Raw genomic sequence first — 72,089 nt, 5'->3', positions numbered from 1 at the left:
GAGGAGTCTGTTGCCTCGCTACTCCTGCGGGCTGGCCGGCGAGTGCAACGGCTCAGTCGTGCCGCGCCCATAGGTGGTCATGGGGGTGCTCGGGGTGGCCTCCAGGAACATCGTTGTCGGCGTCAAAACCGGAAGATCTCAGGTAGGGATCCCAAACTATGGACCTTGGATCGATGGGCTACATGATAGAGGGGAGACAATGTTTACCCAGGTTCGGGCCCTCTTGGGGAGGTAACACCCTATGCCCTGCTTGATTATATTGATGTGGATGATAATTACAGAGTATACCTCGAGATCGTGTGTACTAAACCCTAGATGGAAAATCCCCCTTTCATGGACTAGGACCCGTGGTTTATATAGTTACAGGGAGGGCCTAGGGTTACATACAACCGACCTACTCTACTTTTACTTGGTTGCCACGCCAGTCTATGGGTTTCTCCTTCGTGAACACGAGACAGTCACGCAGCCCGGCCCATCAAAGAGTCAACCCATCAGGGCGACCGCTTTGTGGTAAGCTGACTCCCTGAGGACACCTTAATTCCGGACTCCCTCAGTAGCCCCCGAACTAGCCTTCAACACCGATATGTAGGTGTCTCCGGATGATTACGCCCAAAGTGTTCGACTTGCAAGGCGAGTTACTTCGTGTCTTTCGAACAAGAAATGATGGTCTTGGTCTTCAACAGGCTCACAATTACCGAAGCATCACAGGGCCCATGGCTTTTAATCTTGCACAAAGATTAACAGTATTTCTCGATTCCCGCGTGCTTTTTGTGGAAGAGAACACCCCTAGAAATTCTTGACGGAACCGCTTCTTTATAGCAAGAGGGGGTAGCTCCATTTATAAACAGATCAAAAATCAGCGCCAAGGCTCCATGGCATCTCAGCCTCGCCAGGAAACCCTAGAGCTCTCCAACACTCTTGGAATCATGGCTGGTTCTTCTTCGCACCCCCTCGGCCCCCTTCCAGGAGACTGGGCCAGTTGTTCTCTCTCCCTTCTCCGCCTGCGCGAGCTTGAAATGCAAGGATATCTCCCTCCGTCAGATCTCGCACCCACCGCGCTGGTCTGACCTCCATCGATGGGAAGGCCATCCCGAATACCGTATAGAGCATCCATGGCCGGACGGAGGGCGTCGACGACTCCGCTGGCTCTAGGGGAACGTCACACAATGAAGAGAAGGAGCAGGAGGGTTACGGGGTCAGGTTTGACCGAGGGGCTCGACGATGAGTGCTTCAGCCATGGGGGCAATGGGGAGCTCGAGAGGCTTTGGGGAGGGCTTTGGTTTGCAGGAGAGCTCGGGCATGCTATAAATAACATCGGAGAGAGCTCGGGAGGGCTCTAGGCGATGTGGGCAACAATCCATGGCAAAGGAAGACGATGGAGGTCATGGGCACACTCTATTCCTCGGCAGAGACGGTGCGCAAAGGAAGAATACAAAGGGGGAAAGGGGTCCAGGTCGAAGGCGAGGCCAAGATGGACCTGTTAGATATGGATGTCGAGGGCGCGAGGGAACGGACGAAATAGAGGGGTCCAACTGCCAAAGCATGGGCATTCACATGTCATCCACGTGGTCATCGCATGAATGCATTAGTGACACGCGCTCTAGTCGGCAGACCGTGTCTGCTCGAAGGGTCATTCACCAGAGAGGGCCAAGGGGAAAAGGAACAAGCATAGGGACTCAAGATGTGACCACATAGAGCTTGAAGACAGCAGAACAACAAGGTGTTTGTTGCTTACTAAGGAAGATTGGTCTAGAGAAAGATGCTGATATTTTGGAGAGGGTGATCCATCACTAAGATGATCATCTATGCAAATTTTCAGCCCAATAGGATGAAACTAGGTAGCACTTGTTTGTCACATCCCTGGATTCCCTGTTAGGGTTTAACAACTTGTGCTCATGTCTTCTTTCTTTGCATTCAAGAAATTGAAATAAACTCAAAAGAAGTGGTGAAATCCAAAGCAAAACCCTAGCCACTCCTTATTCAAAATAAATCCAACCATTGTCAAAATCAATGAATCCAAAATGGCCATTAGAAAAGTTCATCTTTTCTGATAAATGTTGAAAACAAAATATCAGAGATGAAACTTATTTTCAAACTACTTTTGGCATTTTAAATTTAAGTAAAAAGCTACTAAAATCAATTATATTTTTGGTTTCAAATATTTTAAAGTTTTCAAAAATGTTGAAAACTTTATGAGTGGTTGGAAATATTCCAACTAATACTCTGGTATTTTTCAAACTATTTTTAGGAATAGTTTGGAGCCAAAAACAAATGAAACAAATATCAGAAAAAATAAAACAGAAAAAAAAAAGAAATGCAAAAAACCTTACCTGTCGCTCACCAGGCCCAGGCCCAGCTGCTCCCGTCGTCTTCCTTGCCAGCGAGCAACAGGAGGTGGCCGCCGCTCGTTCCGACACGGCCATGCACGTGTGCGTCTGCCTGGCCGCCGCGTCGTGCTAGCGTGAAGGGGGATAAGCTCCCCGAAGTCATCCCCGTGCTCATCCCCTCTCCATTCGCCCTTGCTCTCTTCTCCTCTCGGCCGCCATGACCGCAAGCTTGAGCTCGAGCTCGCCGTCGCTCCAGCCCCTCTCCCTCTCACCTGAGTTGCGCGTTAGCTTCGTCGTGATCCTCTGAAGCTCTCCAGCCAGTCGCTCGACGCCGAGAAGCTCTGAAACGCCGTGACGCCATCGTCTTCCTCCTCGGGTCACTGGAGCTCGCCACCGTCGTGCTCCCTCCTCAGGCCATCCCCTAGCCCTCTCTCGACGCCTCTGCACTCCCCGTGAGCTCAGGGTTCTTTCCCCCAAGTTTTCCCCCTCGATCTCTTCCTATAGGCCCGATTCCACCGGAGCCCAACGAGATCCGCCGCGGAATCTCGTCACCGGTAACTCTCCGATGATCGGCTGGTCCATCTGAGGCCACCAATGGCTTCAGTGCAACGTGTAGATGTCGTAGGAGCCCAGCCCTGCGTGTGATGCCCTCTATTTCGATGACCCTGATGATGCCCGAGCTTCGGCCGCCGCCAAGCTCGTCGCCGGCGTCATCTCCGGCCATCTTAGCCTTGGTTCTTTGCAGAAATGGAACTGCGGCTGTGTGCTGGTTCGTTTGGTGCCCTCCACCGTGCATTTGCTCATCGGAGATGCATTTCCGAGCCCCTCTATCGTCTCTGTGGTCACCGGAGGCTCACCGTCGGCGAGATCGACCTCGCCGCCGGTGGATGTGACTCCCGTGAGTCACTGGCATGTGGGGCCAGCCCCCTGGCTAATTAAGTTTAGGCTAATAAAAATAATTAATTAAACAAAAACCTAAACAGACACTGACATATGGGTCCAACCCTGTTAATTAGCTAATTAAGTTAAATTTAAACTAAAAACTGGCCAGAGTCACTTACCAGTGGGTCCCACTGGTCAGGTTTGACTTTCAACGGCGAGCTGGACCTGCTAATGTCATGCTGATGCAATAAAGACTTTTCTGTTTAAAAATAATTCCAGAATAAGTTCAAAACTTTGGAAATTCATATAAAATTGAATATAACTCCAAATTTGATAAATAAGATATGTCAAAGGATCAGAAAAATTCGAGGAATCCAATGGTGCTATTTTCATGCATGAAAAACAAAGTTATGAAATAGCATCAGGTCAAATCAATTAAAATAATTTGATAAATTATAATTCAAATGATATTTGAATTATGATTTCAAATCAAGATCACCCCAAAGGGTTCTGCTAGTCATTTCAAACCATGCTACATTGCATTTCATGCATCATTTTGTTGCATATGTTTGATATTCATCGATTGTTGTTACTCCGGTAGGCTCCGCCCCTCCGGATACGTCTGATTATCCGACTGACCGATATCACCCCTTTGCTGAGCAACAAGGCAAGCAACCATTTTGATCATCCCAATAAATCCCGTGTTCTTGCTCCTGCTCTTATTTATTGCATTAGGTCAAAATGCTTTCAATCCTTTTACCACGTTAGTTGAACCCACTTCCTTTGCATGACCTGTCCTTGTCACAGTAAATAGTTGAACCTTGCAGCCTAGCATACCTAATAGATGCTTGAGCCATGATGTGCCTTATCCTGCTATGCATGCTATGCTTAGAGTTGTGTATGGTCTGTCATCTGGGCGATGAACAGGATAGTGAGAATGTGTTCAGTTAGTAAAGGTTGTGTGTTGAACCTGTTTTGGTAAAGGTACCGGTGAAAGGCTATATAGGAGTACATGGCGGGTTGTTTCATTGGAACCGTCCTTAGGAACTGAGTTCCGTGTATGTAATCCAAGACTAGATACTACCACACGTTGGGATACATAATTGACCCTCTCGACTTATTAATCGCCTAATACTCGGTCCAGGAGTTGCAAGTAGTTTCTGGTGTTTATAGTCATGCTGGAGGCCGTGCGTAGCGCTGACCTTAGAGGTGGGCTATGATGCGGTAGGCAGTGGCACGGTGTACCAAGTGGCACCTGGATGGTGGGCTTGGGAACCCTGTGCACATCGTTTGGGGCCATGGCGGAAACCTCGGCCGGACATCCGTGTGGGTTACCCTCAGATAGGCGATAGACCTGGACTAAGTATTAGCGTGGTTAACGGTCGTGGCTGACTCCCTCGCTGGGCTTCCGTTTGAAGGTTGCCGAGGTGCATGACGTGCACATGGCGATAAGTGGCGAGAGCGTGTGTGAAGAAGTACACCCCTACAGGGTTATGATCTATTCGAATAGTCGCGTCCGCGGATATGGACTACTTGGAAACATATGTTGTTCATAGATAACTATAATGGCTACTCATAAAATTGTCAAGATAAGTGTGAGTGTTGTGGACGGCATTTCCTTAGGGAGACAGAATGATTCCACAATGGAGTATGGTTGTGGTGTTAGTGGACTCGTGTGCGAGAAATCAAAGTTGTCAAAACTATTTAAAAATGCAAGTTGTCTAGCCAAGAGTCAAATGTTGGCTTTCCGCATGAAACACCACAACTCTTTGTTGATACATTGCATGAGTAGATAGATTATCCTAAACTCTTGCTGAGTACTTTTGTACTCACGTTTCCTTAATAAATTATTGCAGAGGTTGTTAATGACCCTAATGGAGGGTTCTACCTAGACGTCGACGATGACGAGTAGCTGGTATCCTAGCTATGATCTGGCCCTAGGTTGGGTCTGTAGATAGTCACGCCATGTGCCTTTATCTTTCCATCTATCTGTACTCAGACAGTTTGAATCTTCCGCTGGCTTGTAAGACTTGTGTGTATGTCTTGAGATGATGGGTCGTGAGACCCCTATCTGTGTAATATTATGTGTCAGGCCCTTCCGAGCCTTCTAAATAAAGTTTGTATGTTTATGGTTATGTTGTGATGCCATCGATGTATCTATGCATATCGGTATGCCATGCGTACGTGTGTTGTACTTGATATGTATGGGGTTCGAATACCTAGTCGTATGCCTTAGTAGCACTCCTTACAGGGAAATGCCCCTTTATGATTCCATCGAGCCATGGTAGTTCGATACTCCTCCGGACACATTGGTTGACCGGCATGTGTCCTTCCTAGCTGTTGTGGCTGTCCCTTTGGGAAATGTCACGCGTTGTAATGGAGTCCTTGTATCTTGCTACGACTCGTCTACATTCGCTGATGACCGACACCTGCTTTGTTGGGTCATGTATGCCTGTCCCTGTATGGAACTGCCACTTTAGTTTATGACTAGACATGTCGATCCGGGTTCTTTGACATTGGATTGCTAGCAACACAATTGCATACGCGAGTCAAAAGGCGCAAACGGTCCCGGCTAAGGTAAGGCTGCAGCCGTGGGGATAACCGTGCTTGAGACCGCAAAGAGATGCGATGTGTGACACGCTGGATTCCTATGGCTTAGGATCGGGGTCCCGACATTGTTGTACAATGTACCCCACTGGACAGAAATGCAATATGAAGTAGCACTCACATTCTTGATTGGGTTGAGCTGAATTTTGGAGGAGATGAGCTATTTGGGCATATGGATGCACTCTGAAAAATTCATACCATTTGAGTACACCAAAGTGGTACTTCCTTCACAATGCACTTCTCTAGATAAAAACTAAGAAACATTCTACAGAAAGATTGGCTCAATTAAAGGATCACAAATTTGGTGTAGAGAGGTTATATAGGTAGGAGAAGGTCCTCTTAAATTTTCAACAATAATGAAGCAATATAAAATATAGTTGCTTCACAAACTAAAAATATGACTAGAAACTAAGATTTGATGCTCGGCTCACATGGATGATGGAATGATGCTCCAATCCGGAGGAGAGATATTATATGAGCATATGTAGGTCATGTACAAATTTCAAATCATTTGGATATGCCTAGCTAGTACCTCCTTCACAAAGTTCCTTTCTGGGAAGAAACTTTGGAAATTAGCTGAGGAATATTTTCTAGGCAAATGAAGTTGAATTTTGGCATGATACCATAATGTGGTTAGTAAAGAGTCAAAAAAATTTTTGAGGGCAAACAAGAATATGGAAATGACACTTCCTTCACAAAGTGCCATTCAAGACAGAATTGGAAAAGGAATATCCTTGAATTATTTTTGAACTGGACAATGAAGGATTTTGACATATTTGAGGAAGATATGACCCAAATTGTATGAATGAGAATTATTTAGGAATTTTGGGAGAGACAGAAATATAGGTTGCTTGACAACCTAGAGAAAATAGGGTTGTGGAAGGGAACGAAAGACTCTTGCTTCTCTTCTTAAATTATTCTATTCTGGTCATCATCGTCTTTTCTGCGGGGATTAAGGACTAGGTTACTTATCTTTCTCTTAGGCTCGTATTTTTTTGATCGGTAGATTGTAGGACAACGAGTCGAGAATTACTCCGAGTTTCTCTCTTTTCAAGGAAAAGAAAGTAAGTTTTGATGACCATGGAATTGAATTTGATAGTTGAGTGGTTATGCTATCCTATCTTTGTGGGTTGTCTCAAAATTGTTTTTGAGCATTTACAGCCGTTATGCTGCCCAATTTTGTCTTCAGAGCTCTAATGCTTTTTGCATTACTCTCTATTTTCAGATGCCTGGCCGTCCTTCTCGTCGGGCGGTCCGTCTGACTAGGTGCATTGATGTGATGGGTCATACAGCCATGCTAGTCAGGATGATGTCAGTAGCCGGTTACCGCTGGTACCCAGAGTACACAGTGGAGGAGCAGTACCGGGATTTTAATCAGAGTCAGTATCTCTGCACTGTTAGGGTATTCCCAGATTACCCTGGAGCTGAGGAGCCAATCCATTGGTCTTATGGATTTGGGGTCACTGTTGACATGGGAGTAAAAGATGTTGCCTATTCAATGTTGACCATCATGAGGGCCAGACATGCACTGCTGCAGAATTCAGAGTTCTGCTATGTTCCTGCCTCTGAGCCAGGAGAAGAAGGATACCTCAGTGGGGTCTACTTTGATTCCTCTATGGAGGATCCGCGGCTGCAGTCCACTGCTGAGATGCTAGAGTATAGAGACAGGGATGCTCGTGCCCTTCGTATGGAGCTCTGTGCTACACGTGCCCGTCTGTGGACGGCTTTGACACAGCTGGCACTTGTAGTCTAGACAGGGATGGAGATATGGAGATGCTGAACCCTGTTAGGACCCATCTTCCGGCTCATGTTGACTGGCCTGCCATAGGAGAAGTCACCCCTCTTCGGGGACCTCTACTACCACCAGTCAGGGGACCAAGGCCACACTCGTGTCCTTACGGATCCCAGGGGTCTCAGGCTCGAGTATTTCCTGATCCATAGATTGAGCTTCCAGGCCATGGAGGCAACCTTTATGAGATGTTCTATGCGGATGCCTGAACCCGTGAGTGGAAGGATAGTATGGTAGTAGTTGTACTTCCACAGTCCTGCGTGTCTTGTGGAGTATGCTTATGTCGAAAGATGAATTCTGGAGGCATAGATAAATAATGTATAGGAAGCTTGGAAAGCCTCTGATGAGTTGTGTCATCTTTTCAGTAGTTTGCTCTTCGGTTAAGGTTGTACTGAACTATGTACTGGTGTGTATGAACCATGGTGTATATATAGCAGTTTCTTGTTACCATGTTGTTCGGATGTTCATTTCCGCATTCCATGTGTTCAGTGCATTCTTAATCCATAGTTAGTATTGATGTTGATATTGGTCTAAGTTGTGAGTTTGTTTGTCAGGATGGTGTTCACCAGGTTGAACCGTGCCCCTACTCATGAGCAAGGAGAGGGTAGTCAAGCATCGCAGGAGGAACTGCCTCACCCGCCCTCTTTGGCGGAAGTTATGCTAGAGGCAGAAAGAAACAAAAGGGAGACCAACCGTCTGTTAGAGCGTATTGAGCAAAATACGGCTCGTCAGCCTAGGAATGATGCACTGTCCCTCAATGACTTTGTGAAGCTGAATCCTCCAAAGTTCCATCACTCCGTCGATCCCCTCGATGCTGATGACTAGTTGTGCAGTATATCGTGCAAGATTCGCTCTGCAAATGTTTCTGAGGCCGACAAGGTGACCTTTGCGGTGTACTTTCTGGAAGGACCCGCCAATCTATCGTGGGAGAACTTTGAAGCTATGCGTCCTGCTGAACCAGCAGCCACATGGGCAGACTTTAGTGCAGCTTTTTGTCTGCACCATATTCCAGAGGGTCTGATGGATAGAAAGAGAGAGGAGTTTTGTGCATTCACCCAGGGAAAATTGACCGTGGATGCCTATAGCCGCGAGTTCGGTAACCTCGCCCGCTATGCAACTGAGGAGGTGTCAACTGACGCCAAGAAGCAAGCAAGATTCCGCAAGGGTCTGAGCCCTGAACTTCGTCGTGATTTGGGCCTCCACGAATGTACAAGCTTTCAAGATCTTGTCAACAACGCGATTAGTGCCGAGACTGGTCATACCAACTATGAAGCCACAAAGAAGCACTCCCGTGACTCTGGCTTGTAATCTGGTTTCGCGTTCCCGAAATGCAGGCCGTGGGTTCCAAATAGTTCTCTGCCGCCAATATATACCCCGAGGCCATCCTATGTGGCGCCTCAGACGAATCAGACCAACCCTCCAGCAAAAACCTATGGTGGTCCAGCTAGCAATGTAGCACCGCGTGCCAATCATGTGATCGGTTACAAGTGTGGAGAACAAGGGCACTATTCCCGAGAGTGTCCTCAGAATATGGGTGCCAAGCAACCTGAAAAGTCCGTTGGGCAAGGCAAGTCGGGCAAAGCTTACTATGTGAAGCCAACTCCTGCACGTGGTCGTGTGAACTATGTTTTAGCAGAAGAAGCTGCTGAGGATCCCGACGTCATTCTGGGTACGCTCCTTGTTAATCATCACCCAACATCTGTTCTTTTTGACACTGGGTCATTGTGACCCACAAGTATAGGGGATCAATCATAGTCCTTTCGATAAGTAAGAGTGTCGAACCCAACGAGGAGCAGAAGGCTGTGATAAACGGATTTCAGCAAGGTAATAACTGCAAGTACTGAAAGTAGCGGTAACAAGTGATTGTGTAGCGAGGTGAAACGTAGCGAGCAAAAAGTAACAAGTAACAACTAGTAGAAACGGTGCAGCAAGTGGCCCAATCCCTTTTGTAGCAAGGGACAAGCCTGAACAAAGTCTTATAGGAGGAAAAATGCTCCCGAGGACACACGGGAATTTTTGTCATGCTAGTTTCATCATGTTCATATGATTCGCGTTCGTTACTTTGATAGTTTGATATGTGGGTGGACCGGCACTTGGGTACTGCCCTTACTTGGACAAGCATCCCACTTATGATTAACCTCTCTCGCAAGCATCGGCAACTACAAAAGAAGAATTAAGACAAAGTCTAACAATAGCATTAAACTAGTGGATCCAAATCAGCCCCTCACGAAGCAACGCATAGACTGGGGTTTAAGCTTCTGTCACTCCAGCAACCCATCATCTACTTACTACTTCCCAACGCCTTCCTCTAGGCCCAAATATGGTGAAGTGTTATGTAGTAGATGTTCACATAACACCACTAGAGGAAAAACAACATACAGCATATCAAAATACCGAACGAATATCAAATTCACATGACTATTATTAACATGACTTATCCCATGTCCTCGGGAACAAAAGTAACTAATCACAAGACATAATCATAATCATGATTAGAGGTGTAATGAATAGCATCAAGGATCTGAACATAAACTCTTCCACCAAGTAATCCAACTAGCATCAACTACAAAGAGTAATCAACACTACTAGCAACCTTACAAGTACCAATCGGAGTTAAGAGACGAAGATTGGTTACAAGAGATGAACTAGGGATTGGAGAGGAGATGGTGCTGATGAAGATGCCTCCCCTCCGACGAGAGGAGTGTTGGTGATGACGATGGCGACGATTCCCCCCTCCAGGAGGGAAGTTTCCCCAGCAGGATCGTCCTGCCGGAGCTCTAGATTGGATCTACTCAAGTTCCGCCTCGTGGCAGCGGCGAAACCACGAAAAGCTCCCTCTTGATTTTTTCTGGACCAGGACGCTTCATATAGAAAAAGATGGGGGCTAGTGGGCCGTCAGGGAGCCCACAAGCCCCCACTCCGCCACCAGGGGGTGGCGGTGTTAGGGCTTGTGGAGCCCTGGCAGCCCCCCTTCGGTAGTTCTTTCGCCCAGTATTTTTTATATAATCCAGAAAAAATCCATGTAACTTTTCAGGGCATTTGAAGATGTGCAGAATAGTGGACTAGGATTTGCTCCTTTTCCAGTCTAGAATTCCAGCTGCCTGAAATCTCCCTCTTCAAATAAACCTTGCAAAATAAGAGAGAAAAAGCATAAATATGGTACCACAAGTAATATAACAGCCCAAAAAACAATAAATATCAACATGAAAGCATGATGCAAAATGGACGTATCAACTCCCCCAAGCTTAGACCTCGCTTGTCCTCAAGCGAAAACCAAGTCCCATAAACATGTCCACATGTTTGGGGACGAAGGTGTCGATAAAACATAATACGGACATGAGGGCATCATGATCACACATAGAACAGCAATACATCATAAAGATTCTTATGGGAAAGTAACAATTCCTTCACAAAGCAAAGCATGAAGCAAAAAACCTTACCGAGAAGTGACCAACAATAGTCCATAGTCATTGAAGCAATTGCAATTTATCGCAACATCAGAAAGAGTCAAATAAGAGCTTGTAAGGCAAACCCAAATACTCAGTCTGTTGGGGAACGTCGCATGGGAAACAAAAAATTTCCTACACGCATGAAGACCTATCATGGTGATGTCCATCTACGAGAGGGGATGTGTGATCTAGTTACCCTTGTAGACCGTACAGCAGAAGCGTTAGTGAACGCGGTTGATGTAGTGGAATGTCCTCACGTCCCTCGATCCGCTCCGCGAACCGTCCCGCGATCAGTCCCACGATCTAGTGCCGAACGGACGGCACCTCCACGTTCAGCACACGTACAGCTCGACGATGATCTCGGCCTTCTTGATCTAGCAAGAGAGACGGAGAGGTAGAAGAGTTCTCCAGCAGCGCGACGGCGCTCCGGAGGTTGGTGATGATCTCGTCTCAGCAGGGCTCCGCCCGAGCTCCGCAGAAACGCGATCTAGAGGTAAAACCATGGAGATATGTGGTCGGGCTGCCGTGGCAAAGTTGTCTCAAATCAGCCCTAAAACCCCACTATATATAGGAGAGGGAGGGGGAGCCTTGCCTTGGGGTCCAAGAACCCCCAAGGGGTCGGCCGAGCCAAGGGGGGAAGGATTCCCCTCCCAAACCGAGTCCTACTTGGTTTGGAAGGTGGAGTCCTTCTTCCCTTTCCCACCTCCTCTTTTTTTCCTTTCCTCTTTGATTTTCTTCCCAATGCACATAGGCCTCTCTTGGGCTGTCCCACCAGCCCACTAAGGGCAGGTGCGGCACCCCAAACACCTATGGGCTTCCCCGGGGTGGGTGGGCCCCCCGGTGAACTCCCGGAACCCATTCGTCATTCCCGGTACATTCCCGGTAACTCCGAAAACCTTCCGGTAATCAAATGAGGTCATCCTATATATCAATCTTCGTTTCCGGACCATTCCGGAAACCCTCGTGACATCCGTGATCTCATCCGGGACTCCGAACAACATTCGGTAACCAACCATATAACTCAAATACGCATAAAACAACGTCGAACCTTAAGTGTGCAGACCCTGCGGGTTCGAGAACTATGCAGACATGACCCGAGAGACTCCTCGGTCAATATCCAATAGCGGGACCTGGATGCCCATATTGGATCCTACATATTCTACGAAGATCTTATCGTTTGAACCTCAGTGCCAAGGATTCATATAATCCCGTATGTCATTCCCTTTGTCCTTCGGTATGTTACTTGCCCGAGATTCGATCGTCAGTATCCACATACCTATTTCAATCTCGTTTACCGGCAAGTCTCTTTACTCGTTCCGTAATACAAGATCCCGCAACTTACACTAAGTCACATTGCTTGCAAGGCTTGTGTGTGATGTTGTATTACCGAGTGGGCCCCGAGATACCTCTCCGTCACACGGAGTGACAAATCCCAGTCTTGATCCATACTAACTCAACGAACACCTTCGGAGATACCTGTAGAGCATCTTTATAGTCACCCAGTTACGTTGCAACGTTTGATACACACAAAGTATTCCTCTGGTGTTAGTGAGTTATATGATCTCATGGTCATAGGAACAAATACTTGACACGCAGAAAACAGTAGCAACAAAATGACACGATCAACATGCTACGTCTATTAATTTGGGTCTAGTCCATCACGTGATTCTCCTAATGACGTGATCCAGTTATCAAGCAACAACACTTTGTTCATAATCAGAAGACACTGACTATCTTTGATCAACTGGCTAGCCAACTAGAGGCTTGCTAGGGACAGTGTTTTGTCTATGTATCCACACATGTAAATGAGTCTTCATTCAATACAATTATAGCATGGATAATAAACGATTATCTTGATACAGGAATTATAATAATAACCATATTTATTATTGCCTCTAGGGCATAATTCCACATTGTCTTAAGTGAGCACCAAACTCGAAACTCAGATATTCACCCCCATGATCAGACCGTAGGAACTTGATCTTCTTGTTACGATGATTTTCAACTTCACTCTGAAATTGCTTGAACTTTTCAAATGTTTCAGACTTGTGCTTCATCAAGTAGACATAACCATATCTACTCAAATCGTCAGTGAAGGTGAGAAAATAACGATATCCGCCGCGTGCCTCCACGCTCATCGGACCACACACATCGGTATGTATGATTTCCAACAAGTCACTTGCACGCTCCATTGTTCCGGAGAATGGAGCCTTAGTCATCTTGCCCATGAGGCATGGTTCGCACGTGTCAAGTGAATCAAAGTCAAGTGACTCCAAAAGTCCATCAGCATGGAGTTTCTTCATGCGTTTTACACCAATATGACCTAAGCGGCAGTGCCACAAAAATATGGCGCTATCATTGTTAACTCTAACTCTTTTGGTCTCAATGTTATGTATGTGTGTATTGCTATCAAGATTCAATATGAACAATCCTCTCACATTGGGTGCATGACCATAAAAGATGTTACTCATAGAAATAGAACAACCATTATTCTCTGACTTAAAAGAGTAACTGTCTCGCAATAAACAAGATCCAGATATAATGTTCATGCTCAACGCAGGCACTAAATAACAATGATTTAAGTTCATAACTAATCCTGACGGTAACTGAAGTGAGACTGTGCCGACGGAGATTACATCAACCTTGGAACCATTTCCCACGCGCATCGTCACTTCATCTTTCGCCAGCCTTCGTCTATTCCGCAGTTCCTGTTTCGAGTTGCAAATATGAGCAACAGAACCGGTATCGAATACCCAGGCACTACTACGAGAGCCGGTTAAGTACACATCGATAACATGTATATCAAATATACCTGATTTTTCTTTGGCCGCCTTCTTATCAGCCAGATACTTGGGGCAATTGCGCTTCCAGTGACCCATACCCTTGCAATAGTAACACTCTGTTTCTGGCTTAGGTCCAGCTTTGGGTTTCTTCGTCGGATTGGCAACAGGCTTGCCGCTCTTCTTCGAATTACCCTTCTTGCCTTTGCCGTTTCTCTTGAAACTAGTGGTCTTATTCACCATCAACACTTGATGCTCTTTACGGAGTTCAGACTCTGCGACTTTTAGCATCGCAAACAACTCGCCGGGAGACTTGTTCATCCCTTGCATGTTGTAGTTCAACACAAAGCCTTTATAGCTTGGCAGCAGTGATTGAAGGATTCTGTCAGTGATAGCTTCTTGCGGGGTTTAATCCCCAGCTCAGCTAGACGGTTTGAGTACCCAGACATTTTGAGCACATTTTCACTGACAGACGAGTTCTCCTCCATCTTGCAAGCATAGAATTTATCGGAGGTCTCATACCTCTCGATCCGGGCGTTCTTCTGAAAGATAAACTTCAACTCCTGGAAGATCTCAAATGCTCCATGACGCTCAAAGCGACGTTGAAGTCCCGGTTCTAAGCCATACAAGACTGCACATTGAACTATTGAGTAGTCCTCCTTACGTGCTAACCAAGCGTTCTTAACATCCTGATCAGCCGTAGCGGGTGGTTCATCTCCTAGCGCAGCATTAAGGACATAGTCCTTTTTCCCAGCTTGTAAGATTAGCTTAAGATTACGAGCCCAGTCTACAAAGTTGCTTCCATCATCTTTCAACTTAGCTTTCTCTAGGAATGTATTAAAATTCAGGATGACTGTCGCGTGAGCCATGATCTACAACACAAATATATTCAAAGTGGACTTAGACTATGTTCAAGATAATTAGAGTTTAACTTAATCAAATTATTCGCTGAACTCCCACTCAAAAAGTACATCTCTCTAGTCATTTGAGTGGTTCATGATCCACTTACACTAGCTCAAGTCCGATCATCACGTGAGTTGAGTATAGTTTCAGTGGTAAGCATCCCTATGCTAATCATATCATTTATATGATTCATGACCGACCTTTCGGTCTCATGTGTTCCGAGGCCATGTCTGCACATGCTAGGCTCGTCAAGCTTAACCCGAGTGTTCCGCGTGCGCAACTGTTTTGCACCCGTTGTATGTGAACGTTGAGTCTATCACACCCGATCATCACGTGGTGTCTCGAAACGACGAACTGTAGCAACGGTGCACAGTCGGGGAGAACACAATTTCGTCTTGAAATTTTAGTGAGAGATCACCTCATAATGCTACCGTCGTTCTAAGCAAAATAAGGTGCATAAAAGGATTAACATCACATGCAATTCATAAGTGACATGATATGGCCATCATCACGTGCTTCTTGATCTCCATCACCAAAGCACCGGTACGATCTTCTTGTCACCGGCGCCACACCATGATCTCCATCAACGTGTCGCCATCGGGGTTGTCGTGCTACTCATGCTATTACTACTAAAGCTACATCCTAGCAAAATAGTAAACGCATCTGCAAGCACAAACATTAGTTATAAAGACAACCCTATGGCTCGTGCCGGTTGCCGTACCATCGACGTGCAAGTCGATATTTTCTATTACAACATGATCATCTCATACATCCAATATATCACATCACATCGTTGGCCATATCACATCACAAGCATACCCTTCAAAAACAAGTTAGACGTCCTCTAATTTTGTTGTTGCATGTTTTACGTGGTGACCATGGGTATCTAGTAGCATCGCATCTTACTTACGCAAACACCACAACGGAGATATATGAGTTTCTATTTAACCTCATCCAAGGACCTCCTCAGTCAAATCCGATTCAACTAAAGTTGGAGAAACTGACACCCGCCAGTCATCTTTGAGCAACGGAGTTACTCGTAGCGATGAAACCAGTCTCTCGTAAGCGTACGAGTAATGTCGGTCCGAGCCGCTTCGATCCAACAATACCGCGGAATCAAGAAAAGACTAAGGAGGGCAGCAAAACGCACATCACCGCCCACAAAAACTTTTGTGTTCTACTCGAGAAGACATCTACGCATGAACCTAGCTCATGATGCCACTGTTGGGGAACGTCGCATGGGAAACAAAAAATTTCCTACGCGCACGAAGACCTATCATGGTGATGTCCATCTACGAGAGGAGATGTGTGATCTACGTACCCTTGTAGACCGTACAGCAGAAGCGTTAGTGAACGCGGTTGATGTAGTGGAACGTCCTCACGTCCCTCGATCCGCCCTGCGAACCGTCCCGCGATCAGTCCCACGATCTAGTGTCGAACGGACGGCACCTCCGCGTTCAGCACACGTACAGCTCGACGATGATCTCGGCCTTCTTGATCCAGCAAGAGAGACGGAGAGGTAGAAGAGTTCTCCGGCAGCGTGATGGCACTCTGGAGGTTGGTGACGATCTCGTCTCAGCAGGGCTCCGCCCGAGCTCCGCAGAAACACGATCTAGAGGTAAAACCGTGGAGATATGTGGTCGGGCTGCCGTGGCAAAGTTGTCTCAAATCAGCCCTAAAACCCCACTGTATATAGGAGAGGGAGGGGGGAGCCTTGCCTTGGGGTCCAAGAACCCCCAAGGGGTCGGCCGAGCCAAGGGGGGAAGGATTCCCCTCCCAAACCGAGTCCTACTTGGTTTGGAAGGTGGAGTCCTTCTTCCCTTTCCCACCTCCTCTTTTTTTTCCTTTCCTCTTTGATTTTCTTCCAATGCACATAGGCCTCTCTTGGGCTGTCCCACCAGCCCACTAAGGGCTGGTGCGGCACCCCAAACACCTATGGGCTTCCCCGGGGTCGGTGCCCCCCCCTGGTGAACTCCCGGAACCCATTCATCATTCCCGGTACATTCCCGGTAACTCCGAAAACCTTCCGGTAATCAAATGAGGTCATCCTATATATCAATCTTCGTTTCCGGACCATTCCGGAAACCCTCATGATGTCCGTGATCTCATCCGGGACTCCGAACAACATTCGGTAACCAAACATATAACTCAAATATGCATAAAAGAACGTCGAACCTTAAGTGTGCAGACCCTGCGGGTTCGAGAACTATGCAGACATGACCCGAGAGACTCCTCGGTCAATATCCAATAGCGGTACCTGGATGCCCATATTGGATCCTACATATTCTACGAAGATCTTATCGTTTGAACCTCAGTGCCAAGGATTCATATAATCCCGTATGTCATTCCCTTTGTCCTTCGGTATGTTACTTGCCCGAGATTCGATCGTCAGTATCCACATACCTATTTCAATCTCGTTTACCGGCAAGTCTCTTTACTCGTTCCGTAATACAAGATCCCGCAACTTACACTAAGTCACATTGCTTGCAAGGCTTGTGTGTGATGTTGTATTACCGAGTGGGCCCCGAGATACCTCTCCGTCACACGGAGTGACAAATCCCAGTCTTGATCCATACTAACTCAACGAACACCTTCGGAGATACCTGTAGAGCATCTTTATAGTCACCCAGTTACGTTGTGACGTTTGATACACACAAAGTATTCCTCCGGTGTTAGTGAGTTATATGATCGCATGGTCATAGGAACAAATACTTGACACGCAGAAAACAGTAGCAACAAAATGACACGATCAACATGCTACGTCTATTAATTTGGGTCTAGTCCATCACGTGATTCTCCTAATGACGTGATCCAGTTATCAAGCAACAACACTTTGTTCATAATCAGAAGACACTGACTATCTTTGATCAACTGGCTAGCCAACTAGAGGCTTGCTAGGGACAGTGTTTTGTCTATGTATCCACACATGTAAATGAGTCTTCATTCAATACAATTATAGCATGGATAATAAACTATTATCTTGATACAGGAATTATAATAATAACCATATTTATTATTGCCTCTAGGGCATAATTCCAACACAATCATCTATTTTGTTTTCCACAATTGTTACAACTCACGTGGTACTCATGGTGTCAAAGTTTCAGCTGGACACACAGGAAGATAGGGGCTTATAGTTTTGCCTCCCAACCATTTACCTCAAGGGTAAAGTCAACAACAATAAAGCATAAGTACTCAACTCCAAGTTGATATATGAATATAGATCTTTCCCAAACATGTGACGGTAGCCAAGACAAAGGCAAAAATAGGGAATTGGTGATGATCACCATGACTCTTACAAGGGCAAAAAGTAAAGGTACAAGATAGGCCCTTCGCAGAGGGAAGCAGAGGTTATCATGCGCTTTTGAGGTTTGAATGCGTGTCCTGTTAGTGCGGAGGAACGTCACTTTATATTGCATCCTGTGATAAAGAACTTTATTATGCGGTCAGTCGCTTTTATGTCTTCCTCATCACAGGTTCGTACAAATCTTATTTTCCACACACTAATAGATCATACATATTAGAGAGCAATTTTTATTGCTTGCACCAATGACAACTTACTTGAAGGATCTTATTCAATCCATAGGTAGGTATGGTGGACTCTCATGGCAAAACTGGTTGGAGGTTTATGGATGCACAAGTAGTATCTCTACTTGGTGCGGGAGTTTTGGCTAATATGAGGTGGAAGCAATCATCACATGCTAAGGGATCTCTAATCATATAACATTGTTTGGAACCAAGCAAACACAATTCATTATGTTGTCTTCCTTGTCCAACATCTACTCCTAAGCATGTAATAGTTTGGTGAGTGCTCGCAATTGTAAAAAGTGTCTAAGATGATATATTTATATGTGAACCTCTCTTTCCTTATTACTTCTTATTAATTGCAACAATGACTAAGGTCTATGTTGATTTATTCTCAACAACTTTCAATCATCATACGTGTCATATGTGAAGCTATCACTTTCCATAAGATCGTCTCATGATCTTTCATGCTATCGTTCTTTTCATACTTTTGATCATGGCACAAAGCGAAGCCCTTAACTAAGAAACTCTTTATTATATAGCTCGTAAGCTCGAATACATCGGGGGAGAGACAAAAGAAAAAGACTCAAACTACAAACTAAAGACTTATTCCTCTAAAAGAAGAAATAAAAACTGAAAAGGACAGAACTAAAACAAAGGTAAAAGCAAAATATATAAAGGTGATACGATACCAGGGCAACTCCCCCAAGCTTGGCAGAAGCCAAGGGGATTGCCCATACCAATGCTTAGTTGTCTTCCTTTGGTGGTGATGGTGGTGTTGTTGTCGCCTTTGATTCCAAGAGAGCTATCAATCTTTGATTTATACCTTTGAGATATGTGACATGGTTTTCCAGCAAAACAACTTCACGAGAAAGAGAAATATTGCGAGCACGAGTTGTTTCGCAAAACCTCAAGAGTTCAATCAAGGATGGAGACAACACGTGGAGGAAGGGTTGGAGAAAATCTACTCCTTCAACGTCTTCAATGTTGAACATAGGTTGAACTTCCTCCCTAGCTTGGGTTTTCTCCTTAGCTTGGTCCCTGGCTTCCATGACTTCTACTCTTTTCATATCGGCATCTACTTCCTCATGAACTTGGTGAAGATCATTCTCCCCAACAGATTCCGAAACACATACATCTTCGTTTTCAAGGTCTGAAATAGGCTGATAAACATCCCTTATGTACTCCTCTGGAGTTATGACATTGATGATATTGGTCTCAACATTTATGGGAGTACCAGAGATGTAATGCTTGATTCTTTGCCCATTTACCACTCTAGGAAAATTTCCTTCCGTGTTATTGATTTTGATGGCACCGGAATGATATACTTCCTCGACAACATGGGGACCTTCCCATTTAGAGAGAAGCTTGCCTGCAAAGAATCTCAAACGAGAATTGTATAGCAAGACATAATCACCTACATTGAACTCTCGTTTCTGTATTCGTTTGTCGTGCCATCTCTTAACCTTTTCCTTGAACAACTTGGCATTCTCATATGCCTGGGCTCTCCATTCATCTAACGAGATGATATCAAACAACCGCTTCTCACCGGCAAGTTTGAAATCAAAGTTGAGCTCTTTGATTGGCCAATAAGCTTTGTGTTCTAGCTCAAGAGGTAAATGACAGGCCTTACCATAAACCATTTTATACGGTGACATGCCCATGGGATTCTTATAAGCAGTCCTATAAGCCCATAGTGCATCATCAAGTTTGCTAGACCAGTTCTTTCGAGATCTATTGACGGTCTTTTGTAAGATCAACTTGATCTCCCTATTACTCAACTCAACTTGACCACTAGACTGAGGATGATAAGGAGATGCAACTCTATGGTTGACATCATACTTAGCTAGCATCTTGCGGAAAACACCATGAATGAAGTGTGAACCGCCATCAGTCATCAAGTATCTAGGGACTCCAAATCTTGGGAATATGACTTCTTTAAGCATCTTAATAGAGGTGTGGTGATCAACATTTTTAGTGGGGATAGCTTCTACCCACTTAGTAACGTAATCCATAGCAACTAAGATGTGAGTGTACTCATTGGAACTCAAGAAGGGTCCCATATAATCAAAGCCCCAGACATCAAATGGTTCAATGACAAGTGAATAGTTCATAGGCATCTCTTGACGCTTAGTGATGTTCCCTATTCTTTGGCATTCGTCACAAGACAAGACAAACTTACGAGCATCCTTGAAGAGAGTGGGCCAATAGAAACCTGATTGCAATACCTTATGGGTAGTTCTATCTCCAGCATGGTGTCCTCCGTAGGCTTCGGAATGACACTTCTGCAGGATTTGTCCCTGTTCATGTTCAGGCACACAACATCTAATAACACCATCTACTCCTTCCTTATAAAGGTGAGGATCATCCCAAAAGTAGTGTCTCAAATCAAAGAAGAATTTCTTCTTTTGTTGATAGGTGAAACTGGGTGGTATGTATTTGGCTACGATATAGTTTGCATAATCGGCATACCACGGTGCACTATGTGAAGTGCAGATGACATTTAGTTGCTCATCAGGAAAGCTATCATCAATAGGTAGTGGGTCATCAAGGACATTCTCTAGCCTAGACAAGTTATCTGCTACAGGGTTATCAGCACCCTTTCGGTCAACGACGTGCAAATCAAATTCCTGTAGCAGGAGAATCCATCTGATCAGCCTAGGCTTAGCGTCTTTCTTCTCCATGAGGTACTTAATAGCAGCATGATCAGAGTGAATAGTGACTTTGGAGTCAACTATGTAAGATCTGAACTTTTCACATGCAAACACGACTGCTAAAAATTCCTTCTCCGTAGTGGCATAGTTTCTTTGGGCACTGTCTAGAGTTTTACTAGCGTAGTGAATGACATTCAACTTCTTGTTAACTCTTCGTCCTAGAACAGCACCAACAACATAATCACTAGCGTCACACATGATTTCAAAGGGCAAGTTCCAGTCAGGTGGTTGAACAATAGGTGCGGTTATCAAAGCCTTCTTAAGTATTTAGAAAGCTTCCTCACAATCCTCATCAAAAACAAAAGGAACATCCTTCTGCAAGAGGTTGGTAAGAGGCCTAGAAATCTTAGAGAAGTCTTTAATGAACCTTCTATAGAAACCAGCATGACCTAAGAAACTTCGTATACTCTGATATCTGTGGGGCAAGGCATTTTCTCAATTGCATCAACCTTAGCCTTATCAACTTCAATGCCTCTCTCGGAATCTTTGTGTCCTAAGATGATACCTTCATTGACCATAAAGTGGCACTTCTCCCAATTCAAGACGAGGTTGGTTTCTTCGCATCTCTGTAAGACTTGATCAAGGTTGCTGAGGCAATCATCAAAGGAAGACCCATAAACGGAGAAGTCATCCATGAAAACCTCGACAATCTTTTCACAAAAGTCAGAGAATATAGCCATCATACATCTTTGGAAGGTGGCAGGTGCATTACATAAGCCAAAAGGCATACGTCTATAGGCAAAGGTACCGAAAGGGCAGGTGAAAGTGGCTTTCTCTTGATCAGATTGTGCAACAGGTATCTGCGAGAAACCTGAATAACCGTCTAGAAAGCAGAAGTGAGTGTGCTTTGATAGCCTTTCTAGCATTTGGTCGATGAACGGCAAAGGATAATGATCTTTCCTAGTTGCCTTGTTCAGTTTCCGGAAGTCTATCACCATTCTATAGTCGGTAATAATCCTTTGTGGGATTAGTTCATCCTTATCATTAGGAACGACGGTGATACCTCCCTTCTTAGGTACGCAATGTACTGGACTTACCCAATCACTATGAGCAACAGGATAAATGATTCCTGCTTCCAGAAGCTTTAATATTTCTTTTCTAACAACCTCTTTCATCTTAGGATTTAATTTCCTTTGATGATCAGCAACTGGTTTAAAGTCAGGATCGGTTTTAATCTTGTGCTGATATAGAGTAGGACTAATACCCTTAAGATCATCAAGAGTATATCCAATAGCAGCACGGTGCTTCCTCGGAGTTTTTAGTAACTTCTTCTCTTCGCGCTCTGATAGGAGAACACTAATAATGACAAGATATATCTCCTTCTCATCAAGATAGGCATACTTAAGAGTATCAGGCAACTGTTTAAGCTCGAACACAGGATCACCCTTTGGTGGGAGAGGATCCCCAAGCAGTTCAACAGGCAGATTATTCTTGAGAATAGGATATTGTTCTAAGACAATTTTATCTATCTCATCTCTCTCCTCCATATGCATATCAATTTCATGCTCAAGAAGATACTGCTCTAAAGGATCCGTAGGAGGTACAGCAATAGAGGCAAGAGCAATGATTTCATCCCTACCAGACGACTCTCTTTCATGGGGTTGTCTTCCAAACTTGGAGAAGTTAAATTCATGAGACACACCCTCGAAACTTACTATGATAGTCTGCTTAATGCAATCAATGTTAGCATTGACAGTGTTGAGAAAGGGTCTACCAAATATGATGGGACAAAAGCTATCTTGTGCAGTACCAAGGACGAGGAAATCAGTAGGATACTTCGTCTTACCACACAGGACTTCTGTGTCTCTCACAATTCCCAGAGGGAAAATAGTGTATCTATTAGCTAGCGCAATAGTGACATCAATGAGTTCTAACTCAGCAGGTGCAATCTCATCTTTGATTTCATCATATAGAGAACGGGGTATTGCACTAACACTAGCTCCCATATCACATAAACCATGGTAACAGTGATCTCCTATCTTAACAGAAACAACGGGCAGGCCAACTACAGGTCCGTGTTTGTCTTTCGCGTGAGGTTTAGCAATTCTAGCGGAGTCCTCACATAATTTCATAACATGCCCGTCTATATCTTCGGCTAAGAGATCTTTGATAATAGCAACACTAGGTTCAACTCTAATCTCCTCAGGGGGTGCAAGTTGTCTAATGTAACCCCTATGTATCATAGTTGGAGCTTTAGAATAATCCTTTATCCTAGCAGGGTATGGTGGTTTCTCAGTGTAAGCACAAGGAACAACAGGATCACTAAAAGCAATGATTTTCTCCTCAACTAGATTGGTTTTGGCTATGTTGCTTTCTACAGGAGGATGATATTTAAACCACTTCTCTTTGGGAAGATCAACATGAGCAGCAAAAGATTCACATAGAGAAGCTACTATCTCAGAGTCAAGTCCATACTTAGCGCTAAAATCTCTAGAAGTGTTTGTCTCAACAAAAGATTTAACGCACTCAAACTGGAAATTCATACCTGAATCCTTACCTTCCTCCAGCTCCCAATCTTCAGAGTTGCGTTTGATTCTCTCCAATAAATTCCACTTGTGATCAATATCCTTATTCATAAAAGAACCGGCACAAGAAGTGTCAAGCATGGTACGATCTTCATGAGAAAGCCGAGCATAAAAGTTTTGAGTGATGATTTCTCTCGAGAGCTCATGATTGGGGCATGAATATAGCATTGATTTAAGCCTCCCCAAAGCTTGAGCTATGCTTTCCCTGTCACGAGGCCAAAAGTTATAAATAAAGTTCCGATCACGATGTACTAAATGCATAGGATAGAACTTTTGATGAAATTCCAATTTCAACCGATTGTAGCCCCATGATCCAGTATCATCACATAGCCTATACCATGTCAACGCCTTATCCTTCAAAGATAAAGGAAAGACTTTCTTCTTTACCTCATCCTCGGGCAAACTTGCAAGCTTAAATAAACCACAAACTTAATCTACATATATCAGATGCAAGTTTGGATGTGAAGATCCATCTCCTGTGAAAGGATTAGCCAACAGTTTCTCAAGCATACCCGAAGGAATTTCATTAAAGATATTTTCAGTAGGTACCTCAGGTTGAGAAGCAACTCCTTGTGCTTCCGTTCGTGGTGAAGATACCCCAAACAAACTCCTCAAAGGAAAAGTTTCCATAGTGACAAGTGACAATAAATTTCAGCATAGTATAACTGTTTCCTTACCAATTTCCACTTACCAAAGGCGCTTCACTCCCCGGCAACGGCGCCAGAAAAGAGTCTTGATGACCCACAAGTATAGGGGATCAATCTAGTCCTTTAGATAAGTAAGAGTGTCAAACCCAACGAGGAGTAGAAGGCTCTGATAAACGGATTTCAGCAAGGTAATAACTTCAAGTACTGAAAGTAGCGGTAACAACTGATTGTGTAGCGAGGTGAAACATAGCGAGCAAAAAGTAACAAGTAACAAGTAGTAGAAACGGTGCAGCAAGTGGACCAATCCCTTTTTTAGCAAGGGACAAGCCTGAACAAAGTCTTATAGGAGGAAAAACGCTCCCGAGGACACACGGGAATTTCTGTCATGCTAGTTTCATCATGTTCATATGATTCACGTTCGTTACTTTGATAGTTTGATATGTGGGTGGACCGGCGCTTGGGTACTGCCCTTACTTGGACAAGCATCCCACTTATGATTAACCTCTCTCGCAAGCATCCGCAACTACAAAAGAAGAATTAAGACAAAGTCTAACCATAGGATTAAACTAGTGGATCCAAATCAGCCCCTCACGAAGCAACACATAGATTGGGGTTTAAGCTTCTGTCACTCCAGCAACCCATCATCTACTTACTACTTTCCAATGCCTTCCTCTAGGCCCAAATATGGTGAAGTGTTATGTAGTCGACGTTCACATAACACCACTAGAGGAAAAACAACATACAACATATCAAAATACCAAACGAATATCAAATTCACATGACTATTATTAACATGACTTATCCCATGTCCTCAGGAACAAAAGTAACTACACACAAGACATAATCATAATCATGATCAGAGGTGTAATGGATAGCATCAAGGATCTTAACATAAACTCTTCCACCAAGTAATCCAACTAGCATCAACTACAAAGAGTAATCAACACTACTAGCAACCTTACAAGTACTAATCGGAGTTGCGAGACGAAGATTAGTTACAAGAGATGAACTAGGGATTGGAGAGGAGATGGTGTTGATGAAGATGCCTCCCCTCCGACGAGAGGAGTGTTGGTGATGACGATGGCGACGATTCCCCCCTCCGGGAGGGAAGTTTCCCCGGCAGGATCGTCCTATCGGAGCTCTAGATTGGATGTGCTCCAGTTCCGCCTTGTGGCGGCGGCGAAACCATGAAAAAGCTCCCTCTTGATTTTTTCTGGACCAGGACGCTTCATATAGCAAAAGAGGGGGCTAGTGGGCCGTCAGGGAGCCCATAAGCCCCCACTCCGCCACCAGGGGGTGGCGGTGTCAGGGCTTGTGGAGCCCTGGTAGCCCCCCTCCGGTAGTTCTTTCGCCCAATATTTTTTATATAATCCAGAAAAAATCCACGTAACTTTTCAGGGCATTTGGAGATGTGCAGAATAGTGGACTAGGATTTGCTCCTTTTCAAGTCCAGAATTCCAGCTGCCTGAATTCTCCCTCTTCAAATAAACCTTGCAAAATAAGAGAGAAAAGGCATAAATATGGTACCATAAGTAATATAACAGCCCAAAAAGCAATAAATATCAACATGAAAGCATGATGCAAAATGGATGTATCAGTAATTTCATTCCTTCATTTCAGAAAGTTATGCACAGTTGCATAACATGTCTTTCTGTGATATGCCAATCCCATTGGTTGTCCAAACCCCTGGTAGTAAGTGGCAAACCTCCAGGATAACCTATGACAATGAAATTCTAGTAGACATGCTAGTTTTTCTAGCATCCTTGATAGCCCTGAAATCTTCGGATATCAATAGCATCTTGGGTATGGACTGGATGTCAGCACATTATGCCAAGATTGATACTCATTCTAGAAATGTTCAGCTTACCCATCCCTCGGGTGAGATAGTCAATGTCTCTACTCGAGTAGCCAAATGCCAACTCTATTCCCTCAATGCCAACCCTCTTCCAGAACTTGAAGACATTCCGGTAGTCCGTGACTTCTCAGATGTTATTCCAGAGGAACTGCCAGGAATTCCACCTGACAAAGATGTAGAGTTTGTGATAGACCTTGTTCCGGGAACCGTTCCAATAGCCAGAAGACCTTATAAGATGGCACCCCTCGAGCTAGCCGAACTTAAGAAGCAACTAGATGAGGCCTTGAATAAAGGTTTCATTCGTCCTAGCTCTTCTCCTTGGGCTTGTCCCGTCCTCTTCGTCAAGAAGAAAGACGGAACGGATCAGATGGTTGTAGATTATCGACCAATTAATCTGGTCACCATAAAGAACAAGTATCCGCTCCCCGGGATTAACGATCTGTATGATCAGCTCGCTGGATCCTCAGTCTTCTCCAAAATGGATTGGAGGTTGGGATACCACCAAATCAAGATCAAGAATGGGGACATTCCAAAAACGGCTTTTGTCACTCGTTATGGCCAATACGAGTACACTGTCATGTCCTTTGGTTTAACCAATGCCCCAGCCACCTTCTCTCGCTTGATGAATTCAATCTTCATGGAGTATTTGGATAAATTCGTCGTAGTATACCTCGATGATATTCTCATCTACTCGAAGAACGAACAAGAACATGTCGAGCATCTAAGGTTGGTATTGATGAAACTTCGAGAGCATCGCCTTTATGCCAAGTTTTCAAAATGTCAATTTTGGTTAGCAGAAGTGACCCATCTAGGCCACGTAATCTCTGGTAAGGGTATTGTTGTCAATCCCGAGAGAGTTCAAGCTATCCTTGATTGGACTCAACCTGAATCGGTTAAGCAAGTTAGGAGTTTTCTTGGTCTAGCGAGCTATTGTCACCGCTTTGTCAAGAATTTCTCCAGGGTTGCAAAGCCTCTAACTGAACTCCTCAAGAAAGATAAAAAGTTCGAGTGGACACCACAGTGTGAGCATAGTTTTCAGGAACTGAAAAGACGCCTGACTTCCGCACCTGTGTTGCTACCACCAGATTTCTCTAAGGACTTTGTTATCTACTGCGACGCCTCGCGACAAGGATTAGGTTGCATTCTCATGCAGGATCGTCATGTGATTGCATACGCATCCTGATAGTTGCGTCCACATGAGGATAATTATCCTACACATGATCTTGAGCTTGTAGCTATAGTCCATGCACTTAAAACCTGGCGACATTACCTTCTTGGTTATCGTTGCGGAATATTCACTGATCACCAAAGTCTGAAATATATCTTCACCCAGCCGGATTTGAATCTCACGCAAAGACGGTGGGTTGAGTTGATCATGGATTACGACTTAGGGATAACTTACACCCCGGGGAAGGCAAATGTTATGGCCGATGCACTAAGTCGTAAGTCTTATTGTAACAACCTGATGCTACAACGAGGTCAACCACATCTCTATGAGGAATTTCGGAAGTTAAATCTTCACATTGTTCCTCAGGGATTCCTTTCTACCCTGGTGGCGAAGCCTACTCTTAGGGATCAAATCATAGCCGTGCAGGCATATGATAAGGGTATATCCCGGATCAAGGAGAATATTGCTAGCGGAAGCGCTAGGGATTTCTCTATCAATGAGCAAGGTGTTGTGTTCTTTCAGAACCGTCTAGTGGTTCCAAAGAGCAAACGTCTGTGGCAATTGATCCTTAAGGAGGCTCATGATTCTCCTCTCACCATTCATCATGGTAGTACTAAGATGTATCAGGACCTACGCCAGAGGTTTTGGTGGACTAGGATGAAGAGAGAAATTGCTGAGTTCGTTGCTAACTGCGACGTTTGTCGTCGAGTTAAGGCAGAACATCAAAGGCCTACTGGCACCCTTCAACCTTTAGCTATTCCTGAATGGAAATGGGATAAAGTCAGTATGGATTTCATCACCGGATTTCCCAAGACCAAGAAAGGAAATAATGCTATCTTTGTGGTCATTGACCGTCTTTCCAAAGTAGCTCATTTTCTTCCAGTTCGTGAGAGTATAACAGCTAGCAGAGTTATATATCTCTCAAATAGTGCCTCTTCATGGTGTTCCTCTGGAGATTAATTCAGACCATGGAAGTATCTTTACTTCTCGCTTCTGGGAGAGTTTTCAGAATGCCATGGGGACTCACTTATGTTTTAGCACTGCTTTCCATCCTCAATCAAGTGGTCAAATAGAAAGAGTGAATCAAGTCCTAGAAGATATGCTCCGAGCTTGTGTTATATCGTTCGGTATGAATTGGGAGAAGTGCCTTCCATTCGCCGAATTTGCATATAACAATAGTTATCGATCAAGCTTGGGCAAAGCTCCTTTTGAAGTTCTCTATGGACAAAGATGTCGAACACCTCTTAATTGGTCAGAAACCGGAGAGAGGCAACTCTTTGGTCTGGATATGATCTAGGATGCAGAAGAGCAAGTTCGCATTATTCGTGAAAAGTTGAAAACAGCCCAGTCTCGTCAAAAGAGCCAATATGATCATCATCATAAGGCTGTGACCTTTGAAGTTGACGAGAAGGCTTACCTTTGGGTTACACCTTTGAAGGGTACCCATCGATTCGGTATCAAGGGCAAGATGGCTCCTCATTATATCGGTCCTTTTCGCATTCTTGCCAAACGAGAAGAAGTTGCCTACCAATTGGAACTTCCTCCGCATCTCTCCAAGGTTCATGATGTATTCCACGTCTCGGAACTCAGGCGTTGCTTCTCGGATCCTATCCGCGAAGTGGACCACGAAACGCTTGATCTCCAAGATAACCTTTCATACCGAGAATACCATGTGCGTATTCTTGATCAAGCTGAGCGTACCACTCGACGTCGTAACCTCAAGTTTCTTAAAGTTTAGTGTTCAAATCATTCTGAAAAAGAAGAAACATGGGAAAGAGAGGACCGTCTCCGACTTGAGTATCCCGCGCTATTCCCGACGACTTCCAAATCTCGGGACGAGATTCTTTTGAGTGGGGGTGAGTTGTCACATCCCTGGATTCCCTGTTAGGGTTTAACACCTTGTGTTCATGTCTTCTTTCTTTGCATTCAAGAAATGGAAATAAACTCAAAAGAAGTGGTGAAATCCAAAGCAAAACCCTAGCCACTCCTTATTCAAAATAAATCCAACCATTGTCAAAATCAATGAATCCAAAATGGCCATTAGAAAAGTTCATCTTTTCTGTAAAATGTTGAAAACAAAATATCAGAGATGAAACTTATTTTCAAACTACTTTTGGCATTTTAAATTTAAGTAAAAAGCTACTGAAATCAATTATATTTTTGGTTTCAAATATTTTAAAGTTTCCAAAAATGTTGAAAACTTTATGAGTGGTTGGAAATATTCCAACTAACACACTGGTATTTTTCAAACTATTTTTAGTAATAGTTTGGAGCCAAAAACAAACGAACAAATATTAGAAAGAATAAAACACAAACAGAAAAGAAAAGAAATGCAAAAAACCTTACCTGTCGCTCACCTGGCCCAGGCCCAGCTGCTCCCCGTCGTCTTCCTTGCCAGCGAGCAGCAGGAGGTGGCCGCCGCTCGTTCCGGCGCGGCCACACACCTGTGCGTGTGCCTGGCCGCCGCGTCGCGCTGGCGCGAAGGGGGATAAGCTCCCCGAAGTCATCCCCGTGCTCATCCCCTCGCCATTCGCCCCTGCTCTCTTCTCCTCTCGGCCGCCATGACCGCAAGCTTGAGCTCGAGCTCGCCGTCGCTCTAGCCCCTCTCCCTCTCACCTGAGCTGCGCGTTAGCTTCGTCGTGATCCTCTGAAGCTCTCCAGCCAGTCGCTCGACGCCGAGAAGCTCTGAAACGCCGTGACGCCATCGTCTTCCTCCTTGGGTCACCGGAGCTTGCCTTTGTCGTTCTCCCTCCTCAAGCCATCCCCGAGCCCTCTCTCGACGCCTCTGCACTCCCCGTGAGCTCAGGGTTCTTTCCCCCAAGTTTTCCCCCTCGAGACCTTCCTCTAGGCCCCGATTCCACCGGAGCCCGACGAGATCCGCCGCGGGACCTTGTCGCCGGTAGCTCTCCGGTGATCGGTTGGTCCATCTAAGGCCACCAATGGCTTCAGTGCATCATGTAGATGCCGTAGGAGCCCAGCCCCGCGTGTGATGCCCTCTATTTAGATGACCCCGATGATACCCGAGCTTCGGCCGCCGCCAAGCTCGTCGCCGGCGTCATCTCCAGCCATCTTAGCCTCGGTTCTTTGCAGAAATGGAACTACGGTTGTGTGCTGGTTCGTTTGGTGCCCTCCGCCATGCATTTGGTCATCGGAGATGCATTTCCGAGCCCCTCTGCCGTCTCTGTGGTCGCCGGAGGCTCACCGCCGGCGAGATCGACCTCGCCGCCTGTGGATCTGACTCCCCTGAGTCACTGGCATGTGGGGCCAGCCCCTTGGCTAATTAAGTTTAGGTTAATAAAAATAATAAATTAAACAAAAACCTAAACAGACACTGACATATGGGTCCAACCCTGTTAATTAGGTAATTAAGTTAAATTTAAACTAAAAACTGGCCAGAGTCACTTACCAGTGCGTCCCACTGGTCAGGTTTGACTTTCAACGGCTAGTTGGACCTGCTGATGTCATGTTGATGCAATAAAGACTTTTCTGTTTAAAAATAATTCCAAAATAAGTTCAAAACTTTGGAAATTCATAGAAAATTGAATATAATTCCAAATTTGATAAATAATATATGTAAAAGGATCAGAAAAATTCAAGGAATCCAATGGTGCTATTTGCATGCATGAAAAACAAAGTTATGAAACAACATCAGGTCAAATCAATTAAAAGAATTTGATAAATTATAATTCAAATGATATTTGAATTATGATTTCAAATCAAGATCACCCCAAAGGGTTCTGCTAGTCATTTCAAACCATGCTACATTGCATTTCATGCATCATTTTGTTGCATATGTTTGATATTGATTGATTGTTGTTATTCCGGTAGGCTCCGCCCCTCCGGATACGTCTGATTATCCGACTGACGGATATCACCCCTCTGCTGAGCAACAAGGCAAGCAACCATTTTGATCATCCCGATAAATCCCATGTTCTTGCTCCTGCTCTTATTTATTGCATTAGGTCAAAATGCTTTCAATGCTTTCACCACGTTAGTTGAACCCACTTCCTTTGCATGACCTGTCCTTGTCACAGTAAATAGCTGAACCTTGCAACCTAGCATACCTGATAGATGCTTGAGCCATGATGTGCCTTATACTGCTATGCATGCTACGCTTAGAGTTGTGTATGGTCTGTCATCTGGGCGATGAACAGGATCATGAGAATGTGTTCAGTTAGTAAAGGTTGTGTGTTGAACCTGTTTTGGTAAAGGTACCAGTGAAAGGCTATGTAGGAGTACATGGTGGGTTGTTTCATTGGAACCGTCCTTAGAAACTGAGTTCCGTGTATGTAATACAAGACTAGATACTACCACACGTTGGGATACTTAATTGACCCTCTCGACTTATTAATCGCCTAATACTCGGTCTAGGAGTTGCAAGTAGTTTCTGGTGTTTATAGTCATGCTGGAGGCCGTGCGTAGCGCTGACCTTACAGGTGGGCTATGATGCGGTAGGCAGTGGCACGGTGTACCAAGTGGCACCCGGATGGTGGGCTTGGGAACCCTGCGCACATCGTTTGGGGCTGTGGCGGAAACCTCGGCCGGACTTCCGTGCGGGTTACCCTCAGATAGGTGATAGACCTGGACTAAGTATTAGCGTGGTTAACGGTCGTGGCCGACTCCCTCGCTGGGCTTTCGCTTGAAGGTTGCCGAGGTGCATGACGTGCACATGGCGATAAGTGGCGAGAGCGTGTGTGAAGAAGTACACCCCTGCAGGGTTATGATCTATTCGAATAGTCGCGTCCGCGGATATGGACTACTTGGAAACATATGTTGTTCATAGATAACTATAATGGCTACTCATAAAATTGTCAAGATAAGTGTGAGTGTTGTGGACGGCATTTCCAGGATATGGAGACGGAATGATTCCACGATGGAGTATTGTGGTGGTGTTAGTGGACTCGTGTGCGAGAAATCAAAGTTGTCAAAACTATTTAAAAATGCAAGTTCTCTAGCCAAGAGTCAACTGCTGGCTTTCCGCATGAAACCCCACAACTCTTTGTTGATACGTTGCATGAGTAGATAGATTATCCTAAAGTCTTGCTGAGTACTTTTGTACTCACGTTTTCTTAATAAATTGTTGCAGAGGTTGTTAATGACCCTAATGAAGGGTTCTACCTAGACGTCGACGACGACGAGTAGCTGGTATCCCACCTACGATCTGGCCCTAGGTTGGGTCTGTAGATAGCCAGGCCATGTGCCTTTATCTTTCCATCTGTTTGTACTCAGACAATTTGAATCTTCCGCTGGCTTGTAAGACTTGTGTGTATGTCTTGAGATGATGGGTCGTGAGACCCCTATCTGTGTAATATTATGTGTGAGGCCCTTCCGAGCCTTCTAAATAAAGTTTGTATGTTTATGGTTATGTTGTGATGCCATCGATGTATCTATGCATATCGATATGCCATGCATACGTGTGTTGTACTTGATATGTATGGGGTTCGAATACCTAGTTGTATGCCTTAGTAGCACTCCTTATGGGGAAATGCCCCTTTGTGATTCCATCGAGCCATGGTAGTTCGCTACTGCTCCGGACACATTGGTTGACCGGCATGTGTCCTTCCTAGCTGTTGTGTCTGTCCCTTTGGGAAATGTCACGCGTTGTAATGGAGTCCTTGTAGCTTGCTACGACTCGTCTACACTCGCTGATGACCGACACCTGCTTTGCTCGGTCATGTATGCTTGTCCCTGTACGGAACTGCCACTTTAGTTTATGACTAGACATGTCGATCCGGGTTCTTTGACATTGGATTGCTAGCGACACAATTGCATACGCGAGTCAAAAGGCGCAAACGGTCCCGACTAAGGTAAGGCTGCAGCCGTGGGGATAACCGTGCGTGAGACCGCAAAGAGATGCGATGTGTTACAGGATGGATTCCTATGGCTTAGGATCGAGGTCCCGACATTGTTGTACAATGTACCCCACTGGATAGAAATGCAATATGAAGTAGCACTCACATTCTTGATTGGTTTGAGCTGAATTTTGGAGGAGATGAGCTATTTGGGCATATGGATGCACTGTGAAAAATTTCATACGATTTGAGTACACCAAAGTGGTACTTCCTTCACAATGCACTTCTCTAGATAAAAACTAAGAAACATTCTAGAGAAAGATTGGCTCAATTAATGGATCCCAAATTTGGTGTAGAGAGGTTATATAGGTAGGAGAAGGTCCTCTTAAATTTTCAACAATAATGAAGCAATATAAAATATAGTTGCTTCACAAACTGAAAATATGACTAGAAACTAAGATTTGATGCTCGGCTCACATGGATGATGGAATGATGCTCCAATCCGGAGGAGAGATATTATATGAGCATATGTAGGTCATGTACAAATTTCAAACCATTTGGATATGCCTAGCTAGTACCTCCTTCACAAAGTTCCTTTTTGGGAAGAAACTTTGGAAATTAGCTGAGGAATATTTTCTAGGCAAATGAAGTTGAATTTTGGCATGATACCATAATGTGGTTAGTAAAGAGTCAAAAAAAGTTTTGAGGGCGAACAAGAATATAGAAATGACACTTCCTTCACAAAGTACCATTCAAGACAGAATAGGAAAAGGAATATCCTTGAATTATTTTTGAACTAGACAATGAAGGATTTTGACATATTTGAGGAAGATATGACCCAAATTGTATGAATGAGAATTATTTGGGAATTTTGGGAGAGAAAGAAATATAGGTTGCTTGACAACCTAGAGCAAATAGGGTTATTCCTTTAATAGAAAAAGGAATGTTCCCAAGAAAAAGAATATCAGGATAGGTCCAAAATGGGAAATGACATGGTCTTGGGAAGGTTTTGAGGATGACAAGCCACTTTGGAGACGAGGAAGAGATGATCCTCCCAGGTTTCCAGACCACAGAGCCACGAAAAAGCAATTTCAAATAAAATCTTAAAGAAATTCAAAAGAAAAAGAAAGGTCCAAAATCCAGGGTGTCACAGCAACCCATCATCTATTTGTTACTCCAGAATGACTTTCCTTAGTCCCATAACATGGTGAAGTGTCATGTAGTCAACATTCACATGACACCACTAAGAGAAGTAACAACATACATATCATCAAAATATCGAACGAATAGCAATTTTATATGATTACTTATAACAAGACTTCTTCCATGTCCTCGGGAACAATAGTAACTACTAACACCTCATCAACATGTTCAAGATCAGAGGTATCATAATGATGATTAAGGATCTGAACATAATATCTTCCACCAAGTAATCCAGCAAACATCAACTACAAGATGTAATGAACACAACTAGTAATCCACAGGTACCAATCTGAGGTTTTGAGACAAAGATTGAATACAAGAGATGAACTAGGTTTGGAGATGAGATGGTGTTGGTGAACATGTTGATGAAGATTGGTCCTCCCACGAAGAAGGAAGCGTTGGTGATGGCGATGGCTTCGATTTCCCCCTCCCGGAGGGGAATTACCCCGATATAATCTCTCTGCCGGAGAGCAAAAGGGCCTCTGCCCAGGTTTCCGCCTCGAGACGGTGGTGCTTCATCCCGAAAGGTTGATTATGATTTTTTTTTCTAGATCAAAACACACCATATAGGAGAAGAGGGGCGAGAGGGCCTCTAGGGGGGCCACAAACCATCAGGGCACGCCCAGGAGGGTGGGCACGTCCCGTGGCTTGTGGCCAGCAGGTGGGCTCCCTCTGGTATATTTTTGGCCCAATAACTTTTAAATATTCCAAAAATTTCTCCGTGAAGTTTCACGTCATTTGGAATCTGTTGATTTTTCTTCCTTTTTCTCGATTTTCCGGTCGAGAATTCCAGTTTTCACTTATTTTCCTCTTTGTGATGTACCTTGCATATTCAAAGAGAAAGGGCATACGAATTGTATGATAATAAAAAATAATGAAAAAGAAAAACACAAATATCAATAAATAATCATGATGCAAAATGGACGCATTAGGTCTCCATTTGCAAAAAGAGAATTTCTACAACATGAACTTTATTGTAAAAACACTGCAATATGACTCTTGTTGCAAAAGGATTATGCAATCGATCTTTGAAATTTCTACAACAAAACTTTTGTTGCAAAAAAGATTCTGCGACAAGACCTCTCTTATAAAAAATTAAAAGGTATAAGCTTATATGATCTTTAAAATTTGTGTAATAAGACATGTGTTGCATAAAAAAGTACATACTCATGTTATTGCAACAAACGAAATGTTGTAGAGGGTCTTCTTCAACACCACTTTTGTTGCAAAAGGGTGGCTGCTTAGGTGGGTAGATAGAACGAGTGTTAACGTGTTCATCTAATGATTAACGAGGCGACGAATCTCTTTTCATTATCCACCGACCGATACATAACACCATCCTTAAATAACCGCACAAAAAAGAGCTTAAAAAACCAAACGTGCTTGCATGTGTCCAACTGCTGCTAGCAATTTTTACGATGGGACGAACTAACATGTGGTTTGATGGTTAGATGGACTATGATATTTCAGCTTACCAGTGTTTAAGTCTCGATGCTCACATTTATTTTTGAACTTATTTTAGAATTTCGGCATTGCGCATTCAATGGAGGAGACATTTCCACAGATTTAAGATGATATTTATAAAAATAGGATATACGTGTGTGAATTTATAGAGGTAAGTATATATCCGTGTATATGAATGATTGCGTATGTACCGTGTTTAAAAAATAAATACCGTGATGGGCCACTGCTCGATCTGGACAGCTGATTTACTATCCAACGGTGCACGGAAGTTGCTATCCCAAGCAAATCCCATGCGCGCAGTGCGCTTTGGGCTGTTCGGTATGCAAGCCGCCGCCGCTGCTCGCCCGCCGTTCGTCTCCACGATGGAGCTTCTAGAAACCGCACCAGCCGCCGCGACCGCGCGCCTGCCTGCTCCCGGCGTCCCCCGTTCCCATCGCGCGTTACGGGCGCCAGCCTCCTACACCGCGACGCACTGCACTGGCCGTGAGAGACCGGCAGGCCTGGAACTTTGGATCGATCGCATTGTGCTGCCGGGTGGTTGCTTAGTCTAGACCTGGAGTCGCAGCGGCGAACAGATTGTGTAAGTACCGTTGTGTACGCTTCTTCCTCAAATGGAATTTGTTTGATGAGCTGAGTTTCCAGGCTTCTTAGCTTCAGTTGATGAATTTGGTGAGTTGAAGTAGCTAATTTCGATCTGTGTGACTTCCTGTACAATTGTGCATTGTCGTCAAATTTGGTCGTTGAATGATCTATCACCGCGTCTGCTGGTCATGCTAAAATTAGTTTTCTTAGTGCACTAGTTAAATGCAGTAGCAGTTTTGCAAAGTAGACAGCTAGCTAACGAACACTCATTCCTATCTATTGATAGAAAAGAAAAATCTTCGTCACGGACTTTGCCTTTGTTCTTTTTTTTTTTAGATTTGAGGAATTCCTCATATCCAAGGCAGCTCCCAACAAACACCCCACCCATATGACTATGCCTCCTTTTGAATCGACAGTAGATTGGGCTTCATAGCTACTTTCATTCTAAAGACGAATATTAGTCAATAGGCAGACTTCTTTCAGTAGCAAACATATTCATTTTGACCGGGCTCCGCACACCTTTGGTACTTCTGGAGGGCAAGCAGTTTTATGGTGGCTTCCTTCTTAGGGTAGGGCGACGAATACTTCCAATTCTGGAAAGTCATTGGGCCGCCTTTGGAAGCTAAAGCGAAAGTTGTAGAAAGCCGGGAGAAAAAGCGAAAGCTTGCTCGAAACGGCCTATACCCTAACCCTCGGAGCGAAGACCCAAAGCGTCACTTTTTTCAAAAGGAAGGAGTTTTTTCTGACTGAATCCATCCATAAAGCCGCCAAGGAAACGAAGTTCGTTCCCTTTCATCAAGTGGGTAAGGTAGGCAAACCACTTAAGCTTTGCCTTAGACCAACGGAACAAAGCTAAGACGTAGGCTGAATGGAAAAGGGAAAGGGACAAGGGCGGTCGTCGCTTGGCGTGAAGGCTGTTGGTTCGGTATGGTACTAAAGGTCCTCGGACGTCCAGGAGAATTTTCTTTTGGGATGCTGTGAACCCTTGGATCTAGCCAATACAGCCTCCCATGGTTTTCGTTACCGAGATATCTTTTCTTTTTCCTCAGGGATTTTTTGGTAATCAGCTCCCATGCTGCAAACAGTCAAATCTGAGCCTTGTCGCTCTTCTTTCCTCGTGGGCAGGAAGTACACCAGCAGTGTGTGTTGCGTGATTCCACTGTGTTTTTTGCACTTGACTAGGTGGACAGTTGACCGGAAGATAACTTCGCTTCGCCCGGCCAGCAGGCGGGCGGCGTGCTTATCTTGTGTGACAACACTACAGAGCGAGTAGCTCTTCTAGTCGGGCAGCTGTGTGACAACACTCCTGAGAAAGTGGCGCTTTTGTGTAATATGCTATTGTCTCAACACCCTTACGAGGTAGTGACGAGTTTCATGCGCTCTAAGCCCGGTCCACACGCAGTTAGGAGGATTGGCCTCTATCTGAGTGGTACCACCCACCCTACCCTACTACCTATAGGGGGCCATCCGTCCTACAACCGTCCGAAAAGGAACTGCAGAAATCTTGAATAGGGATCCTACAACGATAAAAAGAATCCCCATAAAAATACCACTAGATCGAGCACCAGTGATTTCGTATCTGGTCAAAATCTTGGCTAATTGATCGAAGTGGGTAGCTCCAGTAGACCCATAGATCATGGAACAAATAGGGTGGGTAGGCCCAACCACCACACTACACCTATAGACGTGAACCCCCCTCCTTACCGTATGTGCGACTCTCACCGCATACGGATCGCACAAAGACTCCAAAATCCATCCCGAGCTTTTTATTCCACCTCTCCCCCCTCTCCAATCCTCAATTAAACTAGCCTTCCCCAGCAAGAAAACGTATCCGCTTTAGCAACAAAGCGCTCATCCCTTGCTTCTTCTTGAGCGCGCAAGGTGCTCAAGACGGTGATTCTTGCTTAAAAAAGGGCTAAAGCACTCCAGCTTCGAAGCTGGAGTTTTCAACTTCAAAACTACAGGTTTTAGCCCTCCTGCTGGGTGGGCGCTTCCTTCATCTATCGTATGTCTCGCTTGGCTTCGTCCCGAACCAAGGAGGCATGATGGCGGGCGCGTGCGTGTGCCGACTGCAGAGACTACAAGCCGACGCCGTCTCGATTGGATGATGTGAATGTGATATCTAACGACTTCCAATTTGAACACCCAGAGTTATTGTTATCTACCGAGAAAATGAAGTACTCCCTCTGTAAATAAATATAAGGTGTATTTCTTTATCGAGGGAGTAGTTGCCAGTTGCCGCAACATAAAATTCCAGTTTTCGCTCGTACTAATTTGTTGAAGAATTCGACCATATTTGATCATTATCATCTAAATAGTTGCAGTCTCAAAGCGCACAAGTTAATAATCAAAAGGTCAGAGTACCTTAGTTAGCTAGAATAGGTCGATCGCCAATTTGTTTTTAACCATTGCCAAGAATCACCGTCTCGCTTGGTGAAAGAATCACCGTCTTACTTGGTGAAATGTTCCATATTGCTAATATTTGTTGCGTGAAAGTGATATTCTTGCCTAGAACGATCAATTCAGCGGAGGTCTGCCCTGGCCAAACATTTGATCAGCAGAACAGATTTAAAACTGTTCCGTCATATCTTCATATCTACATTCAGAACTAAATTAGTACTGTAGTTACTCTACAACTGTAGCTCCAACTAATTCCTGGGTGGCATTTTCTTCATGATTTTACCAAGTCGCTGAAGTCCTGTTTGCTGAGATTTAGGCAACTTTTTCTCAAATGCGAGTCGTACTTCAAATCCTATGCATTGCTGTTTCCACAGTTTATAGTTTTGAGCATCCTTAATCAAACTTCCATAAGAAACAACTGGTCACCATCTCGAATTACTGCTATGTCGTCAATTTCAGCAAAATCTTGATTGAACAGCTTCACAGGATAATAACCTGGAAACTTCTCACCTACAGAAAAAATACAGGATAAGGCATTCACACTAAATGAAGGGTTGCACTGCATGATTTAGACTGTATGCAATGCTGGAATCTGGCACTAGGCGAGTCGTAATGTGTCTTTCACACTATTAAGGTACTGCAATTACTGGTTGATCTCAACAGACTTGCACCAGTGAGCTAGGACAGCTATTGTTCATTTTTAAGGGGGGGCATCAAAGGAACTGAAAATTTCCTAATACAGGACACAACTGGATCTGGAATATATTCATGTAGGATGCCAACTACGAATGACAAATACCAGAAAGTTCCGGCTTTCTCTATTTGGGGTTAATACAATGTGTCATTGAATCATCGACTTAGTATATTGAAATCAGAACTAGCTAGGTCCTGGGCCTGATGCTTTGGGGATATGGGCAACACCTGACGTACTGTGTCCAGTTAAACAAAAAATCAGGTGTAGGACTAGTTAACAAGCATAAGCTTTAGTTGAACAGTTATAAGTAAAGCTTGTAAAACTTAACCTAAAATGTTTATTTAACATGCAAGCATGTTAGCTTAGGTTATCAGAAGGTAGTGGTTTGCTAACCAGTACTGTGTCATATAGTTATGTTCTGGTTGTGATCTCACATTATAAAAATCCTTTCGATTCTCATATAAAATCCAAGTCACAATACTCTAGCGATAGCTATGAGAAACCTAAGCAACCTCATCTCTACTGACAAGCTGAAGCCCCTTACCATCAAATATCCTAGAAGCTATAAGAAGCTAAAACCTCCTAAATCAGACTTTAATGCATCTGAATTATATAAGTACTTACGAGCTATGCCAAAAAGTCGATCCAGAGATCCTGGTAGATTTATGACTTTTGCATATGGCATCACTGAACTTCTGTTCTGTTGTGGATGCATATGAATTGTCACTCTTTTTATTTCTGAAATCACAGAATCAGCTTCTATGCATGCATCAGTGATCTCCTGGAGTTCTCCAGCAACTGAGCATGTAAGCATTTTATCTGTGATAATTGGCTGCCCTGATATTCTGTCTTTCCCTATGTTTTTGAACCTATCTCGAGCCCCTCTATATCCTGTCATGCAATTGTCGGTCGATGTATGTTCATGTTCATCTGCCTCCCATTTGTCCGTAATCTGACTTGTAGCAACACGATTTTCCATATCTTCACTTTTATCCGGAAAATCAATGTTTATATTGGAGATACCCTGTTCAATAGTACTGTGAATTGCTCCATGTCTATCTGATTCATTGAGTTCTTTACAACGTTCTTCACTGCAAGCCAGTGTTAATGTTTCTTCTGCTTTTGCTTCATTGTTTATGTTGACTTGATTGGCTGCAAAACATCTGTTGTATTCTCCAAAGTGTTGATCGAGCGTCCCTTGACATACCTCTACCGTGTCAGTAGAGAACCTTTGATCTGAGTTCATTTTCTGCCAAACGCATAAGAATATTAATTTTGTTCTATATAAACAACTAAATTATCTAAACACGATGCCATAATGATAAAAAAGCTGTGAACTCACCTGGTAAAGATTGTTCATTATAATTTCCTTGTCGCGTTTGTTTTCCTGAATAATGTTTTTGAGCACTGTTGTGTTAAGCCTTAATAGTTGTGAAATTCTGGACGTGCGGAAAGTAAATGGTTGAGGAATGTTGCAGAGAACTCCTATTTCACCAAATATGTCACCACCTGATAGTAGCTTCTCAATCTGGATTTTGTAATCATACATATCACATCAGATTCTGCATTAATTTTTATCCTTTAAAATATATAATCATTTGTCGTCTCTTACCTTTTCTCGCCCATCAATCATTATTCGTTCTTCCTGCCAAAATAAAAGCAAAACTTATACTAGTATGGATGGTTTTATAAGAAACTGAGGTATCTTGACAATCAAACTTATAGTTGGACTAACCACTGCTCCTGAAACTAATATGTAAACATCTGTAGGTGTTTCATTCTGGAGTATGACAGTTTCTCTTGGTGGGTAGTACTCTGCTTCCATTGTGGTAACCTACATGTAGACGATAACATATTACCTTCAAGCTGTTGATGATATTCAGTGTACACCATTTTACAGTTGATCTAGAATAAGAAACTAATTTTGTTTTCATACCAATTGTAGCCTGCAAGTAAAGGAAACACCATCGAAAAGATAGATTTTTTCTAGGACAGGAAGGAATAAATGGCATGCTATGCTTGAACGAATTGCCTTGGGGAGACTATCCAATGTTTCCTTCTGTTTCAGCCCTTCTGTCTTATACCTCAGGCAGATATGAGCTAGCATTTCATCACTAATTTGTTCAGGTAACTGATTTCTTGCAGCAAACCGAGAGGCAGCATGGACGGTATCTCTCTGCAGAGTTGAAGACAGGAAGGTTAGGAGGAATAAATTAGTACACGATACTCTTGAAATAAAGCTCTTGCTTCTATGCATGCCAACACATGTGCCATACACATTCAGGTATATCTACATGCATTTAATCAGTGGCGATTCTATGTTCAGGCTGTGGGAAAAACAGCCTAAAATTACTGTATACTATGCAGAAAATAATCTAAAAAATTAGCAATGACCCCACAGGATATTCCGGCTGCCTTCGCCGTTGCATTTAATTAGCTAGCTTTTTCATGTGTATCTGAACATGCATGCCCTTAAGCCAGTAGGTACACATGTGGTTTCTTTTTCAGCCTATCCTGGCCTACAGTCTATAAGGTGAATATATATTACAGTACAAACAAATTCACATGTTTCTTACTTCCATTTCCGTTTCTTATCCAATCCTTTTTGTAAAGCCAAGCAGGAATATTAACAATCACAGAATGACAAAACAGATCTTGAAAGGTATTGTGAAGAGTACGTACAAAGTTCCTGGTACGGCAACTTCCCTGGACAACCAGGTTTGTCATGTTACCAATGAGGTATGCTGTCAATCCCAGGTTAAATAGCATGAAACATATGCAAAATGACATTTCTCTTGGATTCTCCGCATGTAAATCGCCATAACCAGTTGTTGTGAGTGTTGTAATGGACCAATAAATTGATGTCACGTATCGAACCCATAGACTCTCTGATCTGTAGTTTGGTATTGCTGCTCCTATCCAGGTTCTTGATGGATCGGGGTATGTATCAGCTATTAAGTAAATGAAACATCCTGAACAATGTATTGCAAAAAGAGTAACCTGCGATGCTCACTCAAACATGCAGAATTATGTTTCATTCATCAGGCATTAACACATCAATTTGTTTCATACTTGCAGAGGAGAGGATGCAGACTTACAGAAATTAGTTTGGTGCACCTTATCCAGTAGTAGTTCAATCGGATATCCTTTTCAAGCCTAGAGGGGCCAATTTACCTTAGTAATTTTCAGTTCTCTTATTTTTCAAGTTTCATATAAGAGAACATACCTGGCAAATAAAGCACTGAGGCGTCGGAGACGCCATAATCGAAGCATGTTAAGTATCCTATAGGCAAGGCCATTTCCATGCTTGTTAAAGAGCAGCCCAAAGGGTTGATATGGAATTGTGGAACAGACGTCAAAAATGAACCAGGAAGAGAGATATCTGTGTACGAGTTCATGTTAGCATTGTTCAAATTGTAGCTTTGCACATGTGCTTTACCATTAAGAATGACGCACTTGAGAAGATTTGAGGTGCAAGTACCAACCTAGCTGCAATCCTTTGTGGATTATCCACTAGAAGATAAGACTTGTGATCGAGATACGCTAGAAAAAAGGTGAGAACAATATCAATTGCGAAGAAGCTATTGACAATGTTCTCAACTATGAAAAGCTTCCACGAGAGATGTCTCAGAAATGCTAGTTCAAACGGGTAGATCCATGCTGAATAAACAACGAGCACAAGCAAGAATGTTTCCCAGATCCTGCAGACCCACAAGAGTGGAAGATTATACCAAGTATTTGTGTACACATACATATATGATGCGAGATAAAGTAAAGAGTTCTATTTTACCTGTAACGGGAATCATAGGGAGAAATGATAAATTTTCTCAACTTGATAGATTGATTTGCTCTTGCTCCTAGAGATGGGAGTAGGTCATTGTGGAAGATGTTGTTAATATTATCCATTGTAGTATCTATGAAGAAGCAGGGTGTATCTTACTGTAGATCCTAGTACTTACAGGCTATTTGGATTATTGAGGAGGATTTTGATCTTGGAATGCCTTTGAACTTTCATGGATGGTACTATTCTGTGTTGAAGTATTGGTTGTGCAGAATAAATAAGAGTTTGGTTTGGCTCCAAGATGGAAGAGGATGGAGGAAACAGCGGAAGTGAGATCCTTGATGTGGGCATCAAAAGATAGTGACCTGCTCTTATTTGTTCTTTTTTGTTTCTACATGAAAATAAACAAACAAGTGGGTTGAGTTTACTGTTCATGGTTTTGGTAGGTTCGTTATGATGGGCTGTAACTGTTTTGGTGTACCACTACTGAGTATGGTCAGGGTTTAGGAGATGATGTTTGCAGTTCGGATTTTGCAGAGTTATAGACATAATTAACTAGAAATTAAAAAATTGGAAGTTCATATGATGAAATGTCATTTCATTTATGATTTTGTAGCTAGGGAGGGACTCCATTCTTCCATAGTAGTGATGTGAAAGTTTAGTCCATGATTAAAAAAATCACACTTTGCTGTCTGTATGAATCCGTTCTATATGAGGTACTAATCTTGCCGGATGTTAACTGGAAACATTTTACTGGCATCTGAAGTGAAGACTTGATATAACATTAGCTAAGAAAGTATAAGTAAAATGTTTCCATTTGCTTTTATTTTGTGATGCTGTCAAAGTAACAACATGAAGTGAGCTTAAATGTTGTTCCAGCTCTTAGCATCCTTTTCCATGCTATGCATTTTGGCAGTTATATTGTACAAGTATACTTCTTCTGGTCAGTAGATAGGTCTATTCAATATGCCTGGGACCATTTTTTTGGCAATAATAAAAGGCAGTCACCACTATCATTACTTTCTGATCCTTGAGCAAACTAATCATGTACCAGACATTAAATATTTTTTCTTGTTGACCACAAGTAAAGAACCTCGTGTTATCTGGGTCACTTTATTTTCATATGTCCACTCTTCTCAAAATCGAAAGTGAAGTTCATTTTTTTCTGACACTTCAATAAGAATCTACTACGTGCTATTTAAGGTGAAATAAGCATGTGCACGGTAATACATTATCTCCATGGTTGTAGATCTTTCATGCACCTTTCTTGCAACGTGCGGCTGTTACTAGAAACTTACAAGTTACAACCACCTGAAATTGGCAATGCCTTGCTTATTTGCCTTGCGGGTTTCCTGGGAGTATCAAGAAAGAAACAGCCTGCTTTCTGCAACCTATGAGCAAGTGTGCAAGTTGAACGGCTTGAGCTTAGCCTGCCTCACAAAGTCACAATCCACTGACTTCCATCACGGGCTTCCTGGGAGTTTTGCATCTTGCTGGAAGCCTGGCTGAGAAAGGGAGAAACCTTGGCCGACATCTCATCCGTGCCTGATACTTTTCAACTTTCATCACGTGTAGCTATTGATGATCACCTTTCTTTCTTATGCTACCCTCAGGTTTTGTTAACATGTGAACTTGCTTTTTATATATATCAGCATCTGGAAATGATTTGGTTTTTGTTTACTTCCATGCGCAGAAGTGCCAATTCGTGGAGAATAGAGATGGTTCTGGGATCTACCGGCCCATTTTTCGCAGAGTCATGGCTTCCATGTTAACCAGCAGGACCCCTATGTGTGTGAAAATTTATGAACTATTGACTGGTTGGGTTAGGTTTCAGCTTGTAGATTCTGTGTGTGATTGGGGTTTTGCCGTTTTGGAAATGGAAACCGTTGTACAGTAACTGGTTACTGGCCAAGACTGCAGCTGATTATCTCTTGAAAAGATGTACTGAATTGGGCAAAGACTAATTTTGACTGAGTTGATCATGATCTGTTTACTGGATCGTCAGTGTCTTCTTTCTCACTAGAATTACACAAAACTGGACTGTTTGGTTGAACCAACGCCTACCGTTTACTCCTCAAATTCGGTCGTTTGGTCGTACCCATTTCATGCTTCAGGAAAATGTTCATATGGCCTGGGGAGGGGATCTGGATCATTTGCACCCCCCCCCCCCCCTACATGGGGTTTGATGATTTGCCCTAGGCTTGTTCCAATAGCAAGTGGCCCAGGCCCCACACATCAATCTCGCGGGGCGGGGGTGGCAAGTTATCAATGTTAGAGTAAAATGGGGGTAAATAATCCATTTTCTAGGCTTTGTCTTGGTTATGGCTACACAAAAGAAGAACCCCTTGACTCAGGCGCCACCCTAAATCGGCCATCCTATAGTGGGAGGGAGGGCTGGCTACTACATCATGCTTCTTTTATTTCTATTTCTATTTATTTCTCTAAAAAACCACAATTCTATTTATATTTCTGAAATGGATACACATTTTATTTAATCTAAAAAAATGTCTCGCTTAAAAGTGGCCATACAGTGTAAAAATATCTTCGTCCAACTTTAAGGAATTGTTGGTAGCATGTGAAAAACAAAATGCTCGCATACTACAGAAACAATGCCTTTGACATTTAAGAAAATGTAAAACAGTTCTCATAATTTTAAGAAATGTTAGTATTTAAAAAGAAGCACGTTGCATTTCAAAAAATGTTCACTGTTTCAAAAAATGTACATGACTTCTTTTAAATGTTTCATACAATGAAAAATGTTTACAAAGTATAAAAAATGTTAAGTACCATCCCAAAAGTGTACATGAAATTCTAAATAAATATTACGCGTTTCAAAAAAATATTCAAGACTATTTAATAACAAAAATGTTCACATAGTTTAAAAAATATTTCAAGCCAATAGGAAAATGCTCAACGTGTATTTGAAAAATGTAGTATTTGAAAAAATACATCATATATTTGAAAATGTTCAACGTGTATCAAAAAAAGTCCACATGTATATTAAAAATGTACTGTATGTACTGAAAAAAGTGGACATGTGTTGAAAAAGAAAAGAAAAAAATGGAAAAAGAAAAAAGAAAAAAAATGTGAAGAAGCAGAGAAAACTAAAAAATGGTGAAGATACGAAGAAAACCATAAAAAACATGGAGAAAAAAAAACTCGAGCGAGAGGCACTAAAGTACTAGGTCGGCCTAGCCCCTTGCACCCAGAGGGAGACCAAGTTACGTCTAGCAACAGACGACAAGTTGCCATGAGGATATGGCTTGATCCTATAAGTAAATCGACTGATTCGTCACCGTGGGAGTTATCCATTGGACGTTGGGCTTGTCGATGAGATCGCCCCTGTTGTGTGTCCTCCTAAACCTGCTTTCCCACATCACTCACCACAGCAGCTTTGCGCCCTCCCACACTACATCGCCAGCGTGAGGGGTGGGGGTGGAGGGGGGCATTGCATGGTCCGAGCTCGTAGCTGTGACCTTGCACGCGATGATAGTGGCCCTACTCACAACTGCTCAGCTCCTCACAGCCATAGCATGACCCCACCTTGTCGTGCTATCTAACGACCTAGGATGGGGGTTGAGCACCGATTACAAATAGGTGTGTGATAGAGAGATGGAGAAGAGACAACCCGAGGGGGGAATGTGTGGTTCTACGAAAAGGAAGGAGGGATTATGTATGGAGAGTGATAGATGGGTCCCATCGCATAGCGTACATGGCAAGACGTGCGAGATCGGTCGGTCGATTCCAAAGTCTTTCCTATGGCCATACCACTTTTGTATCATTTGGGTTCACTCAACATAATTTATAATACTACTCCAGTTCTTGTGATCGCTAGCCGGAGAGTCCAAATTTTGTGATGTTTTTTCTCTTTATTTTGCAAATACATGTTAGGCTTTGTGGAATTGTACTGTCTTTGCCACTTCTTTTGTCGTTATCCCTCAAGATGTGTTTTTGGAAGTAATTGAAGCATTAAGGAAATAACTCCCAAAAATGATAATAAAATCACATCAATTAATGTGATAAAAAACTAGCATAAAAGATTGAAGCGTCTAGGAGGAAACTGGAGCCAGCGCAATGCCTCCAGGGGGTCGTACCAACTTCCCTGCCTCCTCTCCGTCCAGTACTTCCACCTCGTAATTGGATCGAGGGTTAGAAGCATACACACACCAGAAACTCGCCCAGAACACTAAACCTAGCCTCCAAAAGGAATTGGCATGGAGGAGATCGACATCTTCACTACCACGTGCAACGGTGCAAGAGGACATCAACATCAACCATTGTCATCGTCATCCATCTCCATCTCGTTGTAATACTTAACCCCTCGTGGATCACTACATGTATTACTCGTTTGTATCGTTCATGTTTACCACTGTTGTCCGTATATTGTTCGTCATTCCTATGTACAACCAAACACCCTATTCTCGAGGATATAGATGAACCTTGGTATGTTTAGGTGCTAAAATGTTAATAAGGATATGAGATTCTCTATTGAATATTCGGTTTAATAACCTTCATGAATGTTGTGAAGAGGGCCCAGTCATCATTTTCACCGCAAGGCCACGAAGCATATTGCTGTTATTGTAAATTTCATGGGGTGAAGATAATTTGAGGTAACAGTAAAAGCCTTCACTCCTTATTTTTTGCAATTGGTAGGGTTATAATGGAGAACCCTTGGTGATGCCACGTCCATGTGGAAACCCTTAATTACCGTAATTGTAACCTGCAGGGAGAAATCACGATGATGACGTCTGTGGTACAAAGTTTGCCTCGAGTAGAACGTATTATGTACCTTGATCCTCCTAGCTCAAACGTCAAGAGTGTCTCAAGTGTCTAGTTAGTGTCATGTCGTTGCATAAGTCACATTAGACACATACTAATGGAAGTTCCAGACTTCCTGAAAACGCCGTATTCCTTTGCTAGTTTCATGTGTTGCTCTTTCGTTGCTCTCATTTATTTTTGTTTATGTTATTAATTTCATGTTTGCACTTCAGTCAAACCATTATTTATCTCCGTCACCAGTTTGCTTTGAGTCTATAATTACTTGCAGGAACAAATCCATAAGTGACTACAAGGGACAAATATCCAATTCATATGCTCTTTTTGGGATCAATACTTCTACTTCGAAAAAACTACAATTAAACCATGCACACATGGATTCTATCACTAGGTACTACTTTTATCACGATGGGTACAAGTTAAAGAACACAATACTAACAAAGACGAGCCTTGAGCCCAACCATTTTGGCTCATTTGAAGCCACATGGGTCGAGTGGCATGTTTCCTATTGGACATGCACTAAAACATATTTCACTAAAGAATACAATAAAACAATCTTTGTACGTGTTCCTGAATGCACCTTGTATTTATGTGTTTTTTAATGCTTGTTTTACAAAATTTAGAGTAAAACTTCATTGACATAAATGAAATAACTAGCGAATGTGGCCACGCCTTGTTTGGGATAAACAAATCCTAGCATGTCCCTAGCGACCCATCCATGTTTCCACTTTCCCTTTCCACCACCATCGTTGATGGTGGTCAAGTTCTTCGCTTATTTCATGACCCATCCAGTAGGGTTTTCACGTACCATCATCTTCCTCATGTGTGACACCTTCAGTGTCATGCTACAATGACCTTACATTAATGATGTCATGTCATTAAGTTTAAATAAGCCAAATTTCCGGTTGATAAAAATCAAAGCCATTTACAAATTTAAAATTATGTTAAATTATTATTTCTTCAAACATAACAATAAAAATGTTCATAATGTTAAAATTATTCCCTGAGTAACTGTGTGGTAGAAATCAACTTTTTAAATGTTTAAGTGACCTTAACCTATTTAAAACAGAGCCATCAACATTAAATTAAGTCATTTGAAAATAAACAAATAATTTTGCATTTCAAAATAAATTGAAACTTTGTGTGCTAGCTCAATATATTGCCTACTATTTATGTACTAACTCTCATGTGCAACAAAAATCATTAGGTATTAAAATAAAATGAAAAACATAAAATAAAATATAAATCATTAAAAAATAAAAAGAAGTAGAAAAGAAAACCTATGTACTGTTGGGCTGGGCGTGTACGTGCACAGGGGAGGCCCACACCAACTCGGGTCACCCCTTCCTTGCGAGAGGAGGCAGGCGAGGCCGTGGCGGTCATCCCGCAACCATGACCGCACCTCGGCGTGCATGGCAGCCATCAGCCCCCCTACCCACCTACAAGAGTCCGACGCCCCTGCTACTTTATCGAACCTTAGCCCCCTTTCTCCCTCTCGCGCCGCAGCTTCCCTCGCCTCGCCGTCAAGCCCTCGAGCTCCACCGGCCTCGTCTCCTTCCTCCTCTCCCATAAGGTCGAGTCGGAGGCCACCGCAGCATCGTTCCCTCCCCCTTCTTCCTCCCCGGACGCCGCCACTCGCCATCCCCGATTACGGCCATGTTGTGCCCTCCCCGAGCCTGCTTTGCTCCTTTAAAGGGCCGCTGTGAGCTTCCCGTCGATTCCCCGTCTCTCCCCCAATGGGATTTCGTTGCCGTAGCCTATGCTACTACTGCCCTAGCCTATGCTACTTCTGCGCTGCAGCTGCTCATGCTCGTGCCTCCGGTAGACACGCCCGCAGCTCCGCTCTCGCTCGCCACTGGTCGTGCTCACTGCGCCCCTGTATGCGTCCGCCCGTGCGCAACCCGCGCCCGCAGCCGCTTGACGCAGCCGCTGCACTCGCCCGCCACTCACCGTAGTTGCTCTTGTGCGGTTATTACTGATCACCCTTGACGCAACGCTGCTCCCCTGCATTGCCAACGCTCGCCTGAGCTCTCCCGTGGCCCACGTTCGCTGCCGCTACTGGCTGCAGTTTCTGCTGCCGCCCGCGCGCACACCTTGCCTTGGTGCTAGCTACTGTCGCTGCTCCTTCCCCTGCCTGCTACTTTGCTACTTCTTGAGCTTGCGTTGTTTTTTTCCCTTGAAGAGGAAAGGGTGATGCAGCAAAGTAGCGATAAGTATTTCCCTCAGTTTGAGAACCAAGGTATCAATCCAGTAGGAGTATCAAGATGAGGCACCAATGCACCTGCGCAAAAACAAACAAACTTGCACCCAACGCGATAAAGGGGTTGTCAATCCCTTCACGATTATTTGCAAGGTGAGATCTGAAGGTGAAAAGTGCAACAAAGTATTTTTGGTATTTTTGTAGATCTGAATATAGGATGTGAAGTAGAACCGGGGGCCATAGTGTTTACTAGAAGCTTCTCTCATGATAACAAGTATTACGGTGGGTGAGCGAATTACTGTCGAGCAATTGATAGAATCGCGCAAAGTCACGACGACATCTAAGGCAATGATCATACATATAGGCATCACGTCCGAGACAAGTAGACCGATACTTTCTGCATCTACTACTATTACTCCACACATTGACTGCTATCCAACATGCATCTAGTTTATTAAGTTCATAACAAACGGAGTAACGCCTTAAGCAAGATGACATGATGTAGAGGGATAAATTCTTCCAATATGATATAAACCCCATCTTTTTACCCTTGATGGCAACAACACGATGCGTGCCTCGCTACCCCTTCTGTCCCTGGGTGAGGACACCGCATGGTATGAACCCAAAACCAAGCACTTCTCCCATTGCAAGAATTATAGATCAAGTTGGCCAAACGAAACCCATAACTCGAAGAGAATTACAACGATACGAAATCATGCATATAAGGGATCAAAGGAGACTCAAATAATATTCATAGATAATATGATCATAAATCCACAATTCATCGGATCTCGACAAACACACCGCAAAAGAAAGTTACATCGGATAGATCTCCCTGAAGATCATGGAGAACTTTGTATTGAAGATCCAAGAGAGAGAAGAAGCCATCTAGCTACTAGCTATGGACCCGAAGGTCTATGGTGAACTACTCATGCATCATCGGAGAGGCAATGGTGTTGATGAAGAAGCCCTCCGTGTCCGAATCCCCCTCCGACAGGGCACCAGAACGATCCCCAGATGGGATCTTGCGGAGACAGAAGCATGCGGCAGTGGAAAAGTATTTTTGTGGCTCTCTTCTTTGGTTTCGGGATTTTAGAGAATTTATAGGCGAAAGAGGTAGGGAAAATGAGGCACGTGGGCCCCACAGGCCTGCCAGGCGCGCCCCCCTAGGGCCCGCCTAGGGGGCTTGTGACCTCCCACGAGGTCTCCTGCCTTGGTTCTCAAGTCCTCTGCGTATCTTCTGTTATGGAAAAAATCATCCCGCAGGTTTTATTCCGTTTGGACTCCGTTTAATATTCTTTTCTGAAAAAGGTCAAAAACACGAAAAAAATAGAAACTGGCACTGGGCACTGAGTTAATAGGTTAGTCCCAAAAATGATATAAAATAGCATATTCATGCATATAAAACATCCAAAGTTGATAACATAATAGCATGGAACCATAAAAAATTATAGATACGTTGGAGACGTATCAAGCATCCCCAAGCTTAACTCCTACTCGTTCTCGAGCAGGGAAGTGATAAAGACCAATTTTTTGATGTGGAATGCTACCTAACATATTTGTTCTTTGTAACTTCTTTATTGTGGCATGAATGTTCAGATCCGTAAGATTCAAAACAATAGTTTACTATTGACATGAAAACAATAATGCTTCAAGCATACTAGCAAAGTAATCATTAACTTTTGAAATAACAAGGCCACAGAAAGTTATCCCTACAAAATCATATAGTCTGGCTATGCTCCATCATCCCCACACAACGAATTTAAATCATGCACAAACCCGGTATTTGCCAAGTAATTGTTTTCGCACTCTTACTTTCTCAAACTTTTTCAACTCTCATGCAATACATGAGCGTGAGCCATGGATATAGCACTATAGGTGGAATAGAGTGTGGTGGAGGTTGTGCGGAAAAAAGGAGGAGATGGTCACATCGACTCGGCGTATCAATGGGCTATGGAGATGTCCATCAATAGATATCAATGTGAATGAGTAGGGATTGCCATGCAGCGAATGCACTAGAGCTATAAGTGTATGAAAGCTCAAAAAGAAAACTAGTGGGTGTGCACCCAACTTGTTTGCTCACGAAGACCTAGGGCAATTTTGAGGAAGCCCGTCATTGGAATATACAAGCCAAGTTATAAAATGAAAATTCCCACTAGTATATGGAAGTGACAAAACGAGAGACTCTCTATCATGAAGAACATGGTGCTATTTTGAAGCACAAGTGTGGGAATAGATAGTAGCATTGTCTCTTCTCTCTTTTTCTCTCATCATTTTTTTTTGGTGGGCATCTTTGGCCTCTTTTTTTAATTTCCTCACATGGGACAATGCTCTAATAATGATGATCATCACACTTTTATTTACTTACAACTTAATACTTAGAACAATAATGACTCTATATGAAATGCCTCCGGCAGTGTACCAGGATGTGCAACGATCTAGCTTAGCGTATGACGTTGAGACATCTCGCTAGCTATCTTACGATCTGAAAATGACGACACATGTCATGAGACGGAACAGTGAAAGTTGCATGGCAATATATCTCGGAATGACTATGAAAATGCCATAATAGGTAGGTATGGTGGCTGTTTTGAGGAAGGTATACGGTGGGTTTGTGCACCGGCGAAAGTTGCGGGGCACTAGAGAGGCTAGCAATGGTGGAAGGTGAGAGTGCATCTATACCATGGACTCACATTAGTCATGAAGAACTCATATAATTATTGTGAAAGTTTTATTAGTAATCGAAGCAAATTGCTAAACGCATACTCCTAGGGGAAGGGTTGGTAGGTGTGATAACCCACAAGTGTAGGGGATCGCAACAGTTTTCGAGGATAGAGTATTCGACCCAAATTTGTTGATTCGCTCACAAGGGGAAACGAAAGAATATTCTCGAGTATTAGCAGCTGAGTTTGTAAGATTCAACCACACCTGAAAGATTAGTGTCTGCAAGCAAAGTATCAGTAGCAAAGTAGTATGATAGCAACGGTGTCAGAAATAGATCTGTTGACGGTAGACTATTCCTAACTGTCGTATCAATGGCGCCAGTGAGTTGCACATGGACGGGGAACTATTATTCCCCGACAACGGAGACGAAAAAGGATCTTGCGACAAGTAGCAACGAAGCAGCAAGGAACAGCATTAGCTGCAGAGTAACAGCAGTAGCAACAGACTAACAAAGTGGCCCAATCCCTTTTGTAGCAAGGGACAAGCCTGGACAAAGTAACATAGCAAGGACCAGTAGTAAAAGACTCATAGGCAGTGGATCGGTGATGGATGAGTGTGCCGGATGTGATTCATCATGTAGCAGCTATAACACGGAGAGATATGTAACTAGCTCCCACTCGTCAATCTAATGTAGGCATGTATTCCGTATGTAGTCATACGTGCTTAGGGAAAAGAACTTGCATGACATCTATTCTCCATCCCTCCCGTGGCAGCGGGTTTCTAATGGAAACTACGGGATATTAAGGTTCTCCTATTAATAAAAAACCGAACCAACGCATTAACACGTGGTGAATACATGAACTCCTCATACTATGGTCATCTCCGGGAGTGGTTCCGGCTATTGTCACTCCGGGGTTGCCAGGTCATAACACATAGTAGGTGACTACAACTTGCAAGATAGGATCTAAAACACACATATATTGGCGACAACATAATAGGTTTAGATCTGAAATCATGGCACTCGGGCCCTAGTGACAAGCATTAAGCATAGCCAAGTAGTAGCAACATCAATCTAGAACATAGTGGATACTAGGGATCAATCCCCGTCAAAACTAACTCAATTACATGATAGATCTCATCCAACTCATCACCATCCAGCAAGCCTACGATGAGATTTCTCACGAACGATGAAGAGCATCATGGAATTGTCGATGGAGGAAGGTTGATGATGACGATGGCGACGATTTCTCCTCTCCGGAGCCCGAAACGGACTCCAGATCTGCCCTCCAGATGAAGAACGGGAGGTGGCGGCGCCTCCGTATCATAAAACGCGATGAAACCTTCTCTCTAATTTTTTTTCGGGCGAGACGGAAGATATAGAGATGATTTTGGGGGCGGTGGTGCCACGTGGGCCCCACAAGCCCTCACGACGCGGCCTAGGTGAAAGGATCGATATGGTTGACTAGAGGGGGGGGGGTGAATAGGCAACGACCACTTTTTAATTAAACTTAGCAAGTTAGGGTTAGCAGCATATAGGTTCTCTAAAATGTCAACAAGGAGGTGAACCTATATGATGCTACCAACGAAGATAACTAAGACAAGTAAGAGATAGACAACAACAAAAGCATACACCATGTAAAGGTTAGAGATAACCGCAAGTGCAACCAATGAAGACGAGGATGTGTTACTGAAGTTCCTTCCCTTTGACAGGAAGTACGTCTCCGTTGGAGCGGTGTGGAGGCACAATGCTCCCCAATAAGCCACTAGGGCCACGTTATTCTCCTCACTCCCTCACACAATGCGAGGTACCATGATTCCACTATAGGTGCCCTTGAAGGCGGCGACCGAACCTTTACAAACAAGGTTGGGGCAAACTCCACACAAAGCTTGGAGGCTCCCAACAAGACCATAGAGCTTCACCACAATGGAATGTGGCTCCAAGGTGACCTCAACCGTCTAGGGTGCTCAAACACCCAAGAGTTACAAGATCCGCAAGGTATTGGTGGGGGAATCAATTTTCTCTTGGTGGAAGTGTAGATCTAGGCCTTCTCAACCAATCCCTAGGAAATCAACAAGTTTGATTGGCTAGGGAGAGAGATCGGGCACTTTTGAGCTTAGGGAGCAACAATGGAGCTTGGGAGGGTCAAAGGTAGGGTTCTAGAGCAAGAAGAACCCTTTATATAGTGGGGGGGGGGGAATCCAACCGTTTTCCCACTCATAGGCCGAGCCGAGCGGTACTACCGCTGGCTGCAGCGGTACTACCGCTGGCTGCAGCAGTACTACCGCTGAGCCCATGGTAGTGCAGAGGCACTACCGGGACAACCACCACCAAGAAAGTCTTCACAAAAAGTCCGACGAAGTACAACCGCTAGGAAGGCGGTACTAAGTTCCTGGAGCGGTACTACCGCTGACCAGGGGCGGTACTACCGCCAACACAACGGTACTACCGCTAGGGCTAGCGGTACTACCGCCAGCTCTAGCGGTACTACAGCTGGGGACAGCGATACTACCGCCAGCTCTAGCGGTACTACCGCTAGGAGACCTTTTTGCAAGAGGAGATAAACCAGAGGCGGGAACCGCTCCAAAGTTGCAGGGAAAGGGAAAGGAGATAAAGTGTGTGCGTGCAAAATTGATTCCACCCAAACCTTTCCACTACGGGTCCCCTCTTAATTGTACGGCGTCCCTATGACTCAAAGAAAGAGAATCATAGAGGACACCGTGCTTCTGTTCCACGGAGGGTGCCGAGTCGTCTTGTGCCGTTGACATGAGTTATCTGAAAGCTTAATGCAGACGATTAGTCTTTACGATACTGTCATCAATCACCAAAATTACTTAGGCATAAATATGCCCTAACAATCTCCCCCTTTTTGGTGGATTGATGACAATACCGGATTTGCACAGTAGATAGCATGTGAAGATAAAGATAAATGATAGAGATAATTGAAGAGCATATGACTCACATCATATGATGAAAATAAGTCTCACAATAGACCAAGTCTCACATCACACAAAGCAAAGATAGAAAATAAGATCAAACCAAGTTCAAAGCAAACACGATAAAGATAAGCAAGGCTAAAGCAAAGCTCAAATCCAGCTCCTAGAATCTCTCCCCCTTTGGCACAAGACACCAAAAAGGGGCACACCTAACGACACAGGTGGTCACTCCGCATACTCATCATCCCCAGATGCGTCCGTGGCATCCGGATCGTCCTGCTCCTCCTCAATGTCCTCCTTAGAAGCCTCCTCCTCTGCATCAGACCCAGTCCACTGATAACCTTGAGCCCGCATCCAATCAGACTCTGGTGTGATGTCGTCCTCTGAGCCGCTTGAGATATTTACATCAAGGGTCCTCAAGACACGCTTGTGCCTCTGACGGTTCTCCTTCTGGGCCACATGAGACTGATATTGTCCCTTGGCCTGCATACAGAAGAGAGTCTTCATTTGATCCTTCAGTTTCACTGCCCAAGATGGCATAGCAGAAGAGCGGGTTTGTGAAGCAGGTTCTCCTCCAGCAGTGGTCTCTGTGTCCGTGTCCATGTGCTGAGAAGAAGTTGATGGGTTGGCCCATTTGTCTTTGGTACGGAGCTTGATAGGATCATGCACAAAATAGTCAGCCTGAATAGGGAAGGGATCTACCAGAAAGACCTCTTGCCACCTCTTCTGAATATAGGCAAACAAGTAGGGCCCGTAGATGGGAACCTTGCGGTTCATGATGCAGTTCCAGAGCTCATTTAACATCACGTGGGCAATATCGAGAGGGGTAGTTTCCTTAGTCCTAGCCTCCTCACAGAGCAGAAGCATCTCAGCTAGATGACCATGCACCTCGTCAAAGTTGCCAATTCGAGGAAAGAGAGAGTTGCGGAAGATCCGATGCATGATATCCAGATGCTTGGGGAGCACACCTTTCTTCACATAAAGTTGTTGCAGCCTGTCCTTGGGGGTGGCAGTAGATGAAGAAGGAGCATGAGGACGCATCCCAAGAGCATTTTCGTCCCCCTGAAAGTCAACTTTGAGAAGCTGCATGAACTCTGACTAGGAACCTGTCATCTTCTGAGTACCGGTCATCCAAGTCATGGTGTGCACGTCATCAGGTGCAAAGTGAACAGTGACATAGAATTGGGCCACAACATCTGGGTCAAATTCTTGCCTGAAGGTGATGATCTCTTTGAGGCCAAGCTTTTCAATCAAGGAGAGAGCCTCACCAAAGTAGTATGGATTCCGTTGAAGGTGAGTAAGGTCAATCCATTGCACTGGGACATATATCTTCTTGAATGGCTTGATGATGTCGCGATAGATCATGCAGTGATCCCGTGACCAAACATGTTCGATGTTCTTGATCTGAGCCTTCTCTTCCAGATAGTGATTGCGGGTGCGGAATACCAGAAAATCCCTCGGGGGCATAGTGCGAACGTTGATCCCTTTGTTCTTTGTAGCTGCCTTCTTGAAGGACCTCTTCTTGGGATTCAAACTGGAGGTGGCGGAACCCTCTGGAGCCTCTGAAGAGCGATACTGCTTGGGTTGGGTGTTACGTGCGGGATTCGAGCGGCGAGCACCACCTATGACACACAAGACACACACCCAAAAAAGACCGACAGGAGGAGTCAAGACAATGGTCAAAAGAAGCATAAGAATAAACTCACATTGCCAAACACAAAGAAAAATATCCTCTTGGCGGTAGTACCGCTACCCCTCGCGGTAGTACCGCTGGGGTCCTAGCGATAGTACCGCCAGGCTGGCGGTAGTACCGCTAGGGGGTTGACTTTCAAATCCGAATATAAAGAAACCCATAAGAATGACTAGATTTGATTCAAGAGGTCCACGACTACTGCATAAAACCACTACAAGAAACACCATAGCCCTAATCACATGGGAACCTCAAGAACATCTAGATAGAGACACGCCTAGTCAAGGGGATTCAAGTTTTAGATCTAATCCAAGAGAAGTATGAGAAGAAGTACTTGATCTAAAACATGAAGAACTAGGGCATGTCAAGATAAATGCAATGAATCATAGAACCTACACTCCCCTAGGATATCTCCTTCGTTCCATCCAAAAACTAAGAACAAACCATAGCCATGGATCCAAATCACCAAGCTCCTAACCCTAGAACAAGCAAACACCAACCAAGGGAATAAAGTGAGGAGCTTTACCGGCGTCCATGGCACTTGATGGAGGAAGGAGGAGTGGAGCAAACCCTCCAACTCAAGGGAGAGAAGGGGCTCCGCAGATAGAGATCCAAACGGGGGGAGTTCGGAGTAGAGGAAGGGAGAGCCACGAGGAAGAAGAAACAGGGCAAGAAAAACGGGCCCCCTCCTTTATATAGCCCAAGGGGTACGTGCCAGCGGTAGTACCGCTACCCCTCGCGGTAGTACCGCTGGGGTCCTGGCGGTAGTACCGCTCCCCCTGGCGGTAGTACCACTACCCCTTGAGACAGCCCTAGTCAAGTCGTGATAGACTGGGGTCCTGGCGGTAGTACCGCTACCCCTGGCGGTAGTAGCGCTGGGGTCCTGGCGGTAGTACCGCTCAAAATGGCACAACTAGACATAGAATTTCGTGGAAAAGACATGGGCAACGACTAGTCAGTGAAATAACAAGATACCACCAGCAAGGTAAACTGACTAGTCATTTTGTATCCTTTCTTTCATATGAGAGAAAGGTGGGGGCAGTGGCGAGGCCACCTATGTTTGAGACAAAGGTATGACACCGCGAAGAATTATCCTTGGGTTCATGACCAACGCTCGTCTTTGAAGCACAAGTGCCATTTAGCAATGGCTAAAGTGAAAGACTTGATCGATTTATGCATAATGGGGGGAGGGAAAGTTCATTGAGAGAACAACACTCCCCCTATGTCCATGCCTACATCTAGAACCGGATGTAATGCATAGTGAGGTGCAAAGTGCCTAGTTTCAATCCACATTACTTGAATCAATGATATTTAGCTCATGCCTTAACTCCCAGAACCTTGCTTCATCTAGGGGCTTAGTGAAAATATCTGCAAGTTGCTCTTCAGTGTTGATGAAGTGGACCTCAATATCACCTAGCTTGATATGTTCACGACTGAAATGATGACGAATATCAATATGCTTGGTCTTGCTATGTTTCACCGGATTGAGGGAAATCTTGATAGCACTTTGATTGTCACATAGAAGAGGCACTTTGTCACAAGTGACACCGTAATCCTTTAAAGTTTGCCTCATCCATAGTAACTGTGCACAACAACTTGCAGCTGCCACATCCTCAGCTTCGGTGGATGATAGTGAGACACAATTTTGCTTCTTTGAAGACCAACTTACTAGTGAGCGACCAAGGAATTGGCATCCTCCAGAAGTTGGCTTCCTCTCCACACAATCTCCTGCCCAATGTGAGTCAGAATAGCCCACTAGGTTGAAGTTTGCTCCTTTGGAATACCATAGACCAAAGTTTGGGGTATGAGCCAAATATCGAAAGATTCGCTTAACAACCATATAATGACTTTCTTTTGGTGCGGATTGAAACCGTGCACAAATCCCTACACTCAACATAATATCCGGTCTAGATGCACAAAGGTAAAGGAGGGATCCAATCATGGAGAGATATACCTTTTGATCCACTGCTTTACCATTGGGATCACTGTCAAGCTTCCATCTTGTTGGCATGGGGAACCTGACCGGCTTGACATCCTCGAGCTTGAACCTCTTGAGCATGTCTTGAGTGTACTTGGCCTGTTTGATGAAGGTCCCTTCTATGCCTTGTTTAATCTCGAATCCAAGGAAGAACTTCAACTCACCCATCATAGACATCTCGAATTTCTCGGTCATTAATGCAGCAAATTCTTCATTGAAAGAGATGTTAGGAGAACCAAAAATGATATCATCAAGATATAGTTGGCATATGAACAAATCCCCTTTAACCATCTTAGTAAAAAGAGTGGGATCTATCTTCCCAATTTCAAACCCACGATCTTGTAACAACTCAGTAAGATACTCATACCACGCACGTGGGGCTGCTTTAAGGCCATAGAGTGCCTTATTAAGTTTGTATACATGATTGGGGAGCTTGGGATGTTCGAATCCCGGGGGTTGTTTGACATAGACCAACTCATTTAAAGGACCATTAAGAAAGGCACTTTTCACATCCATTTGCTGTAATTTGAAATTATGATGAGAAGCAAATGCAAGCAGCATGCGAATAGATTCTAGACTAGCAACAGGGGCAAAGGTTTCACCGTAGTCGATACCCTCAACTTGGGAGTAGCCTTGAGCCACCAATCTTGCCTTGTTTCGAATCACAATCCCATTGGAATCTTGCTTGTTTTTGAAAATCCATTTGGTCCCGATGACATTATGTTCCTCCTTTGGTATTGGCACTAAATCCCAGACTTGATTACACTCGAAGTTGTTGAGTTCTTCATGCATGGCCATAAGCCAATCCTCATCATCGAGCGCTTCCTGTACCTGCTGAGGTTCACAATACGAAACAAACGCGTGATGCTCACAGTAATTCCAAATTTGTTGACGAGTGGATACTCCCCTTTTCAATCTGCCAAGCACATTCTTCATAAGATGTGACTTGACTCTTAGCTTGTTCGCAATCTTGGTTGCTCGACGCTCCAAGAGTTCTGCATTGGATAACTGGGGAGCATCGACTTGATTACTTTGCTTGCCCTTGCGTTTTGAACCTCCCTTGGCACCAGTAGCCCTTTTTGGAGCCGCAAAAGGGAATTGAGAGACAGTATCCTGATCAACTTGATTTTTGACTTGAGCAGGTTCGCTGGTTTGTCCTTCTTCTTGTGGTTGCTCTTGATCTTGATCTTGTGCTTCTATTTGGTCTGGATCTTGTAGTTGCACTTGATCTTGATCTTGAGCAGGTTCAAAACCTTGGGTAAGTGCTTGTACATCATGGGACACATCACCATCTTTGGGCAATTGGTCTTGTCCTTGAGCTTGTTCAACTTGTTGATGGTCTTCTCTTTGTTCATCGGAAGCGTGTGGGGTTTGTGAGGATGATGGATCCACTTGAGTAGAGCACTGTCCTTCTCCTTCGGCCACAAGGGGTTCCTCAATGGGGTGTATTTGACCAATCCCCATTCTTCTTATGGCTTGGGGAGGAATTTCATCACCTACATCACAAAGACCACTTTGCTCCACTTGGAAGCCATTATTTTCATCAAACTCCACGTTACACGTCTCCTCAATGAGCCCGGTGGACTTGTTGAGGACACGGTAAGCATGAGAGTTTGTAGCATAACCAACAAAGATGCCCTCTTGTGCTCTAGAATCAAGTTTAGCTAAACGTGCACCTTTCTTGAGAATGAAACACTTACAACCGAATACCCGGAAGTACTTGAGATTGGGTTTGTTTCCAGTGAGAATCTCATATGGGGTCTTGTTCAAGCCTTTGCGGATATAGAGCCGATTGGAGCATGACATGCTGTGTTGATGGCTTCAGCCCAAAAGTTATATGGAGATTTGAATTCCGCCATCATTGTTCTTGCAACACCCATCAATGTCCGGTTCTTCCTTTCCGCCACACCATTTTTTTGAGGGGTATATGGTGGTGAATATTGATGTTTTATTCCCTCATCACCTAGAAACTCATCCAAGGTGTAGTTCTTGAACTCGGTGCCGTTGTCACTTCTAATCATCAAAATATTTGCTTCATGTTGATGTTGAGCTTCATTAGCAAAGTTGATGACAGTTTGTTGAGTCTCAGTCTTCCTATTGAAGAAATATACCCAGGTGTATCTTGAGTAGTCATCAACAATCACCAAGCAGTACTTTCTGCCTCCAAGACTATCAAATGATGGAGGACCGAAAAGATCCATATGGAGAAGCTCCAATGGCCTCTTAGTGTAAATGAGAGTCGTTGGACGATGAGAAGTTTCATGAATCTTTCCTTCAATGCAGGCACTGCAAGCACGATCTCTTGCAAAACTCACATTCGTTAGTCCACGAATATGGTCCCCTTTGAGGAGACTTTGCAAAGATCTCATATTGACATGAGCTAGTCGGCGATGCCAAAGCCAGCCCACATCAACTTTAGCCATTAGACAAGTCGCAGTCTTAGTGGGTCGCTTTGAAAAGTTCACCACATAGAGACCATTTTCGACATATCCAACATAGGCTACTTTAAGAGTCTTGCTCCACAAGAGGACCACAGTATCAAGATTAAAGAATGTGGAAAAACCCATAATTGCAAGTTGACGAACCGAAAGTAAATTGTAAGCAAGGGACTCAACAAGCATGACCTTCTCAATAGATAACTCTTGAGAGACGACCGCCTTACCAAATCCCAATACCTTTGAAGATGACGCATTGGCGAATTGGACATGGGTGGGCATAGATGGAGAAGGATGCACATCCACCACTAAGTCCTTGCTTCCGGTCATATGATTTGTTCCTCCACTATCGACAACCATGACACCCCACCGGAAGCAAACTCCTGCAATAGATCAAGGCTTGGTTTTAGGTACCCATTTTTGAATGGGTCCTTTAATGTTAGAGACAAGGGTCTTAGGAACCCAAATAGCCCATTCAATGGACTCATAGTAAGAACCAACAAATCTGGCATAAACATGCCCATCACTAGCATGACATAAAACATAGGAAGGGTTGAGTTTGCCGGCTGTGTTAGTAGGAATGGTTTTGCCCTTCTTGACGCTACCATCGTCCACCTTGTTTCTGTTCACCTCCGGAGTCCCTTCGCCCTCTTTGACAAAGATGTCCATGAGGGTAGGGGATCGTCTGTTCCTGTTCTTCCTTTTTCTTTTTGACTTAGATTTAAGTCCAAGTCCCTGCTTTCCTACCACACCCTTTTGATTGCTCAAGAGGTCGTTCAGGCTCTTCTCGCCTTCGATGCATAACACAAGGCCGTTCTCAAGTTTCTCCTTCAACTTGGCATTTTCCTCCACAAGATGTACATGCTCACAACAAGGGTTAGTTTTACAAGCATTATCAATTAACATGAAAGGAGGACACGTAGAGATTTCCTTGGTAAGATTTTCTTGGAGTTGATCATGAGACTCTTTCAGGGAGAAATGAACACCTTTCAAGACCTTGTGAGCCTTGTCAAGTGTGTCAAACTCCACTTTGAGTCTGTCATGGCCAACCCCAAGAGCATCCTTTTCAGACTTAAGCATACGAGTAAGAACAGTAGCATGATCTAGTTTCTTTTGCACTTTAGCACAGTCATCGTTGTATGACTCCTCAAGAGCCAAATGAAGAGTGCGCTCCTTTTCTAGTGCAATGGATAGTTCAGCAATCTCATCGGCATAGTCACGACTATGTCCTTGAAGCTCAGAGATGGTCTCCTCATGAGACTCGATGAGGTCACTAGCCTCACCCAGTTGTTCCAAGAGAGCAACAAAGTGCTTCTTGGATTCTCCCTTGATTGTGCACATAAATTTGTCAAGATCATGCTCATTAAGTTCCACAACATCACTATCATCAACACAATTCAACAATGAAGGAGTAGTAGCAATGTTGGTCTTAATGATGGGGGTTACTTGATCGATACCTTTGTCCATGAGGCACTTTGCGATGTGGTTCTCGTTGGGGGCGTTGAAGAGAGACACCTTCTTGGGAGAAGGGGTGGCAATGGCGATAGTTGCAGTTGCCACCATATCATCATCGTCGTCATCATCGGAGGGGTACTCTTCAAGTGCCACCATACCCATTGGGTGGGGTTTCTTCACAAAGTTGTTCTTGTTTGGGAATGACTTGGTTTTGTCTTTGCGAATGAGCTTGCCCCCATTGTCTTCCCTCTTCTCATAGGGACATTCTGCCATGAAGTGACTCACATTACCACAGTTATAGCAAGTCCTCACTTGTTTCTTGGGTTTGAACCCACTTGAGTTGTTCTTGGTGAAGTTGGGTCTTGAGTTCCTCTTGTTGCCCCAGAATTGCCTTGACGCAAGAGCCATGTGCTCGTGGTAAGCATACTTAGTGTCTTCAGGGCAGCTCTCCTCTTCCTCATCCTCTTCTTCTTCTTCAAAAGCAGCTTTTGCCTTTAAAGCAAGGTTGGGTGAAGCTGTCTTTGAGAAAACTCGAGCAAGTGCATTGTCAGCTGTCTCGTTCATGATTGACATTGCAATGAATTCATCCAACACCTCACTGGAAGACAAGGAGTGGAAATCTGGTCGTTGGCGAATGACAGATGACATGGCTTTATTGAAAGGCATCATGGCCTTGAGAAACTTGCGCTTGACCCATGTATCATCCACATCCTTGCTCCCATGGTCCTTGAGAGCCACAACAATAGCAGTCACCCTTCGATAGAGATCACGAGGGTCCTCATCTTCCTTCATCACAAACTCATCGGCCTTATCAAGTACCACTTCATAGTTGGACCGCTTCATAGTTGGACCGTTGGATGCTTGAGCTTCCCTTGTACAACACCATAATGTGCTCCCAACAGTCCTTAGCCAGAGTGAAGGGGCGCAAGTGACGAAGATCTTCAGGCGGTACTGCTGACTAGAGAATAAACAATGCGGAGTGATTATATTGATTGTTTGCTTCTTCTCTTGGAGTGAGGTTGCTTGGGTCATGGGGATAGTAGCCTTGCTCGATGACTCTCCATAAATTTGCTGAGCTGTAATTCAAATGAGACTTAATAGAAAATACCCAGTTAGCAAAATCACCCTTTACAAGCTTAGGAGGAGGACCAATAGGGTTAAGACGCGGTGTGGGAACCGGTCCTCCATACACCATGGGTGGTGGAACTGAGGCATAAGTTCCAATCCCATCATTTTCGACTGGAGGCGAGGGTTGCATACCTTTAGCCGTTTCCTTAGAGGAATTGGCCTCCGAATCTGTCTTGGTGGGTTTAACCACCAACGCCGGTTCGGGAGAAGTTTTAATTCCCTCAATTAACACTTTAAGCATGGTCTTGACCTCGTTCGTCAAGGACGTCTTGAGTGCGGCCATAGCCGTATTCAAGTCGTCCCTTGTGATCGAAGTCAAGTCCATGGCCTTGGTTTGCACACGGGGAACTCCCTCATCATCTTCCATACTCTTCGGGTGGTGAAACCCTTAATAAAGAGATGTGGCTCTGATACCAATTGAAAGGATCGATATGGTTGACTAGAGGGGGGGGGTGAATAGGCAACGACCACTTTTTAATTAAACTTAGCAAGTTAGGGTTAGCAGCATAAAGGTTCTCTAAAATGTTAACAAGGAGGTTAACCTATATGATGCTACCAACGAAGATAACTAAGACAAGTAAGAGATAGACAACAACAAAAGCATACACAATGTAAAGGTTAGAGATAACCGCAAGTAGAACCAATGAAGACGAGGATGTGTTACCGAAGTTCCTTCCCTTTGACAGGAAGTACGTCTCCTTTGGAGAGGTGTGGAGGCACAATGCTCCCCAATAAGCCACTAGGGCCACCGTATTCTCCTCACGCCCTCACACAATGCGAGGTACCGTGATTCCACTATAGGTGCCCTTGAAGGCAGCGACCGAACCTTTACGAACAAGGTTGGGGCAAAATCCACACAAAGGTTGGAGGTTCCCAACAAGACCACGGAGCTTCACCACAATGGAATGTGGCTCCGAGGTGACCTCAACCGTCTAGGGTGCTCAAACACCCAAGAGTAACAATATCCGCAAGGGATTGGTGGGGGGAATAAATTTTCTCTTGGTGGAAGTGTAGATCTAGGCCTTCTCAATCAATCCCTAGGAAATCAACAAGTTTGATTGGCTAGGGAGAGAGATCGGACACTTTTGAGCTTAGGGAGCAACAATGGAGCTTGGGAGGGTCAAAGGTAGGGTTCTAGAGCAAGAAGAACCCTTTATATAGTGGGGGGAAAATCCAACCGTTTTCCCACTCATAGGCCGAGCCGAGCGGTACTACCGCTGGCTGCAGCGGTACTACCGCTGACACTCCAACGGTACTACCGCTGGCTGCAGCGGTACTACCGCTGAGCCCTTGGTAGTGCAGAGGCACTACCGGGACAACCACCGCCAAGAAAGTCTTCGCAAAAAGTCCGACGAAGTACAACCGTTAGGAAGGCGGTACTAAGTTCCTGGAGCGGTACTACCGCTGACCAGGGGCGGTACTACCGCCAGCAGAGCGGTACTACCGCTAGGGACAGTGGTACTACCGCTAGGAGACCTTTTTGCAAGAGGAGATAAACCAGAGGTGGGAACCGCTCCAAAGTTGCAGGGAAAGGGAAAGGAGATAAAGTGTGTGCGTGCAAAATTGATTCCACCCAAACCTTTCCACTACTGGTCCCGTCTTAATAGTACGACGTTCCTATGATTCAAAGAAAGAGATCGTAGAGGACATCGTGCTTCTGTACCACGGAGGGTGCCGAGTCGTCTTGTGCCATTTACATGAGTTATCTGAAAGCTTAATGCACACGATTAGTCCTTTACGGTACTGTCATCAATCACCAAAATTACTTAGGCATAAATATCCCCTAACACTTGGGGGGTGGCCGCGGCCTGTGGGCTTGTGGCCTACTGGCACGCCCCCTCCGGTGGATCTTTGCGCATGTATTTTTCTTTTATTCCAGAAAAAATCTCCGTAGATTTTGAGGACATTCCGAGAACTTTTATTTCTGCACAAAAACAACACCATGGCAATTCTGCTGAAAACAACGTTAGTCCGGGTTAGTTCCATTCAAATCATGCAAGTTAGAGTCCAAAACAAGGGAAAAGAGTTCGGAAAAGTAGATACGACGGAGACGTATCAACTCCCCCAAGCTTAAAGCCTTGCTTGTCCTCAAGCAACTCAGTTGACAAACTGAGAGAGACAAAAGAAAAACTTTGATGAACTCTGTTTGATCTTGTTGTTGCAACTATGTCTAACTCATAACCAGAATTTCAGCAATATCACAAGCAAACCACATAAGCAAATGACATCTAGGTCTATGGTTAACTCATATCAATGGCATAATCAGCTAGCGAGCAAATAATAATAAGTCTCAAACGTCAACACTTCAATCAAAACAACATGAAGCAGCACGAATAGATGGTATCTCGCTAGCTCTTTTTGAGACCGCAAAACATAAATGCAGAGCACCTTCAAAGACCAAGGGCTGACTAAACATTGTAACTCAAGGCAATGAAGATCCACTCGTAGTCATACTCAACACACTTAAAAGCAAAGCATAAAAATGACATAGGTTCTCTCTAATTGGTGCTTTTATAAGAGGAGGATGACTCAACAGGAACATAAATAGACAGACCCTTCGCAGAGGGAAGCATTGATTTGCAGAGGTGCCAGAGCTCAAGCTTTTAAAACAGAGATAGTAATTTTGGGTGGCATGCTTTCGTTGTCAACGCAATGACTAAGAGTTTTCAACATCTTCCACGCTACACATGCTATAGGCGGTTCCCAAACAGAAAAGTAAAGTTTTGACTCCCCCACCACCAATCAATCACACTCCACGGCTAGCCAAATCCTCGGGTACCGTCCATACCAACATCAATCCTGGGGGAGTTTTGTTTACAATTATCTTTTCGATTTGAGCATGGAACTAGGAATTCTAATTACCCGCCCCTTTCTCGTGAATGTGAATGATAGTGAATAAACGCATATCGAGGATAACACGCCTAGAATGGAAGATACTGATAGCCCCCTGTCACCACATGAGCGGTTCGGGCATGCAAAACAGATTATTTCTTGAAGGTTTAGAGAGTGGCACATGCAAATTTACTTGGAACGGCAGGTAGATACCGCATATAGGTAGGTATGGTGGACTCATATGGAACAACTTTGGGTTTATGGAAGCGGATGCACAAGCAGTAGTCCCGCTTAGTACAAGTGAAGGCTAGCAAAAGACTAGGAAGCCACCAAGTAGAGAGCGACAACAGTCATCAAAATGCATTGAGATTAACTAACATTGAGTGCAAGCATGAGTAGGACATAAATCACCATGAACATGAACATCATAGATGCTATGTTGATTTTGTTTCAACTACATGCGTGAACATGCGCCAAGTCAGGGAACTTGAATCATTCAAAGGAGGATACCATCCTATCATACTACAACACAGTCATCTCAACATTCATGTGGGCATACAAGACAGACCATTATAAGCTCCTAGCTAAGTAAGCATGGCATAAGCAACTATGATCTCTAAGTTGTCATGGGAAACATGTTTTTCTCACAACAAAGCTGAATCAGGCATGATGAGCTAGTCATATTTACAAAAACAAAATAGATCGAGTTCATACCAGCTTTTCCAGGCTCAGTCACTTCATCATATATCGTCATTATTGGCTTTCACTTGCACGACCGAATGATGTGAACAATAATAAGCGTGCTTGTGCATTGGAATAAAGCTGGAATCTGCAGGCAAACACAAAGGAGAAGACAAAGTAATATGGCTCTTTGAAATCTAAACAGGTATGCATGCAAGATCCACTAAACATTGTAACCATGGTCTTCTACCTTGACCCAAAGAAAAACAAAACTATTTACACGGGAAAGCTCCCAACAAGAAAAAGAAGAAAAAGAAAATCTTTTTGGGTTTTCTCAAACTAGACAGACACACGAAAAGAAAATGAGGAAAAGAAAATAAACTAGCATGGATGATACAGTGGCAAAGTGTGAACACCGACTAACAAAGTGAAAGCATAAGAAAGAATGTAAAGTCGGTGAGAACACGTACTCCCCCAAGCTTAGGCTTTTGGCCTAAGTTGGTCTACTCCCAAGGATGGTCCTGGCGAAACCCAAAATCATAATGGGGGTTATACGGGAGCGCTGCAGCCACTGCCTGGATAGTTGCCTCATGGAGACAAGCAGCCTTTGTCTCCCTCTCATACTCCTCTGCCTCTCCTCTGGTTATGTAATATCTCCGTTTTACCTGAAAGTCAAAGAAGGCAGGAGCAGGAAGGGTAATATGGAAAACACGCTGCCGGTTAAATATCAAACGGTATAGGAGGGATTCGTCATCCCTCTCAAGGAACTGGTAGCATGTCAAAGCGACGTGGTCAAGTAAAGCTGTATGGAGCGAGGGATCTCCTTCGCGGATGGGTACTCCAAGAAAATTTGCTATGCGAGTGGCATAGATCCCACCAAAGAAATCCCCTTCAATAGCATTCTTATTCAGCCTCCTTGCTATAATAGCTCCCATGTTGAAGCTTTTGTCACCCGTCACTGTGCTCTTAAGGATACTAAGGTCGGGTGCGTAGAGGTGACAATGCTCAATCTTGCCATTAATGCATCTGCCTATGAAGAGGGCAAAGTAATGCAAGGCAGGAAAATGAATACTCCCCATGATAGCTTGCGTAATGTCTCTAGTTTCTCCAATAGTAATACCAGAGCAAAAATCTCTAACCGAAGATTTAGGAGGATCACTGAGGCTACCCCAAATAGGTATTTTGCAAATTCTATTGAAATCCTCTAAATCCATGGTATACGATTTATCATAGAGATCAAACAGTACCGATGTCTCACGGCGAGCTGAAAATTTGAATCTACGAACAAAAGAGGCAGTGAGAGCAACATACCGTTCACCTTTATCGGATATGAATTCTTCGAGTCCAACGTTGTGAACAAGTGCATCAAACTCATCTTTGAAACCTGCCTCAATCATAAATTCATCAGAAGTCCATTCACATGGTTGTACCTGCGTGCCCCTTGGTTGATAAGGATCAGGCTCCCGAATCGCAAGACGGGGACCTCTCTTGCTTGAGTAACCACCATGAAAGTTTCTCCTGAACATCTTCCTTTTCTGAAATTTTCAGTGCTTCTAAGGAAAGGTGAACAAGGCTCAACTAAACTCGTAGCAACTACTCCCACAAGTGCCTAGATGCCATATTACGCATCAAAACTACTTGGGACCAGCTAAAATCAGCATGCAAAGCTCAAGAACATGGTCACCAAGGCAGCAAAAATACGCGGAGTATAAGGCACTAGAGCAAAAACTAATTGGACCAATGGAGGAGTCACTTACCAAGGAGTAATTTCCCCCAAATAGTTCGGAGAATGGTGATTTGAGCAAAGAGATCGAAAATCCCAGCCAGAGGAGCAAGAACACGGTTTTGAGCTGCGAAACAATTTTTTCTGGAGGTAGGACAACCAGATGAGAGCAAGAATGAGTGGAGGGGGTGCCTGTGGGCCCCACAAGCCTGGGTGGCGCGACCCGGGGGGTGCCCGCGCCCCTAGGGCTTGTGGCCCACTGGTGTGGCCCCCAGACAAACTCTTTGTCTCAGAATTTTTCAAAAAATCCAGAAAAAATCATACTAGATTTTCACGACGTTCGGAGAACTTTTATTTTCGGGGTACTTTTCCATCGGACGCTAAAACAGTAAATAGGGAAAACTAAACTTAATCTATCATTTTTCTTCTAAGCAACCTAAAGTGAAAGCTTGGAACAGAGGTTTGTGACTCCTCGATTCATCCATCTCATGGTCATCGAAAGAAATCCGTTAGTGAGGTTGATCAAGTCTCCTTGACAAACTTTTTCGAATCGCAAAAGAGAACGAAGAATTTGCGAATAGTCACTAGGTCACCTCAATGGGGATATGTATCTCCCCAACAAGCAAGTCATACTTCATCTTGACACGAGGAATAGGGCATTCAAAGCTCCCAATAAGAATCGATGAAGTTTTTTCGATAGCATTGATGCAATGTACTCGATATTGTTTCTTCGGAAAGTGCACCGTATGCTCATTACCGTTGACATGGAAAGTGACATTGCCTTTGTTGCAATCTATAACAGCCCCTGTAGTGTTTAAAAAGGGTCTTCCGAGGATGACCGCCATGGCATAGTCCTCGGGAATATCCAAGATAACAAAGTCTGTTAAGATAGTGACGTTAGCAACCACAACAGACACATCCTCGCAAATGCCGATAGGGAAAGCAGTTGATTTGTCGGCCATTTGCAGAGAGATTTTGGTGGATGTCAACTTATCCAGTTCAAGTCTATGATAAAGAGAGAGAGGCATAACACTAACACCGGCTCCAAGGTCGCATAACGCAGTTCTAACGTAGTTGCCTTTAATGGAGCAAGGTATAGTGGGCACACCGGGATCACCTAGTTTCTTAGGAGTTCCACCCTTGAAGGTATAATTAGCAAGCATGATGGAAATCTCAACCTCAGGTATCCTCCTCTTATTAGTCACAATATCTTCCAAGTACTTAGCATACAGAGACATTTTGAGCATATTTGTCAAAGCATTTGCAGAAAGACAGGTGTGAGCATTTCAACGAAGCGCTCAAAATCCTCATCATCCTTTTTCTTGGATGGTTTGGGAGGAAAGGGCATAGGTTTCTGAACCCATGGTTCCCTTTCTTTACCATGCTTCCTAGCAGCAAAGTCATTCTTATCGTATCTCTTATTCTTAGGCTGTGGGTTATCATGATCAACAGGTTCAATCTCCACATCCTTATCATTGCTAGGTTGAGCATCAACATGAACATCAATATTGATATTATCATTAGGCTCATGTTCATCACGAGATTGTGTTTCAGCATCAGAGACAGAGGCATCGTTTGGACTCTCAGGGATAGTAGCAACAGGGTTGCTAGCGTGCAGGTCCCTATCATCTTTCTTCTTATTTCTAGGATGACTAGGTGTATCAGTACTAACTCCTTGAGAATCTTGTTCAATCCTCTTCGGATGACCCTCAGGATACACAGGTTCGTGGGTCATTCTATCGCCTCTAGTAAGGACTCTGACATAATTGTCATTCAACTCATTGAGCAAGTCATTCTGAGCTTTAAGTACTTGTTCTACCTGAGTAGTAACCATAGAGGCATGTTTACTCAGAAGCTTAAGATCATTGACATTTCTGTCCACACAAGCACTTAAATGACTAAGCATACGAGCATTCTGTTCCAATTGTCTGCTAACATAATCATTGAAACTCTGTTGTTTGGCAACAAAGTTATCAAATTCATTCGGGCATAAGCTAACAGGTTTATCAAAAGGAATATCACTCTCATCAAACCTACGCAGAGAATTTACTTCTACCTCCTGTATCGGGTTATCAAGACCATGGATCTCTTCGATAGGTGCTAGATTTTTGACATCTTCAGATTTAATGCCTTTCTCTCGCATAGATTTCTTGGCTTCTTGCATATCTTCAGGACTGAGGAATAGAATACCTCTTTTCTTCGGAGTTGGCTTAGGAGGTGGTTCGGGAATAATCCAAGCGTTCTCATTGCACAAGATGTTATTCAGTAGAATCTCAGCTTGTTCTACAGTTTGTTCCCTAAAAACACAACCGACACAACTATCTAGGTGGTCTTTGTAAGCATCGGTAAGTCCATTATAGAAGATATCAAGTATTTCATTCTTCTCAAGAGGGTGATCAGGCAAAGCATTCAGTAGCTGGATGAGCCTCCCCAAGCTTGTGGGAGACTCTCTTCCTCAGCTTGAGCAAAGTTGTATATTTCCTGCAAGGCAGCTTTCTTCTTATGG

At 44.0% G+C, this 72,089-nt stretch overlaps 1 protein-coding gene and 1 long non-coding RNA gene across 4 annotated transcripts; one reads left to right on the top strand and one right to left on the bottom strand.

The window, feature by feature from the left end:
- Window positions 1-35,919: 35,919 nt before the first annotated feature.
- On the top strand, window positions 35,920-42,575 carry LOC123443158. Its single transcript, XR_006630581.1, has 4 exons — window positions 35,920-36,210; window positions 41,452-41,839; window positions 41,920-42,045; window positions 42,385-42,575. It is a non-coding gene; the product is annotated as an uncharacterized LOC123443158 (long non-coding RNA).
- Window positions 36,777-45,092, bottom strand: LOC123443157 (potassium channel KAT2-like). 3 transcript variants are annotated; one of them, XM_045119444.1, is made up of 11 exons: window positions 43,097-45,092; window positions 42,792-43,007; window positions 42,533-42,688; window positions 42,405-42,462; window positions 41,989-42,306; window positions 41,243-41,482; window positions 41,042-41,140; window positions 40,919-40,951; window positions 40,649-40,834; window positions 39,931-40,555; window positions 36,777-39,122 (listed from the first exon to the last, which is right to left on the bottom strand). In XM_045119444.1, the coding sequence occupies exons 1-11, from the start codon at window positions 43,210-43,212 to the stop codon at window positions 39,010-39,012; spliced, it is 2,160 nt and encodes a 719-aa protein (XP_044975379.1). In that variant the 5' UTR covers window positions 43,213-45,092; the 3' UTR covers window positions 36,777-39,009. The 3 variants fall into 3 exon arrangements, with proteins under 3 accessions (XP_044975379.1, XP_044975382.1, XP_044975381.1); XM_045119447.1 differs by having other exon boundaries at window positions 41,989-42,232; window positions 42,424-42,462; XM_045119446.1 differs by having other exon boundaries at window positions 42,792-43,163; window positions 43,266-45,092.
- Window positions 45,093-72,089: the final 26,997 nt, after the last annotated feature.

Source organism: Hordeum vulgare, chromosome 3H, assembly GCF_904849725.1.
Source record: "Hordeum vulgare subsp. vulgare chromosome 3H, MorexV3_pseudomolecules_assembly, whole genome shotgun sequence".
NCBI classification, from domain to species: Eukaryota; Viridiplantae; Streptophyta; class Magnoliopsida; order Poales; family Poaceae; genus Hordeum; species Hordeum vulgare.
This window is presented reverse-complemented; position numbering and strand designations above follow the sequence as displayed.

Coding starts and splice junctions, on each gene's coding strand:
- LOC123443157 (XM_045119444.1), bottom strand. CDS start 43,212: ATGGATAATATTAACAACATCTTCCACAATGACCTACTCCCATCTCTA. Junction 40,952..41,041: donor TATTAGTTTCAGGAGCAGTG/GTTAGTCCAACT, acceptor TTATTTTGGCAG/GAAGAACGAATAATGATTGA. Junction 40,835..40,918: donor TGATTGATGGGCGAGAAAAG/GTAAGAGACGAC, acceptor TACAAAATCCAG/ATTGAGAAGCTACTATCAGG.